This window comes from Cajanus cajan, chromosome 4, assembly GCF_000230855.2.
Source record: "Cajanus cajan strain Asha chromosome 4, NIPB_CcT2T_4, whole genome shotgun sequence".
Classification (NCBI taxonomy): domain Eukaryota; kingdom Viridiplantae; phylum Streptophyta; class Magnoliopsida; order Fabales; family Fabaceae; genus Cajanus; species Cajanus cajan.
This window is the reverse complement of record NC_138520.1, coordinates 22,102,501-22,174,589: the sequence shown is the minus strand read 5'-3', so window position 1 is coordinate 22,174,589 and position 72,089 is coordinate 22,102,501. Positions and strand designations below refer to the sequence as shown.

Below are 72,089 nucleotides of genomic sequence, written 5' to 3'. Positions count from 1 at the left end.
CTGAAGACCAAGGGGCACTTAGAGGAAGAGACCAAGAGATTCCTATTTGAGTTCAATTGCTGTTTATCCAGGTACGGGGGAAAAGGAGATTATTTATATGTAGAGTTACATGAGGGAATTGGGTAGAGGAAGAACCCTAATTTTATAATTATTTCTGTTTAGAGAATTCTTTGTTTTATGTGATTCTGTATGAATTTAGGATTATGAATATATATTTTATTTGTAAAAATGATGCTCTGGGAGAGAGAACGAAATTATAGAAAAGTGTCTGTAAGTTAGGTTTTAGAAAAATTAGACTATTTCTATTTGAGAGATTGAAGATCCCATTAGATTCTGTATGTGTTGAGGATTAGAAATATATATTTAATTTGTAAGAATGATGATCTGAGAGGGAGAACGAAACTGTAGAAAAGTGTCTGTGGGCTAGGTTTTGGAATAATTGGGGGTTTTACTGTTTACGTTAAAATTATATTAAATTGATCATTTTATTGATTATAATATTAATTTATGAATGTTATTGGTATATTATTTGATAAGAATTGATGATCTAGATGTGAATTGCTTGAGGGGTGTGTAAACCCTTATTTTGTTGGACTTGTCTGTTGTGTATGTGATATGGAATTGTGCATGGAATTGAGATATGAAATGAGATGTTGTATGGATGTGATTATGATTGTGATTGTGGTGCCTCACATCAATGACTAGGGATGGCACGGCCCCTGGGTAGGTGGTGCTACAGGGAGGGCGTGACCTTAGCATGGTGTGGGATGAGTAAGACAGTTAACACACACCACTTATGTCGATTATGGCAGCCCTGACATAGGGTTAATTGCAAGAGATTGTGTGGATTGCGATGTGATTGTGGTTCCTCCCATCAATGACTAGGGATGGCACGGCCCCTGGGTAAGTGATGCTACAGGGAGGGCGTGACCTTGACCTAGTGTGGGATGAGTGAGGCAATTAACCCGTATCACTTGTGTCAGTTGTGGCGTGGCCTTGACATAGTGTTAATTGTATGATTGGTGTGGATTGTGATGGATTGAGATATGGATGTGAAATGAGATATGTGGAATGTGAATAAGATGTGAGTGTGAATTCTTGTACTGATAACCCGTATCACTTGTGTCAGATGTGGCGAGGTCTTGGTATAGTGTTAATTGTAAGATTGACGTAAATTATGGATGTGGAAATGATATTATTAATTGTAAGATTCATGTGGATTGTGATGGATTGATGTATTTGTGAATTGAGATGTGAAGATAATGAGAGATTGATAAATTGTGATATAAATATATATACTTGTAAATATTTTATTAAGTAATGAGTTGTGATGAGATGATATGTTGTGTGTTTGTATGTACTTTACATATAGATGTTTTATTTTCTCATCGTACAATTTTGTGGATGTTTTAGGTGAGGAAGATCCAGCTGCGAGTGGTATCTAGAATGCCAACAATTAAATTAGGGGTATGCTCTGATATTGTGACATCGGGGCAGAGGACTTTTAGGACAGAATTTTTATATGGATTTGGGATTGTAAATATCATTTTGAAAATAATTTGTAAACTTTTGTGTTTCATTTTCTAAATCTTTAATATTGTGGTTATTGAAGAACGATTTTTGAAGTTTCTCATGTGAATCCTTTTTACCGAAATTTAAACATTTAATTGTAAAGTTACAGTATATGTGTTGGGGTAATAAGGGTGTCACAGTTTTCATTAAAAAAAAATAGAAGTCATTTTTTAAACAATTTTTTTAATTCTACGTAAAAGAAAATATTATTTTAAAGTTAAAAAAAATATATCGAACAAATCGTGTTACAAAACACAACTTTACCTTTTAAAAAAATAAAAATAAAAATCGTGTTTTGCAATACGACTTCAGTTTTTTCTTTTTTAAATGTGTTTAGAAACATGACTTTCATGTCATGACTTATAGCGTGTTTGAGTTAGCGTTCCAACGTGAAAAATCACGTTTCATCAGAAGGAAAAAATTTCAACTTCTTTGTAAATGCATATATGGACGTGAAGAGAGTATAAACTTACGTTTATAAATTCAAACCAAACACACACTTAGTTATTTTCACTTTTTTTTTAAACACCAAAGTAAATTAAAAAAAAAAACCATTTCGTAAATTTTCCTTATAATTCAATATCCAACAAAGTTGTTAGCAATAAGAGCAAACTTAACAATAAATATTTTTAAAATAATCTACAATCTTGAAATAAACTACACATACTTTCAAAAAAAAAAAAAAAAAAAAGTGGTGGTGAGTGGTCCAACCTCAACCTGCTTTAGGATAAGAATAACCGAATAAAATAGCGTACAATATGCTACAGTCAGAAAGTTAGAGGTCCGTAGATCTACAAATGTAATTGTTTTGTTTTTTTCTTTGGTAGAAGTCCAACCCAATGTTTTTTTTTTTCTCATTTGTTTTATAACAAAAAGTTTATATTGGGATAAAGCCGATAAATCATGATTGTAGACCGGTAACCTCTTTAAATTTTTTTAATAAAATTAGGTTTGCATAGAAAGATGTAAAATATAAGAAAGTAACATTCAATCATAAGTCTTAATTAATAAGAATTAAGAAATTTAGTGATCATTTTGATACGTGAAATATTTTTATTTTTTTGGAAATCTTAGTTTGTTATGTTTGGTAATTATTTAAAAAAAAATTAAGAATGTAACTTTTTGAAAATCATTTTTATTTTACTTTTTTACAAAAAAAATCTCATAAGTGGTATAAAATCAATTTTCCTAAGTTCAAGAAAAAGTTTTATGTATATAAGAAAATCATAATATTTAAAAATAAAAATAAAAACAATAACAAAAACTTTCTCTCTCATTTATTTTTTTTTCTTTCTTTGTCTCTCTCATTCTCGCTCCTCCTCTCTTACTCTCTCTCTTCCCCTCCTTCTCCCTCTCTCTTTTTCTTTATCTCTCTCCTTCTATTTATATTTCCCTTTCTCCCTCTCACTCTCCCTTCTTCCTGTTTGTAACGATCCGCCTAGCCGTCGCACAACAAACAACACCACACAAAATAGAGTATGCATATAAATAGAAAAATATATATATATATATACATAGGTCTAGCCTGGGGCTCAACAAGTCAATATACAAAATTCAGTAAAATAACTACACTAAGTAGCCTATCAGCAACAAAACATCAGCTTCTGCTACCACCTGCAGTCCAGCTACTACTCTGATGCCTATCCCTGCTCTACTCCCACACACATTATGATCATTGCAGTCCAACCCACATGGAAACAGACAAGGGTAAGCTAGTGAAAAGAATCAACATATAATTCAATTATAAACAACTTCAACTTAACAACACATCATCAATTTCAGCAAAGTTAACATACAACACGTAACAGCATACATCTACATCTCAGCTTCACAACACACTGCACACATACAGCTCATATCATTCAGCAAAATCAACATCAAACAGCTTATGCGTCGTCACGCATTTCAACTAGGAGATCCCCTCTAGTCTTACTGATCAACAACTCAGCCTTACAGCCTACACAGTTCATACTCAACAACACAGCTCAACTGTTTTAAACATCATATTCAACACTCAGCACAGCTTAGCTTAACAGCGTCAACAGCTTAGACAGCATACAACACAACTCGACATAACAACATTCATCAGCATAAGCATCATAACGCATAAACACCATACAACATAAACATCATACAGTACAGCTCAACTTTATATGACCCAGCGTAAATATCATACAACTTTAACAACATTAATCAACATAGTCATAAAAAAATATAAATCTGCGCCCGGTGCAGTAAAGTTTGTGCCCGGCCTGGACCAGTAAGAGAGCTCCAAAGCTCTTACGTGCCCGGCGCAATTCCAATTGCGCCTGGCGTAATAGAAGGCATAGACTTTCAGGAGTCTCACAAGCCCAGCGCACCATACCCGCGCTCGGTGCAAGTAAGGCAGAGACCTCCCCAAGGTCTCACGCCCGGTGCAATACTGTCGCAACCCGAAAATTTTCGATTTTGCGACCTATGGTTTAGACATCCTTTTTAAAAGTCTTATTAATTAAGGAATGCCCGGACACCAGACTAATCCTTAATCAACGGTTTTGAAAATAAGTTCGTGGAGTCGCCACCAATGTTTTACTCAAAACATTGGAAAAAGAAAAGATTTTTAAAAGTCCAATAATGGCCTTGATAACCAGAATTGGGTTCGGGGTCGGTTACATGTAGGGAAGGTATTAAGCACCCCTACAACGCCCTAAATCGGTACCCTATGATGAAGATAACGTAATAATAATTAATAGTTTAAATATTTAATCCCCTTTATTAATGATTATTTACATGAAAATTAAATTACACGGTAAACCCCTAAAATATTTACATAATTGCGTTTATTATAGTAATATGTAAAACAAAAGGAAGAGAAAGATAAAACAAGAGATTAATGAGTAATACCTCGTAACAAGCTTTATTGGATCTTCAACTATGGAGGTTTTAGGTGCTTTGTGGCAACCTTTCACACTATAATAAGCCTCACAAAACTCAAAAAGTACAATAGGAGAGAGAGAGAGAAAAAAGGGAGAAATTTCGAGCTCTATGGAGCTTTGGACGAAATTTTTGAGGTCCCTTGAACTGCTGGCCGAGATTTCTATTTATAGGCATTAGACGTCGGCCGGAACGGCCCGTTCTGGATTCGGAACGGCACGTTCCGGATCCGAACGTTGTGTTCTATTTTTGCACCCTGGAACGGCCCGTTCTGAAACTAGAACGGCCCATTCCGGGGAACCAGAACGACCCGTTCTGATTTCAGAACGGCCGTTCTGGGGTACAGATTATAAGCCCCTTAATTGGTTCGGAACGGCCCGTTCTGGTCTAGAACGGCCCGTTCCAACCTAAATTTTTAGGCTTTTTGTAAGCCTCGGAACGGCCCGTTCCAATTTGAGAACGGCCCGTTCCGGACTTGGGAACGACCCGTTCCGATTTTAGAACGGCCCGTTCCGGGCCACTAAAAAAAGTTGATTTGGGCCTTTGGACCCTCTGATGTCCTATCTTATTATTTGTATGCCCCCCGGACGAAATTGGGTGTCTACAGCTGCCCCTCTTTACTTGTCCTTTGGAATAGCTGTGTTGCTTTTCCAAAGGCAAGTAAAGACGTAGACATTTCGTCCGGGTCTTCTTCCTATCTCTGTGTTGATGCTTCTACGCTTCTGCTTGTCTCATGGTAGTGTGTCTCTTTATTTGTGACTTGTTAACGAGGGAGTATATTCTGAGCTCAGCCTCTCCAAGCTGGACTGATATTTAGGGCTTCAGCCGGCCCACAGGTAGGAGCTCGACGGCAGTCCCGATTTTGACTTCAAGGAACTCGGCGGTACCCTCGTTGTCGTTCACTGATTTGAGAGGCTCGACGACGGCTCTCGATCAAGCTTGGCTGATTTTAAGGCTTCAACCAACCTATGGTGGGAGCTCGGCGGCATCCCAGTTTCAATTTCGAGGAACTCGGCGGTACCCTCGTTGTTGTGATAGTATTTTCGTAGCCTCTTCAGGCCGTAGTATTTTCGTAGCCTTTTCAGGCCGTAGTATTTTCGTAGCCTCTTCAGGCCGTAGTATTTTCGTAGCCTCTCCAGGCCGTAGTATTTTCGTAGCCTCTCCAGGCCGTCTGTTGATGTTGTGAGTATTGTTGTGCCGGCCTCTCCAGGCCACCTGCTGATGTTGTGAGTATTGTTGTGCCGGCCTCTCCAGGCCGCCTGCTGATGTTGTGAGTATTGTTGTGCCGGCCTCTCCAGGCCGCCTGCTGATGTTGTGAGTATTGTTGTGCCGGTCTCTCCAAGCCGCCTGCTGATGTTGTGAGTATTGTTGTGCCGGCCTCTCCAGGCCGCCTGCTGATATTGTGAGTATTATTATGCCAGCCTCTCCAGGCCGCCTGCTGATGGTGAGTATTATTGTGTCAGCCTCTCCAGGCTGCCTGCTGATGGTGAGTATTATTGTGCCGGCCTCTCCAGGTCGCCTGCTGATGCTGTGAGTATTGTTGTGACGGCCTCTTCAGGCTGCCTGCTGATATTGTGAGTATTATTGTGCCGGCCTCTCCAGGCCGCCTGCTGATATTGTGAGTATTATTGTGCCGGCCTCTCCAGGCCGCCTGCTGATGTTGTGATTACCCCATTTTCTATGGGAGGACGTCTGATGAAGACGAGGATTACTGGTAGGTGGTGTCCCTGTGATGGTGGGCAACGGAGTTGATGGGTGACAGGGATTCTAGTGTTGCCCCTGCCATGTGAGTATTGTGATGCCTCTCTAGGCGTAATGCTGAGTCCTTTTGATTCATTGATGATTGATTGTTGTGGAATGAAAGACCGCCCCTAAGTGGATGGGCAGGAGATATTTGTTGTGCCCCTGTGTTGGTGGGCAGAGAAGTGGATGGCTGGCAGGGATTCCAGTGTTGCCCCTACCACGTGAGTATTGTCATGCCTCTCCAAGCGCTGCTTGTGGTAGATTTTTTTAAATTTTATTTTTTTGTTTAGCTTCGAATTTTTCATATTTGAAGCTTGCCTTTTCCTGCGATTTTCTTAAATGCTTCGGCTTTTTCAACATGTACGAAGCTTGCCTTTTTCTGCTATTTTTTTTTTAATGCTTCGGCTTTTTCAACATGTACGAAGCTTGCCTTTTTCTCATGTTGTTGCTGTTACTCTTTATTGTCATCATTGGTAGAGGGATCTATTTCATGATGATGTTATTTGCTGAATCTTTATTGATGAGTATTATTTTGGAAGCCACTCCTGACTTTGGTTAGGAAGTCATTCTTGGTCTTGGCATTCTCTTGGATCATCCTTCATTCAATTAAGGAGTAGGGCGCGATAGCCTCTTCATGCTTATGAGTCTGCTTATTTGGTTGATTCTATTCCACTATTGATATGTCTTTGCTTAGTGGGCACATAGAATCACTTCATGTTATCGTTTGCCACTTCTTGGCTCATGCTCGGCTATTTTGCTTTGACGAGTGTTTTGTCCTGATGGCTCCTTCTGACCCATAACAAGTAGAATGCATGGATGCATGGATGCAATGAAAATGCAAGACAGGAATGATTCTTTTATTTTTTTGTGTAACGCCCTTCCATATGCCCCTAACTCATATGCATGCGATGCAGTTTATGCTCATGTGTTTGTTCCTAAAGATGCAATTTATTTTTTGTCGGGAAATTAACCTGTACGCATTAAGGTTAATGTTGACGATTTCTTTCTATCCATGCCAATCTTGATTACTGTCGGGATATGTTCTTTTGAGCCCAAGCTTCAGTGGCTCCTTGACTATCCAGTCGATGTGTGGTCAAGCGTCTCTAACCTCTATTTGAGGACATCTCGGCCTTCCCTCTGTGAGTATTCACTGTGCATTTTCCGTGTATCTTTTTGGTACCATTTTTATGCCATAAGGGTTAAGAGAAAAAGAAGGGATGTTTCTATTTATTTATCTTTTTCAAAAAGGGTTGTTAGAAAGAATTTTTTCAAAAAAAGGGTTTTTAGAAGAAGGGCTGGCCAAGGTAGGCTTTGGTGTTTAGGGTTATTAAACAAAACGTATTTGCTGCAAGGAAGCTATTATTGTGTTTTAGCCTTTTTGGAAAGTGGAGTGATGACTTGGGTTTGTGCTTTGTTTAGATGATCCCCTGAGCTGCCTTTCGGTTTTCAAACTCAAGTCACTGCTTTGACGTCCTAACTTTTGCCTAGGTTACTTGAGATGCGTTCCCTAGCGGACATTTTTTTTGGATCTTTTCTTTTGCCTAAGTTACCCATTTTTACTTGTGGGTTGCCTAGCAGATCTTGCCCTAACTTTTGCGCAGCCCCCTTAGGGGGTTTCCTACCGGGCCTTCATTTTTTTTTTGCAGTAATGATGAGGTATGGGGTGTCTTTATTTTATCAAACCCTAGTCATGTTTGAATTCCTGATTGTTCCTTTGTTATTCTTTCCATGTTATTATTGAGTAACATCTTTGTTGCAAATACATTTTGTTTGTTAAGGGTTGATGGATGAGGACTAGAGTGAATATTTTAAAGGGAGAAAAGAAATGAAAGAATGTCATGGCATTTAAAACAGTACTTCCAATTTACACGTGCCCCTTTAGCAAAGCTCGAAGGCCCGGGCATGCCCCGAGTTCGTGATTCATACACAGAGAGATTAACTGAGGTTGCCCCCTAGAGAGGCATGGTTGACGATTGGTTGAACTACATTATGAACGCATTCCCACTTGCTTGAATGTGGGTGTTTCGACTTCGGAGTGAAACCTTTATGAATTCTTGCTTTCTGAAGGGAATACCCAAAAATCGCCTTTCGATTTTCAACTCAAGCAGACATTGCTTTTTTTATTTTTATGTATCCCTAACTTTTGCATAGGACGTATCCTATCGGGATTTTGATTCTCTTTTCTTTATCCTAATTTTTGCCTAGGACGCCCTTTACAGGTTTTCGTCCTAGCGGGTTTTTTTCATGCAATGCCTTTATTCTTCAATTGGGTTTCGTTGTAATTCCCCAGAAGCAAGGATTCATTCATTCTTGATCATTCCTTCTATCCCAATAGTTGTCATTTCCGCATGGGGAACTCCCGGTGTTTGAATCGTCAATTTGGGCATGTTATGCCCCCCAATCTTCTTGCACAATTACTATTTTTTTTAAGTGTTTCCAATTTGTTGTATCGAGTTTGCACTTGATTACCAGTGATCGTACAGGTTAGGTTTCCCTTTTTATTCTTATTTATTATTTACAAGGAAGGCGTGTTATCTATATGAAACCTAGAATAGGATACAAAGTCACTTGAGAAATTCAATGAATATCATTCTCATTGATTTTTGTTTAGAGAACATCTTTGCATACTATTATATGTGCCTTCCATTTCTAATGAATGCATATGCTAAACTAAAAAATGCATGTGATATTTGTTTTTGCCTAAATTTTATCATTTTTTTTGTTACTAAAGCGGAATGATGCATGATTTTTGCTATATATTTTTTTAAAATAAACTACCCTATATGATGCTTTAGAGTTAGGGTATACAAAAGAGCGTTAGCTTTAGTTTTTTTTTATTGATATCTGTTTGTTTGTAATTCTTATCTATTTGAAATAAATAAACACAAACAAATGCAACACGCATATGCTCAAACAAATGTACACCCGCGAACAGTCACGTTTAAATCCTTGGTCTGTGGTCCTTGCAAGAAAAGTGCATTGTATAGGACGGTTCTAATCTCACTGGTCTTAAGGCCCCCAAGGTGCCCCCATTATAGGGACCCAATATCTCTGTCGCCGTCACCTGGCAAACTCTAAGGTTTGTCACAGTATTTCGGGCTAGAGTAACCGGTTATCACCTTGAGTGTGATTTTCGACAAGGCTCGCAGGCTCCAAGGCTAAACTTGGGCCGGTCGTACGTCAACCACTCCCTATGTTTATTACCCTCATGCCCCCGGGTGTAGGGGGAACTGTTGTGTACAAAGGTTTGTGTACAGTTTTATTCAAACAGGTGCAAAATTTAAATAAACAAACAAACAAATATTAAAGCCAAACAAATAAAACAAATAAAGTAAAGGGGAAAAATATTTAAATTATTATTTTTATTTTATTAACTTCATCAATTAAATGGGCCTGACCTTCTTTAAACGTCCCCAGTGGAGTCGCCATCTATCGCAACCCGAAAATTTTCGATCTCGCGACTAATGGTTTAGACATCCTTTTTAAAAGTCTCATTAATTAAGGAATGCTCAGACACCAGACTAATCCTTAATCAACGGTTTTGAAAATAAGTTCGTGGAGTCGCCACCAATGTTTTACTCAAAACATTGGAAAAAGAAAAGATTTTTAAAAGTCCAATAATGGCCTTGATAACCAGAATTGGGTTCGGGGGTCGGTTACGTGTAGGGAAGGTATTAAGCACCCCTACAACGCCCTAAATCGGTATCCTATGATGAAGATAACGTAATAATAATTAATAGTTTAAATATTTAATCCCTTTATTAATGATTATTTACATAAAAATTAAATTACACGGTAAACCCCTAAAATATTTACATAATTGCGTTTATTATAGTAATATGTAAAACAAAAGGAAGAGAAAGATAAAACAAGAGATTAATGAGTAATACCTCGTAACAAGCTTTATTGGATCTTCAACTATGGAGGTTTTAGGAGCTTTGTGGCAACCTTTCACACTATAATAAGCCTCACAAAACTCAAAAAGTACAATAGGAGAGAGAGAGAAAAAAGGGAGAAATTTCGAGCTCTATGGAGCTTTAGACGAAATTTTTGAGGTCCCTTGAACTGCTGGCCGAGATTTCTATTTATAGGCATTAGACGTGGGCCGAAACGGCCCGTTCTGGATTCGGAACGGAACGTTCCGGATCCGAACGTTGTGTTCTATTTTTGCACCCTGGAACGGCCCGTTCTGAAACCAGAACGGCCCGTTCCGAGGAACCAGAACGACCCGTTCTGATTTCAGAACGGCCGTTCTGGGGTACAGATTATAAGCCCCTTAATTGGTTCGGAACGGCCCGTTCTGGTCTAGAACGGCCCGTTCCAACCTAAATTTTTAGGCTTTTTGTAAGCCTCGGAACGGCCCGTTCCAATTCGAGAACGGCCCGTTCCGGACTTGGGAACGGCCCGTTCCAATTTTGGAACGGCCCGTTCCGGGCCACTAAAAAAAGTTGATTTGAGCCTTTGGATCCTCTGATGTCCTATCTTATTATTTGTATGCCCCCCGGACGAAATGGGTGTCTACAAATACCAATTGTGCCCAGTGCCACCCCTGGCAGAGACTCTCATGGTGTCTCGACGCCCGGCGAGATTGAATCACCCCTAGCACCATGCTAGTACCCCAAAATTGTGAGTCCCTGCTCTGATATCACGCCTAGCGCGGTTCTCCCACGCCCGGCGTGAGCCATCCCGGGACTTCCATTCCCAAGCTCACCCGACGCAAAAAACCTTGCGTCCGGCGTGCTTGACCAATGGAATACTCTGATGGTTACACGCCCGGCGCCAAGAACTACGCCCGGCGCAATTACGAACAGAAACCTTCAAACTTCAAAAATTTTACCCAAAACTTGCAAAATCAACTAGCTCAAAACACATGCAATCCATTCAATGAACCACATTTTCAGCATACAACCCAAAAATCATCACTTTATCAACATGCAACCATCAACACATAGAAATCCTAGATTTTTTCCAAGTTTCCCGAAACCCCGAAAATGCAACTTCTTCAACTCCACCATCATTCTCCAAGAATCAAACAACATGTGAGTTTTAAACTCACTTCCAAACAATCTGCAAGAAATCTAGCTTCCCTTACCTCGGAGGAGAAGAAATCCGAACTTCCGGGAAGAGAAGGAGGAGAAGAAGATAAACGGTGAAGAGAGGAATCCACCCGGCGCACTTAGCTAGCTTCTAGTCAGCACCTACAACAACCAAGGAAATGAGAACCTAAACTTGAGCAAAGAGAGTGGGAAGGAGAAAGTGAGAATTGAAAGGAAATGTTGAGAGGGAGAGGGGAGAAGGAGGGAGCGGGTCTCACAACCTCCTTAACAACAGGAATTTTCATCCCGAAAATACACTTACTTGGGAATAGGGAAGTATACTGCTCTCTGCACTGCTGCTCAACCTCCAAAGTAGCCTCACCAGTAGTTTCATCCCACAACACTTTCACCAAGCCGATAGACTTTCCTCTCAACTCCCTCAACTTGTAATCAACCACACCTACAAGCGACTTCTCAAAAGTCAGATTCTCTTTCACCTGAACATCATCCAACTCAACTACATGACTGGGGTCATGAACATACTTCCTCAGTTGGGATACATGAAACACATCGTGTAGGTTTGAGAGAAACGGTGGCAAGGCCAACTGATAAGCGTCCGGACCCACATGATAGATGATCTGATAGGGACCGACAAACCTAGGTGTTAACTTCTTAGCCTTCAGCACCCTTCCCACACCAGAGGTTGGGGTCACCTTCAGAAACACATGTTCCCCTTTAGAAAACTCCAAAGTCTTTTGCCTTTTATCAGCATACGACTTTTACCTACTCTGAGCAGTCTTCATTCTCTCCTGAATCAGCTTCACTTTCTCAGTAGTCTGTAGGATCAGCTCTGGCCCCACAACCACTAACTCACCATCTTGATACCAACACAGAGGAGTCCTACACCTCCTACCATACAGGGCTTCAAACGGCGCCATCCCAATACTAGCATGAAAACTATTATTGTACGTGAACTTCACCAGTGGTAGGACTTCCTCTCAACTCTCCAAGTGGTCTAACACACAAGCCCTCAGCATATCCTCCAAGGACTGAATTGTCCTCTCTGACTGACCATCCGTCTGTGGATGATAAGCAGAACTCAACCTCAACTTCGTGCCTAAGGCTTGATGTAGACTCTGCCAAAATCTGGAAATGAACCTCGGATCTCTGTCTGAAATAATACTGGAAGGCACCCCATGCAACCATACTATTTCCCACACATACAACTACGTCAGCTTCTCGAAGGACCACTTGATATTGACAGGCAAGAAATGTGCATACTTGGTCAACCTATCAACAATCACCCAAATAGCATTATTATTCCTAGTCGACCTAGGTAATCCCACAATAAAATCCATAGTGATACTATCACACTTCCACTCTGGAATCTCCATCAGCTACAGCAAACCACCCGGTTTCTGATGCTCCACCTTTGCATTCTGACAAGTCAGACAGACCGCCACATATACAACTATATCCCTCTTCATACCAAACCACCAGAAAGTCTTCTTGAGATCTTGGTACATCTTAGTCATACCAGGATGTATGCTAAGTCTACTCTTGTGACCTTCGTCCAAAACTGCTTTCTTCAGCTCAGAATCATGAGGTAGGCAAATTTTGCCCTTAAACCTCAAGATTCCATCTCTACCCAACTCAAAATCAACTGCCTTCCTAGTACCCAGCAGCCCAAGAACCTTCACTATCTCGGAATCCTGCAACTGCTTCAACCCAACTTGCCTCAAGAACTCACTAGTTATGGCAATCATTCCACAACTAATGTGATCATGAGCTAACTCCACACAGAGATTCAAATCTCTAAATTCCTCCACCAGCTCCAACTCCTTCACCATCAAACTCGACATGTGGATGGATTCCCTACTAAGAGCATCTGCCACTACATTGGCCTTCCCAAGGTGATACATCAGCTGAAAATCATAATCCTTCAGAAATTCCATCCATCGTCTCTGCCTCATGTTTAGCTCCTTCTAATCAAACAAGTACTTCAAACTCTTATGATCACTGAAGACACTAAACTAAGCACCATAAAGGTAATGCCTCCATATCTTCAAGGCAAAAACAATCGCAGCCAACTCCAAGTCATAAGTAGGATAATTCCTCTCATGGTTCTTCAGTTGCCTTGAAGCATATTTCACCACTCTCCTGTTCTGCATCAACACACACCCCAAACCCTGGTGAGAAGCATCACAATACACATCAAAAGGTTCACCAGAATCAGGCAACACCAACACAGGAGAAGTGGTCAACCTCTTCTTCAGCTCATCAAAACTCTGCTCACAAGCATCTGTCCAAATGAAAGGCTGATCCTTTCTAGTCAACTGGTTTAGAGGCGCTACTATCTTGGAGAATCCCTCAATGAGCCTCCTATAGTAACCGTTAGACCTACAAAACTCTGAATATCCGTGACAGTTCTTGGACGCTCCCACTGCAACACTGACTCCACCTTAGCCAGATCAACTGCAATCCCCTCAGCTGAAATAACATGGCTCAAGAACTTCACCTCTTCCAACCAGAACTCACACTTCAACAACTTGGCGTACAACTAATTCTCCTTCAGAATCTCCAACACCAACCTCAAGTGCTCTCCATGTTCCTCCAGGGTTCTTGAATAAATAAGGATGTCATCAATGAACACCACCACAAATTTATCCAAGAAAGGCCGGAAGATTCTGTTCATGTAATCAATGAACACTACCGGGGCGTTGGTCACACCAAAAAGAATCACAACATACTCATAGTGACCATACCTAGTCCTAAAAGCAGTCTTAGGTATGTCACCCTCCTTCACCCTAATCTGGTGATATCCTGACCTCAAGTTAATCTTTGAAAATATTGATGCTCCCTTCAATTGATACATTAAGTCCGGGGAAGTGGATATTTTTCTTAATGGTCAATTTTTTCAGCTGCCGGTAATCAACACATAGTCGACTACCTCCATCCTTCTTTTTCACCAACAACACTGTTAAGTCTCAATTTTACCTCTTTTTGGATGAGACTTATTGAACAAATTCCACTCATCCTTTGAACCATTGCAATATAATTGTTCTCTTTTTGGTTCATTTTGTGTGCAGATATAACTAACCCAAATTCATCTAACAATACCTTAATCCACCTCATTTTTTGTGCAGGTATTGAGGAAGAGTGGAAAGTTGAAGACTCTTAGGATTGGAAACCTAAGAAGCTAAGGAGCAGAGAAGAGGCTCTGCGCCGGGCTCAATATAACCTGCGCTGGGCGTGACAAAAACAGAGTATTTCATCTCTGCCAGGAATTAAGCCGGGCGCAAAAGGAATTAAGCCGGGCGCAAAAGGAATTAAGCCGGGGCGCAAAAGGAATTGCGCCGGGCTTGTGTTGAGACAGAGAGTGCTTGACTTCTCTGGAAGAACTTGCGCCGGGCGCGAAGAATTGTGCGCCGGGCGCGGAACCCTAATCTGATCTCCCAGGCTCGTATTTGAAGCCATTTTCGGGGTTCTTTCCCCCCATTCACACATTGGGCGCGTTTTGGGAGCTGTGGAAGGGATTCCCGGAGCTTGGAGCCGTTCGTGTGTGGGTCTTTCCTTCGGTTCTTCATTTCTCCCTTCATCTCTATTTTGTATTTACCCTCTTTGTTGAGTGGTTTCACCCATTTTGTGGGGTTAGATGTAACCAACGTACTCTATTGTAATCTTTACGGTTTTAATGATATATATACATGTTGTTTTATTCTTTGTTGTGTTTGTTTCTATTCGTAATGCTTGCTTTGGATTGATCACCCTTTGCATGATTTAAGGTTCCATGGGTATTGGAAAATAACCTTTGAAACTAGTTCTGAAACATATGCCTAGTGGTGATTGTATCTAGGGATAGAGCTTGACCCATTAGTAGTCTTAAACCCTAGCCCGTAATGCGGGTGTAGATATTGGGTACTCAAGGGATTGATATTCAATATCCGCACCTAGGCTCTTTCTCTAAGGGATTAGGTTTGAGTAAACTCTTGGGTTGACTAAGCAATGAATTTAACAAGAGATTAAGGATACATTAGTGTTACGTTTGGTGAAATCTGACCCCCACAACCTCACAATACCACAATACCATTCCTTACCTTTTCCACTCACAAAACAATATTTATTTATAGCTTTCATTCCAATAGTCACAACTTTGAATTCACTGCACAAACTATGAAATTGGAATTATTCTTTAGTCACGAATAGTCAATAAATGCTTATGTTACCTTCTAATCCCTGTGGATACAATATTTTTACTACTTGAACGGCCGGTATACTTGCCGTGTTTGAGACCGTTGATAGAATTAAACGAATTTACAAATATTAACAAAAGCACTTCAACGGAAATCTCAACAAACACTGGAGCACCCCATGGAGATACACTCGACCTCACCAACAGCTTCTCTAGCAACTCTCCCAACTGACTTTTTAACTCAACCAACTCTGCTAGGGCCATCCTATAGGGAGAAACCAACACTGGCCCCGCACCAGGAACCAAGTCAATACTAAACTCCATCTCCCTAGTAAGAGGTAACCCAAACACCTCATCCGGAAATACCTCAGCAAAATCCCTCACAACTTCAATCTCAACAATAACCCTCTCGGTCTCCACACTCATAGCAGCAAGAAAAATGCAGCACTCTGCTCCATCTCTCATCAACGTTTCAGCTTGGCTAGCTGAAATCAACAACTCATCCTCCACCTGAGGAAAGATCAACTTCCTATTGGCACAATCTATAAGGATGCGATTGGAAGACAATCAATCCATCCCTAAGATTATGTCAATATCAACTAAAGGCAAACAAATCAAGTTTATCTTATACCTCTTCTCACTCACCACTAAGGGACAACTAACACACAGCTCAGAAGCAACAATAGAAACAGAAGCGGGTGTCGACACTAGCAATCTCAACCCCAAATCACATACCGGCACACCCAACAATTCAGCACATGCATAAGAAATAAAAGAATGAGAGGCTCCCAAATCAAATAAAATCATCACATCCTTACTAGCAGCTTTTCCCTTCCCCTTCACTAGATCAGATGAAGTGGAAGCTTCAGCCCCGGTCAATGTGAACACCCTCTCAACTGTAGTAGGTCTATCACCTCTTGGAGCACCCCTATTCTGTCTATTTCTAGCAGGACAGCTAGTCGACTCATGACCCTGGTTACACCTGAAACACCAGCTCTCAGTATAAGGGCAATCTCGAACAAAGTGGGGTCCACCACATCTATAGCATCTGAGAGTGGCACCTCCACCTTGACTCCCACCTCTAGCTGCGTCAGTAGGTTACCTTGTGACAAGACCCCCTTGCTGTGGTTGGGGCCTATCATAAGGTTTCCTTTGACCTCCACCCTTCTTGGACCCAGCTGGTCCCTCAGCATTCTTCATCACACGGTTGCCACCTTCCAACCGTTCAACAACTTTCGCCTTCTCAACTAAGGCCGGAAACTCAATGATGGCCATAGGCACCACCACCCTCTTTAACTCCTGCTTCAAACCCTCAACAAATTTCCTACACTTCCAGGCTTCAGAAATGGCTTGTGAATAGAAACGAGCCAAGTTCTTGAATTTCATCGCATAATCAGACACCGTCATCCCACCCTGGTGCAACCTCATGAATTCTGTCTCCTTGGCATGTCTCACACTCTCTGGGAAGTACTTCTCTAGAAATATCCTCTTAAAGCACTCCCAGTCAACCGCCACTCCTCGACCAACTAACATTTGATGAGTACCCCTCCACCAGTGTTCAGCCTCTCCCACTAGCATATAAACGGCATAAGCCAACCTCCTCTCCTGGAAACAGCCCAGTACTGTGAAAATCTTCTCCAGCTCACAAATCTAGTGGTCAGCTACCTTTAGGTCTGCATCTCTCTTAAACTGTGGAGGATGGCACTTGCGGAACTCAGCTAGATCCCGGCTCTCCTGTGACCCAACTGGTCTTCTTGCACCAGCTGCAGCTCTATCAGCATCCATCCTAGCAAAGTAGGCATTCTTCTGTTGCATAGCCATAGCCATTATCTCCACGACACAGGCTATCTGCTCATTCGTTCTAGTCATCGTCTACAAAAAGTAACAACACTTTCACAATGCAACAACTAAACCAATCAACAAGAATCAGCATAGAATTCAACACAACACAAAGCTCAGCACAACAAAAGCCTAAAGGAACCACCCCCACAGAGTGTCCACTAGACTCGAATTGCTCTGATACCAAAAAGTGTAACGACCCGCCTAGCCGTCACACAACAAACAACACCACGCAGAATAGAGTATGCATATAAATAGAAAAATATATATACACATAAGTCTAACCTGGGACTTAACAAGTTAATATACAAAATTCAGCAAAATAGCTACACTAAGTAGCCTATCAACAACAAAACATCAGCTTCTGCTATCACCTATAGTCCAGCTACTACTCTGATGCCTATCCCTGCTCTGCTCCCATACATAGTATGATCATTACAATCCAACCCACATGAAAACAGACAAGGTAAGCTAGTGAAAAGAATCAACATATAATTCAATTATAAACAACTTCAACTTAACAACACATCATCAATTTCAGCAAAGTTAACATACAACACGTAACAACATACATCTACATCTCAGCTTCACAATACACTGCACATATACAACTCATATCATTCAGCAAAATCAACATCAAACAGCTTATGCGTCGTCACGCATTTCAACTAGGAGATCCCCTTTAGTCTTAGTGATCAACAGCTCAGCCTTACAGCCTACACAGCTCAGCTTTACGGCCTACACAACTCATACTCAACAACACAACTCAACTATTTTAAATATCATATTCAACACTCAGCACAGCTCAGCTTAACAGCATCAACAGCTTAGACAGCATACAACACAACTCGACATAACAACATTCATCAGCATAAGCATCATACAACATAAACATCATACAGTACAGCTCAACAGCATAAACATCATACAGCTTTAACAACATTAATCAGCATAGTCATAAAAAAAAATACATCTGCGCCCGACGCAATAGAAGGCAGAGACTCTCAGGAGTCTCACAAGCTCGGCACACCATACCCGCGCTCGGCACAAGTAAGGCAGAGACCTCCCCAAGGTCTCACGCCTGGTGCAATACCAATTGCGCCCGGCGCCACCCCTGGCAGAGACTCCCATGGAGTTTCGATGCCCGGCGAGATTGAATCACCCCTAGCACCATGCCAGTACCCCAAAATTGTGAGTCCTTGCTCTGATATCACGCCCAGAGCAGTTCTCCCACGCCTAGCGTGAGCCATCCAGGGACTTCCATTCCCAAGCTCGCCTGGCACAAACAACCTTGCGCCCAGCATGCTTGACCAATGGAACACTCTGATAGTTACACGCCCGGCGCCAAGAACTATGCCCGGTGCAATTACGAACAACAACCCTCAAACTTCAAAAATTTCACCCAAAACCTACAAAATCAACCAGCTCAAACACATGCAATCCATTCAATGAACCACATTTTCAGCATACAACCCAAAAATCATCACTTTATCAACATGCAACCATCAACACATAGAAATCCTAGATTTTTCCCAAGTTTCCCGAAACCCCGAAAATGCAACTTCTTCAACTCCGACCATCATTCTCCAAGAATCAAACAACATGTGAGTTCTAAACTCACTTCCAAACAATCCGCAAGAAATCTAGCTTCCCTTACCTCGGAAGAGAAGAAATCCGAACTTCCGGGAAGAGAAGGAGGAGAAGAAGATAAACAGTGAAGAGAGGAATCCACCTGGCGCACTTAGCTAGCTTCTAGTCAGCACCTACAGCAACCAAGGAAATGAAAACCTAAACTTGAGTAAAGAGAGTGGGAAGGAGAAAGTGAGAATTGAAAGGAAATGTAGCAGGTCTCACACTCTTTCCCTCTTTCCCTCTCTCCCTCTCTCTCATATATTTATTTCTCTCAAATTCTTGTATTTGATTATTTATTGATTTTGTTAATTTTAATAATATTATTAAAATCTATTTTATTTTTACAATTTAATGGTATTAGTTAATATTTTTTCTTGGAATAAAATGGAATAATATATTTCTCTTTTTTATTTATTATGTAATATTTTTTTATTAAATTCTATATTTAAATAATTTTAACTAAAATTTTTCAACTTTTAAAATAGTTTAATATCATTTGTTATAAGATTTGAATAAAAAATATATCTAATAAAATTATTTTAATAAAAAATATTTTTTAAAAAATATTTATATACCTAAGAATATATTATTATAATTAAACATGAAAATTTTTAATTCTTAAAAATTTTATTTAAATATTCTCAAAAATATTTATAAGGAATCAAACGGAGTTTAGTTATTCTTAGAAATCATTATTTTTGAAATTTATAATGATTCTTAAATTTAAAAATCTCATTAAAAAAAACGCTCCTTAATCAAATATTTCACCACATTGCAAACCAATGTAATGCTAATGAATTACCAAAATTAGTACAAGCTTAGCTAGATAAAGGGATCCCATTCTCACGTAGCTGCATGTGTTCAAAACAAAAAACAAAAAAAAAAGTATTATGAGATATGAGACATGATATAAGACAAGAAACATGACATGATTTTTAATTTAAGTTCAGAAACGTTAAATTGGAAACCAAAAACTATTCCTCCATCCCAATGTAAGAAAGAGACGAAAAGCGCATATCAAAATATCGCATTTGTATATTATAGGATTTCCCTATTCCTCAATAAATTTAATAATAAATGTACTTAATATTAAAGAATGTGATATTAGTATTTTTCAAACTAAATAAAAAATAGTGCATAATTAATTTCTACTATAAATTTTTCAGCTAAAAATAGAAATTTTAAATATAATAAACAATAATAAAAATATTAAAAAAATTATGTATAAATTATTATATAAATATTATCATTCAACAAAATATGATCCCATATTCACAATACGGCTAAAAATTCCACTCGATTCCGTCCAACACATAAAATAGCTCTTTTTTTTTTAAAATATGTTTTTAAAGATGAGCCTTAAGAATATAAAAAATGTCTTTTGAGTTATGGGTCTTGAAAAATATATAAATATTAGTATAAAATATATTTTTTAAAACAGAACCAAAAACTAAAACTTGGTTCGCAATTCGCATCATACTTATCATCCAGTCGTTAATATTGTTCCGACATGAATGGAATAGTATCCCTACAATTACCATTATAAGTTATGGGCCGTGAAGGGAAACCGAACTAAAATAAAGAGAAAGTTTAAATATTTGTTCAGTGTTTATAAATATAATTAACCTTAGTTTTAATCTACTCTTTTATTGATATTGTTGTTTACAAATATTAAAATATTTAAAAAGTATTCTTATCATTATTTAGTAATGATATAACATTTATTAAGGCATGTCATGTCTATGTCTTTGTTTTATAATTATGTAATCATATGACATGTTTACACTTAGTATAATATAGTTACTATATAATAAAAGATATAAGGAATTTAATTATATTATGATTATTATACAATAATATTTAGACATAAATACAACAAATATATGTATAAGTGTAGAAAATATAAAAATAGTTCCCGTCAATTTCAATTTGACTTGAAAATATATAGTCTCTTATAGGATTAGAATAAAATCATATATATATATATATATATATATATATATATATATATATATATATATATATATATATATATATATATATCGAGTACAAAATATTAATAGATAAATACCTAGTGCTAATCAAACGTATCCACGCTTAAGCAAGGTCAGGAGTTCGAATCATGCCTTGTGTATGCAGCCGCGTTAAATCTTGGGGCCAGTTATCCCACCCTTTGAGGTGCCTCCAACGTAGCGAGGAGATTAGTCACTACTGTCGGCGGTGGATACTCCAGGGACGAACAAAAAAAAAAAAACGTCTTTATACATAATTGTTGTGTTAGAACAACAACAAAACAAGACTACTTCCAAATAGCCAACTTCCAAGCATGCCCTCCACCTAATTCAGACCTGCTGTCATACTAAATATAATCATTGGAATTCAACAACATGAAAAAGTAAGTGTAAACTTGTGAAGAAAAAACATATATAAGAATTAAGCAACTTACACAACTTTAGCAATAAGATAGCTTTTCAACTTAAAAGCATAACAACAACAATTTCAACATAGACAACTGGAGAACAATTTTAACAATATCACACATATCAATTTATGGAGATCTTCTACAACTAGGGTGAGTAGTCTAAGTGGCTTAATCGTAACGAATCACAATGTTTGACTTATCTTCTTTAGGTCAAGTATAGGCAACTCAGGCATGCTAACTTGTTTAACAACTTATTTTAGTTTCTCAGGTTTCACTAGTTACACTAAAAAAGTTCAGTACTATTGTTAAGAATATAACAACTTAGGTGTGAATCTACCATGACCTTAGCATGCATAACTAAGCCTATATGAAATTAGTTCGTCGACCACCCTCCAAATATTGTACACCTTTTTTAATACTTAGTTAGGGATTTTGACCCCTCACCTTATACCTCACTCAATGGCCACTTATGACAAGAATGACTTTCCCTCCACCATATTGTTTCAATTGAAAAACCTATAAGAGACAACTTAAAATAACCTCCTAATCAGGAGGCAACTTATTCATTGAATGGTTTTCAACTTTGGTCTCTCTAAGCACCACAATTGATATCTGCACAATGGGATATGAAAACTTTTGAAAACAATTTTTCTCTTCGCTAACTTTTATGCAACTCAACTTTAAAACATGCTTCACATGTATAATACAACCTAACAACTTACAACTTTAAACAACTTATATCATCATCTTACATTATTATAGATCAATATATAATGGATTAAAATTAATAATCATTATACAACATGTAAACAACCAACTCAATCAACATGTTTCCAACATTAAGCAACATAGTCACAATTTTTCACTCAGCACAATCACGCTTTGCGCCATTCACCTTGTGATTGGCGCCATTGAAGCAAAGAGCCTCACGCTTGGCACCAATCTTCTTGCACCTAACAAAAATGATACAACGAGTCTATGTGTAATCCATATCCAATGCTACTAATATTGTGCCCAACATCATTTAGTTAAAGAGTTTATGTCTTACTTACATCCGATACTACTCAACTTGCACCCAACATCATCAAGGTAGAGAGTCTCTGACTTGCTCACACTTGACACCACTAATCATGCACTTAGTGTTAACAAGTCAAAGAGTTTCTAAGGCAATCATGCCAACATTTCTTATTCCCACGTCCAACATAACCAAGTTAGAGAGCTTCTAATTGACTCATGCCCAACACTACTTGTTCTACATTTGGCATCATTAAGGCAAATAACCCCTAACTTGCATCACACTCGATGCCATGAAGTTGTACCTAGCGTGAAGACAATTTCTGCACCTAGTAGGATCGCGATTTGGCTCAAACCTACAATAATATCCTTCCAATCCAACATGTAACTCACAAAACAACACATAACAGTGTAAGCAATTCAAATGTCAAGAAATTTACAACATGCAACTGACAAGAGTTCAAAATCATCAATTTCTTCATCCTTCACCAAGAACACCAAGAACAAAAACACCCAAAATTTCTACTATTCAATTCCAACTAAAGTGTTTTTCTAAAGCATGAACCAACAATGTAAAATTAACATAGACAACATAAAAGATAAAACAATAAGTTTCCCTTACCTCAATTACTTTAGAATCAATGAAAGGAATGAAGAAAAGAGAAATCTTGAAACTCTCCAAATGACAAATTCTCTCCAAGATTCTCAACTTCCAAGATTTGAATCTACAATCTAATACCACCACTCAACTATAAGGAAGGGTTTGGACACTTCTATAGAGTCGAAAGAAAAAAAGGAATCTCTTTGACTCTAGAGCCTATCTCTCTAACTTTTTCTAAATTTTCTTAAAATATAAATTTAAAAAGTTCAAGTTTTAATAAAATCGTAAATACCTTTTTCTAAATTTGGTTACTTGACCTCTTCTAAAAACAACCCCAAAACAAATTAACTCCTATGGATTCCTTGACTCTTAAAGTTATAAAACAATAATAATTACAACTTAGCAACATTTAAACAACACACAACATATAATTAAACAATAAAACATGCAATGTTATAAATTACATGTCACGAAATGTTTTTTTATCCATCAAAATTCTGAAAACATTCTAAAGATAACATTAAAAATTAAACTTAAGTAACATGTTTAAATGAATGTTACATTAATCAGTTTCTAAAATTAAAATAAATGTTATTCATTCCTTTTCATTTTATTTGATGTTTAAAGTTTTACAGACTTAATTCAGAAATACAATTAATATATCTAATTTCATAAAATAAATCATATAACTTCCCCATATACATTTAAACCTTTTAGCCTCCCACCAATAATTAAAGAATAATAATTAAGAGTATAATAGAAAAAAATATTTAATGTTATATTGATATTATAAAATAATATCAAATTAAAATAGATAAGAATTGTTAAAACGTCAAATAAAATGAACCGAATGGTGTACATTACTAATAAATAAACGATATGGATTATTGCCAAAATTTAATAAAATTTATAAAAATAAAAATTAACAAAAATCTAATGATTGAAACTAAAAATCCTTACTTGCACAAGTAATTTCAACATTTGTCACTTTAACCAAGAATCAAAATTTAATTTTAGTATAGACCGAGAATTGAGTTACAACTGAAAGTACAATTTTATTGTTACTTGCCTAAACATTAGTAATAAATTATATTTTTTTTCTTAAAAAGTATTTATACGAAACAAAAACATACTCTATTTTATATATACAAAGGAGGAGAATAATATATTAAGGTTGGAGATAACAGACATACACCCTTTATCTTTGTCAACAAAACATATTCCAGGCTGTTCCTGTTCCCTTCCTTATTAGTGACTCTTCCCAAAGTCTCCTCAACCATGCCACTGGTCCCATCATTCTCTCATTCATTGCAAGTAGTTAGCCAGAGTGACTGAAGCCACTTCTCACCATGCATTAATTGTCTCTTGCAGTTACTGTGCCTTGTTAATGTTCCATCGTACTATGCTATTTTCAATTACCTCCTATCTCATTTACCACTCCTCATTCAATGCCTTTCTTTCATTGAAGCAGTATTTCACACTGTTATGTAATGCCCCTCCTCATTTTTTTGTTACACTTCCCAAAGTGTTGTCCCTCACTCTATCCTATGCTATTGCTTCCTAGGGGTGTGTGTCATTCTTAGTTTTCCTTCTTTTATGTTCTGTGCTTCCTGAGCTTCACTTAAGGGTCCATGTTCCTTTTTCTTCATTAAGGACTTCTTTAATGCCTTGCTTGAGAAATGAGAGAGTTTTTCTTACTTTTGGTGAATGAAATAACAACGGCTACTTGGATATCTAAGGTCTATGGAGTAGAAGATGCATTTAATTTTTGAACCTATAGTTCAATAAAATTTGCCTTCTTGTTCCTTAAATCTTATTGCTCTTGAAAGTATTTGCAGTTTGAAGGATCTGTTTTTGAGTGTTTTGACATGTTTCTCTTCAGGTGTGCTTTCTCTCTCTGAATTTGGTAGCCAAGTTTGAGGTTCACCTTCTCCAAATATTGTGCCTAATGCTCAAAGTTTGTTCAATGAGATATTTTTACCTCTATCTTGTGGTTCTTACATGGTTTTTGTCCATCCCTAGTACCCATGAACTACAACTTGCTCAGACTCAAGTTCTGTTACAGTTAAGGAAGTATCTGGAGTACCCTACATCTCTGCTAATGTTGGAAAATTACTATGGAGACCTTTGTAGCCTTCCTGCATCTGCAAATGTGGCCATTAAATGTGAGGGTAATTCAGTAATTGAGCTTAAAATTATGGGAGATAGAGTTGTGAAGGTTGACAAGTTCAATGGATATGCAGTCCCCAATAAGACACTGTCAGTGAGCTTCTCTATTGATTCTTTTGTCACCACATTGACCAGGTTAACCAACTTAAGGGTCCTTAGATTGGTGTCCTTGGGGATTTGGGGGCCACTTCCTGATAAAATTCATAGGCTGTCTTTGCTTCAAGTTTTGGATTTGAGCTCAAATTTCTTATATGGTTCAGTGCCACCAAGAGTGTCTACTATGGTCAAGCTTCACACACTGACGCTAGATGGCAATTATCTGAATAGCACAATGCCTGATTGGCTTGGTTCTTTGTCTAACTTAAATGTCTTGAGTTTGAAGAGCAACCACTTAAAGGGTTCATTCCCCTCCTCACTATGCAAGATTAGTAGCCTTGCTGATATTTCCTTGTCCCACAATAACTTGTCTGGTGCATTGCCTGATCTCACTGCTCTCTCTAGCCTACATGTACTTGATTTAAGAGAAAATCATTTAGATTCTGAACTGCCACTGATGCCTAAAGCAGTGGTCACAATTCTGCTAAGCAAAAATTCTTTTTCAGGTGAGATACCAAATCAGTTTGGTGAATTAGATCAGCTTCAACATCTAGATCTTTCATCAAATCATCTCAGTAGGATGCCCCCAAATGCCTTGTTCTCTTTGCCAAACATTAGCTATTTGAATTTAGCCAGCAATGAGTTAAGTGGACCCCTTCCACACGATTTAAAATGTGGTAGCAAACTTGGGTTTGTGGATATATCTAGTAACAAGTTAAAAGGTGAACTTTCTTCTTGCTTGATTCGTACTTCGGGTAGAATAGTTGTTAAGTATGGTGGAAACTGTTTATCAGTTGATTCTCAACCTCAGCGGCGAGGGACTTATTGTAAAGAATCAAGCTCAGGAAGGAAGAACTTCTTGAACTGGAAAATAGCTGCAGCAGTTGCCATGATTATTGTAATTATTCTTGTACTTTCAGCCTTAGGAGTTTTGTTTTATAGAAAATATCATTCAAGGGAAATGTATAATAGGCATGAGATGTTGCTAAAGGCTGTTCAAGATAACTCAACGACAGGAGTTTCTTCTGAACTCCTTGCTAGTGCTAGTAAGTACATAGGCTAGGCAATAATGTTCTTCTGTCTTGATTCAACTGTTGGCTTTAGATTGCTGAACTGAAATCCCTAGATTTAATTGGATATCTAAAATAACAATTTCTTATATTCTGTTTTTTCAGGGTTCATTTCTCAAGTAGCGAAGCTAGGGACCCAAGCTACTCCTACCTGTAGACAGTTTTCAATTGAAGAGTTGAAGGAAGTCACTAGAAACTTTGATTTGTCAACTTATATTGGTGAAGGATCCTTAGGAAAGGTATCATTCAATCACAAAATAGTGAAAGATATAGGATAGTTTCCAGTATTTCAAATATTTTTTCCAATTCATCGTAGCTGGTTTTCCGTTTCTTTTATTTCTTTGTTTGATTGATTTTATGTTGCTGGATGTGGATATCATATCTAGTAAATCTACTAATAAGAAGGGGGCTTCCCTTAGAGACTATTCAGAACACCTTGATACTACTTTAGTTTTCTGATAGATTGCAATTTCTGAAGTCCCTCCAAAGAGTATACTATTTATTTTACGTCTTTAAACTAGTGTGAAAGGGTAAAGTGATATTCTATCTATATTAGTATCAAGTATTCACAAGGCACAAAGAAGTCCTTGATTTGAGTAATATTAGACTCAACTCTCTTAAGTAAAATCTGGTATTTGAGTCTCATGAATGAGAAAGCGTAATTAGGAGAGAAGATCCCATTAAGGTGGTCAGTCAAATTTTTTGACGAAGATTAATAATTATGAATTTACTAGATACTTCATATTAATAACATGATTATCATAAATAAAAAAAATTAAAAAAAAAAGTATCCAGAAGGCAATTTTGTCATACTCATTTTGTTTGTCCCCTATAAGTGGCTTCGTATAAGTCTTCTGCTTCATTTCAGATGTACAAAGGTAAACTAGAGAATGGATCCTATGTGGCGATACGATGTCTAGCTCTGTCAAAGAAATGCTCAATGCAAAATCTTAAAGCTCGGCTGGATTTACTATCAAAACTTCACCATCCAAATTTGGTTAGCCTTTTGGGTCATTGTATTGATGGTGATGGACAAGATGATTCTAGTGGCCTCAAACTTCATCTTGTATATGAGTATGTGCCATATGGGAATTATCATACCTATATGTCAGGTTAGTATGAGATTGTATTATTGTTCTGTATATTGATAAAAGCACCAATTTCACCAAATTCCATTCTTATTTCTTTGATATCATACTTGTTTCTATTTCCATGATTTCCTCTTTCCAACATTTCCTATATCCAAAAGAGCAAATTAATCTTTCTTTATTTTTTATATCATAATTGTTTTTGTTTCCATGATTTCCTCTTTATTTTTGTTACCAATTTGTGACATAAAATGCTTCAACCAATTAATCTTTCTTATTCAAACATGCCGAATTTCCATCAGAGAAGGCACTAAAGTGGTCTGAAAGATTAGCAATTTTAATTGGAGTTGCCAAAGCTGTGCACTTTTTACATACTGGAGTTATACCGGGTTGTTTTAGAAACCAACTAAAGGCACACAATGTTTTACTTGATGAACATCACATTCCCAAACTAAGTGACTATGGCATGTCCATGATCTCTGAGGAGATCGAATACCTTGAGGTATGTTTATAATTAGTTGCTATTCAATCCAGCTACTTAAACTTGTTCTCCTATGCTTGATCCTAGAGTGATTCTGTTGCTTTGTATGTGTTGTTCAGGTAAAGGGAGAGAATCCAAAATCATGGTATGTATGCTGGTTGTAACTTCTTTTACTTTTAGTGTAACATCATGCAACTGAATTCTTTAATCTTTACTTTCTTGGTGGGAGTATTACATAATTCGTACTCTCTCTTCATCACTACCTCTGATAATTAGTTTTGTTCGGTCATCACATTTTATCTTCCCCATTCACTCTTCCTTTTTGAGTTTGTAAAAATGAAAGGCCTAATATGCTATTCCTGGAATTATTTTTGAATAGATGAAAACTGACAATTTGTTCTTCTTCTTTTTTTTTCTCTAACAGCCAAAGAGAAAAGTTAGAAGATGATGTCTATAATTTTGGATTAATATCGTTTGAATCACTTGTTGGACCCATAGCAAGTGAGAAAGGAGTGGAATTTTTTCTCCATGATAAGGTAAAAGCTTTTGAAAACTTCTGCTTTATTTTTTCTTTGGAGGAATATGAACTCAAATGTCACATAGCTAACTATCAAATCAATATAAATTCTTAAAATGTGTCTAGTAAAGCATTTTAGTTGTTTATGAAATTCTTTTATTAGTTTATAAGTTAGATTCTAAAATAAATTTGTTAAATTTGTTTGATACGAGAGTTCATTTTAAAATATTATAATTTATTTTAATAAAGTAGTTTTATTTTATTTTTTTGGTTCGTCCCTGGAGTATTCACCGCCGATAGCGGTAACTAATCTCCTCGTTACGAAGGAGGTACCTCAAAGGGTGGGATAGCTGGCCCCAAGATTTAACGCGGTTGCATACACAAGGCAGGATTCGAACCCCTGACCTTGCTTAAGCGTGGATCAACCCCTGCCGCTGAACCACACGCTTGGGGTTAGATAATAAAGTAGTTTATAAGCTCTCAGATTCTTTTTTATTTTTATTTTCTTTTCTATCTTCATTAATCTACTTGAAATCATTTCTTACACTTTTAATTTAAAAACTAGTTTGTCTACCTTCATATTTTTTCACTTTCATTATCAAATAAATAAATACGTCTTTATATTATTTTACATTAATTAGCTACCTTATCAGTTTTTTACAAAACACTTTTAATTCAATCAATTAATTTATAAGTTATCAACTTTTTTTTCCCTCTTATAAGTTTAAAGTTAACTTATAAATTAGTTTGAACAAATATACCCCGTAATCGCTTGTAGTTGGTTGGACCATTTTTACTACATCAACAAACACTAGCTAAAGTGATGGAAAACGTTGATTAACTATTTGTCAAACATGTTTAATCAATAACATACTTGCATATAACCAATGTATTTTACTAGAGTTAGGTAGTAAATTCATGATTTATAGTCATATGTAGTAATGGGGTCCCTGATTCTCCATCCTCAATATTTATTGTTCCCATGAAATATTTATATTGTTATATTCATTATTGAATTTAATCAATGAGACCTGGTGCTGTAAACTACAGGTATCATTTGACAGTCAAGATGGTAGAAACAAAATAGTGGATCCAGTAGTGTTGAACACTTGCTGTCCAGAGTCATTATCAATTGCAATATCAATCACAACCAAATGCCTTTCCCCAGAATCCTCATCTCCTCCCTCTTTTGAGGATGTCTTATGGAACTTACAGTATGCAGCTCAAGTCCAGGCCATAGCAGATGCAGACCAAAAATCAGATTCTACAACATCCTAGGTACAAGTTTGTAGGAAACACAAAACTAAAGCTTCAAGTTCTTCATTCCTTTTCCAACAATGCAGCAGATAAAGAAAGCAGGGATTGTCACTAGGGTCTATGAACTAAAATCACAACCTCTAACTAATGTGAATCTTCATGGTAAAATGTAAATGTATATTTGTTAACACAGTTTTCTTCATTTTTGTTTTTCTTCTAGAATTTTTTGTAGGGTAGACTGGCTAGGATTCATACACCTTGGAAAGGAAGTGACTATTATGGTAACACTTTAGGTCAATGAAGTAAATCATGAACTTGACTAACTTCTTCTATGTAGAACTCTACTTGAAAGGCATCGAGTGAGGTTGTGAATTTTGCTTTCAATTTTGAATCTTCTAGATTACTCGGTGAATGCCTAAACCTCACGAAGAACATATTACTTTTGCATTTAAAGTTTTACAATTTGGCAAATTTTGTTACTCTATATTTTTTTTTTCATGAATATTGCCATAACATGGAAAGTTGGGGCGGTTTAGAAGAAAAATTGTAAAAAAAAAAAACAAAATATATCTTAATTTAAAAGAAAACTTAGTTACAAAATTATTGTAATTGTGATCATTTTTGTATGAGAGCGAAATTTGTGATATATCTTAAATTTGGAGGCAAATATTCCGAAAAAAAATTGAAATAAAATATGCAAAATTCTAAACTACTAATGATTTTATGATAAAGAATTGAAGTAGTATATACAAATTTTAAGTTTAAAATCTGTCACTTATTCACTGTCATTGTAATTTTTATAAGTAAAAAAGAAAATATGTTTAGATTCCAAACTACAACTAAAAAGATACAAGTTACCAAAGAAACAACTTAAAAGGAACTTAATTTAGAATCGAAACTTGAGCTCCTAATTAGCACTCAACTCATTTATTGCAATTAAAATAGGTAAAAAATAAATAAATAAATAAAATGAAGTAAATATTTTATATATAAAAAAAATGAAGTGAACATCAGAATAAGTTGGGCTTTTTTTTTATTACTTGAATAAAATGCAGCATTTCAGCTCTTCTCCCTTTAGGTTTGTGTTGATCACATTAGTCCTTAGGTTAGACCTTTGTCCTTTCTCTTTACTGTTTTCCCTTGTGAGTATGTGTTGGCCCAATCATGGCTTACCTTTTTTAGTTTTCACAAATGATTTTTACATTCCCCTTGTTAATAAATATCCTCCTTTCTTTCTTTCTATTTTATAAAAAAAAAATCTTTAAATGATTTTTAATTTATTATTTTTAAATAAATTTTATTTTCGAAAAACTTCTTTTCTACGTACTTTATTTTCGTTCATTATCATGTCTAGCTCTTTGTAGTCATTCTTGGTTAATTCATCTTTCCTTTTTCTTTTTCTTTTTCTTTTGTTCATGTATCCATCAATCAAAAGATTTATATCTCATCTTTATTATTATTTAAATAAAAACACTCTCATCTTTATTATTTTTTAATTCATTTTCATTATTTTTAAATTTTTTCATCTATTTTATTCTTTTTTCTATAAAAAAAAATACAATAATTTTATTACCTTCATTAAATACAAGTATAAATACAATAAGTTTTTATATTAAATATAAAAAAAATTTATATTTATGATCATCATTAAATACAATAAACAAATTAATGTGTTAAATTGTTTTTATCATCAATATTTTTGTGATTTAAGCATACAATCACAATTTCATTGGATTAAGGGTGACAGTTACCTATATAATTCATTATTATATCATTGTATATGAATAAGACTTCATTATCTTTTACATAGAATAATAATGATTTCTAAATATGTGTTTACAAACTAGTGAAAGTTTATAAGTTAACTTAAAACATAAAAGTTATAAGTTAGGACTTGAAAAAAGTTATAAGTTAAGTTAATTAATTGAATTAAATATGTTTAATAAGTTAGTTGATAAATGTAAAATATTATAAAATAATTTTTATAATGAGTATGAAAGAATGAAAGGATAAACAAAATAGTTTCTAAATTAAAAAAAAAAAGATTATTTGACGAAAAATCCTTCTTGATAAAAAAGGAGAAAAAAATTAAGAATTTATAAATTATAAATTACTTCAATCGACTTATAAAAATAAATTATAAACTTAAAGTAAACTTGTATAAACTCCAATATCAAATAAATTTATTTTGTTCAAACTAATTTATAAGTTAGTCAAAAGAGTTTATAAACTCTGAAAAAGACCGACTCAAATATGAGACCAATAAAATTTCTTACTTTAGATCTTTTTAACTTAAAGTCTCTTTTATATTCTTAAAAGTTCAATCTAAAATATTTATTTTTTAAATAAATAAATATATTTATTTCAAAACCTACCTCTAAAATATTTTTTTATCAAAATATATTACTATTAATTTAAAAAAAAAAATATCACTTTAATATTTATATTAGGTCCAACAATGTGTTGGAAACACCTTATAAGACACACTGAAAGGCAAGGGTGCAACAGAGTTTCTGGCTTCTCAAGCATGCTTCTCCTTGGTTGCTGTTAGGATTCGAAGAGGCAAAAGATTAATATGAGAGAGAGATAGTTTTATACAATTATAATGACTCTAAAGTTGAGTTGATTTTTAAAAGCAAAAATCCAAACTCTTGTCTAATACTATATATAAAACAATGTTTTCCCTGGGACACGTCTCAAATTCTGGGGAAAAAAACTATTCTTTTCTCTCTCCTACTCTATTCTCACAGCTTTTGTTTTTATTTTTAATTCTTATTTCTTATTTTCTAGTTTTGAATTTTTTTTAATTTATAATTATAATTATAATTTTAGTTTATTTTAGTTTTAGTTTTAGTTTTAATTTTAATTTTAATAATATTTTGAATATTAGAATATAAATTAGAAAATAAAATAAAAAATAAAAATAAAATAATAAATTTTGGTTTTATTAATTTTAAATATGTTTGAAGATTATAATATTTTTTCCAATTATAAATGTTATTACATATTTTTGTTAATATTATAAATACTTTACAATATTATTTTATTTTTATTCTGCATAAATTAAATTTTAAAAACATTTCAAAACTAATTTGAATTTATTTTATAAAATATATAAAAAATATTAAAGAGGTTCTTTTCAAATTTTGAAAATTTTGTATTTTTATTTTATGGGATTTTATGCAAAGTGTGAGTATGGTTTTGATTTTATGTTTTAGAATATTTTTATTTAATACAATATTTAATCAACTATATTTGAAATTAGAACTAAAGTATTATTATCTATATTTAAATTTAGAAGAAAAAAATATGGTCTTAAAACTAGGATATTTTTATTTACATTTGAAATTAGAAAAAAAAATATTATTGTATGTCATCATTATCTTTAACATATGCATTTTTACTATAATTGAAAATAATTTATTTAAAATTTATTTTAATTTTATAACATATTAATTTGTTTATCTATATTTAATTTAAAAATTAAAAAAAAATATACTTAAATTTAAGATAAGTTAATTTAAAAAAAATTAAAATGAAATTCTCTTGCTGTAAAAAAGAAAAAAAAAATCTTGCATTTTTTTTAAATATTTTATAAATGGAGTAGGTTAAATTTTTGAACTCACATTGTTAAGTGGGACAGGGTAAGATTGTTAAGTGGGACAGGGTAAGACTATAATGACTTAGCAAGTGGCAAGTCACTACACTTATGGTGGTTCAGCTATTTCGCAAAATAATATAATTTACCACATATCTTGAGTGATCATGTAACAGTTATATAAGCAACATGTAAGACATATTTGTCTAGAGTAGAAGGATGAATTATTGAAAATAAAAATCCTCATGGGTTATGTACATACCCTGTACAAATATTGGTACACTATATAAATACATCATCATATACAAAATAAAGCCTACGTTGTCGGTTAAGCACCTGTACACAACTTGACTACATTAGAATAGCCATTAATAAAATAGAGCCACCACCAACCTGACTCACCACTGATTACACAAGTCATCCTCCTAATCTTGTCTTGCTCTCATGAAGAATCACGATCATTGCAATTCCAACTACAAGGAAAAACACAGGATAAGCTTGTAAAAAAATTTAACATATAATCACAGTATTGATAACAACTCAATAGGTCAACTTCCAATATCTTTCAACTCAAAAATAATATCACTAAAAACAACTTTAAACAACTTAGACAAAGTGATCAACTTAACACATTCAACATAACCGCATATATAAATATATTATTAATGTATCGTCACGCATATCGATGTATAAAGATCTCCTATAGTTGAGATGAGCATTATACGTAGTTTAACCCTACCGAATCACAATGACTAGTATAATCTAGAAACAATGGTTGACATTAAGGCAAAAACAATGGATAGTATAAGCTAGATTGATTTCTTAGATTTTGTCACTTAAACTAGGAAGTTTGATACTACTATCAAGGTAGAACAGTTTGGGTATAGGTTTACCATGACATAAGTCTACAATACTAAGCCCCTTTTAGAATTAGCATATTGACTATCTTTCAAGTACTATGCCCTTTCAATACTAGGTTAGAGACTAAGTCCTCAATCTGGTACTTCACTCAATTGGTCACCTTATACACATATACCTCGACTTTGCCCACACACAGATACCACATAAAATTTAGGGGGACAGTTGAAAATAATTTACCCATTCAGAAGTCAACTTACTTACTGAAGGGTTTCAACCAAATTCTCAGAGCACCGCAACATATATCCACACGATGGCATATTCAAATTTTGAAAACAACTTTACTCCCCTCTAGTTTTATGTATTGTAGCTAGCTAAGACATGTATCTAACCCACATGTATAAAGCTTAACAACTTAAACAACTTTAGCAATATGTAACTTATACAATTTTATCAACTTTCAACTTACAACTTTATAACATATTCGTCAGCACTCAACATATCATAATTCAACTATACAAACAACTTAGAGTAACATATATCTTATAACTTAATCAACTTCTTCAATTCTCATCTATAAAAAACTTTAAATATCATTATACAACATCATTCATATAAATAATTCATCATTTTTCAACATTTAATAACTTAGGACATCATATATTACCATATGTTATAAGAGAATTAACATATATCATTTTCAACATGTAATCATCAACTAGCATACAATGACAACTTCCACATAATACAACACGCTTGGAGTTTCACTAATTCAATCAAACTCATATGAAATTTAAAAAGGTTATGTACAACTTTTATGAATACTTTAAGTTCTAATTTCATTATCTACTATAGTAAAAATCATAAAAATTGCAACAGTTTGCTTAAATGTTGATAACTTAACCTTTTCTCACTAAAAAGGTCATAACTTGGATTCTAGACCTTCTTTTTAAGTGATTCCAAAACTATTAGAAAGTTAACATTTAGGTCTACAACTTTTATAAAGACAACAAAGTCTAATTCGGAAAGAATTGAATCGTTTAGTGGATTTCATCCAAAGACACCTTTGATTGTCATCCCCAATTTTGTTCAGTCATTTCAAAATCGCTCAATGGATCCGTGACAGATACTATCTCTGTTGCTCGTGATTTTGGGGTTTTCAAGTCTCTCTAATCCATCCCAAGCTCACCTACAAGATCTAAAATCAAATCTAAACCATCAACACAATTCTAAACAACATATACAACATGGAAACTAATTCAAATGCAACATGTATGCCCTCAACAACAAAAGATCAACAACTTTGGGTTTTGGGTTCATCTTTCCTGAAAATCCTGACTTCACAACTTCAATAATCATCTAAAAAAATAAGACACTAATGGAAAAATCAACAACGCATTTAACATGCAACAACAAGGATAAAAGCAAGCTTTTCTTACCTCTACTCCTAGTTCACTAATAAAGGAAGAGAGAGATGAGTTATGGGTCATCGTAGGACTCTAACCAATCCAAACTTTCAATTGTGAACCTTGAGTCTTCATTAATTCTATTCAGATCAGTTATGGAAAGGGTGAAAAAAGGTAGCAATTGTAACAACCTGTCATGGCCGTCACATTGCAAAACAATACAACACACTACTAGAATATATACTAAAATTGTATAATAAAAATATTTATAACACAAGTTGCTAAGCAAGCAACCAAAAACACCTAAATATATACAACAAAATATGCTACTATAAGGTAGCTTACAAAAGGAACATCCACTTCAGGCACCTCCTGTGGCCTCTAACGACTATCTCCCAGGCCCTAACCTATCCCTACCCTGCTCTCATACATCGTATAATCATCATAATCCAAACCACATGGAAACATATAAGGGTAAGCTAGTGAAAATAATCAACACATATATATAGGAAAGAAACTTACAACACTAGCAACTTAACATCACTATCATCATCAACTAATTCAACATACAACACATAAACAACAACAACTTCACAACACCTCAACACCTACAACTCATATCATCACAATATCAACTCATTAACACATGCGTCGTCATGCATTTCAACTCAGAGATCTCCTACAACATAGGGTGAGTAGTTTAAGTGGCTAGGTCCTACCGAACCGACAACACAGAACATTTTTAGGCTTGTTAGGTAAACAACAAATTTAGATAAAAATTCACAGCACGATAATGGTTTCTTAGACTTTGCCACTTAAACAAGGAAGTATAGTACTATATTAGGACAGGACAACTGGGTTTAGGCCTACCACGACATTAGCTAGCTTAAATAAGCCACCTGTGGGATTAGCCTACTAACTATCCTCCAAATAATACAACCCTCTTATACTTAGTTAGGAACTAAGTTTCTGACTTCATACTTTACTTGGATTGGTTGCTTGTAATCAGTATAGCTCAACCTGGCCCCTATACCGTGGTCTTTTTATACACATGTGCCTTGAACTTGTCCACACATGGGACCAACTAAGTCCTAGAGAAGAACAACACATCACTCACTCCAAGGGACAACTTTCCAAGGAGGGTTTTTCAACAAATTAGACTCTCAAAGCACCACAACTATATCAATCTGCACAATGGGATGAGTAACTTTGAAAACATCTCTCGTAGTCCTAGTGATCAAAAATTCATCTTTACAACACAACAACAGTTATTTTCTCATCATCTCATTCAACTTACAACTCAAACATCATAGTCATCTCAACAACTTAGATACGATCTCTACACATCTACACAACTAGGGTTCAACATGCAACTCTCAACTCAACTATGTTTTCTCATCATTCTACAACAATCATCATTATTCAACATTTTATCATTTATATCAGCACACAAAATTTTCATCACATAATACAACTCATACTACATATTTACAACTTATCTATCATGCCAACTTACACATATAAATAACATAAATCAACCTAATCATCCAAAACAACTTTCAACTTAACCAAATCACTTATTATGAAATGGAAACCTTCACATAAGGTAGCATAAATGAATTTATACTACTCCTATCATTCTCATCCTTAGCTCATATGAAAGATAAGAATACTTCCTACAACTCTCATGAAGACATCAAGTCCTAATTCTATAATCTACCTTGTTAAAAAATGTAAAAACCACAACAACTAGCCTAAATCCTGATAGCTTGACCTTTTCTCACTAAAAGGGTCATTACTGGAATTCTAGACCTCCTTTTTGGGTGATTCTAGTGTCATTAGAAATCTAACATCCAAGGCTACAACTTTCATGAATACCCCAAGACCAAATTTGGTCATCTACCCTTGGCACTGTAGCGCTCAATTCAACGTTCTAGTTACAACTTTCTGCCAACTTTGTTTTCTCCTAGAGCTGCAACGCCCAACCTAGAGCTGCAACGCGAGGTCTTTGCCAAATCAGTTTCTCTTGAAGTTGTAGCGTCCAACTTGGAGCTGTAGTGCGAGGTCTCTGCCTCCTTGTTTTCTCTCACAGTTGCAATGTTGGTTCAGCGCTCCAGCACAAAGTGCAAAGTTTTCTGCCCTTCCATAACTTCCCACATCGTTTTTCACCCACAAAAACCTACAATCCAAGGAGACCCAGCCCATGCAACTACACAAATACATCACTACTAACCACATGCAACACAAAAAGTCCAAGAAACACAACATGCATGCATCAAGATTTCAAAGAGATCATCAAGAACAACAAGGTTTCAGCTTTCACATGCAACCAACTACATATCTACCCCCAATGCTCAAATTTTTAGAAATCCAACAAATTGTAAGCTTCAATTCAATCAACAACCCAAGATTCTAGCTTCCCTTACCTCGAGAAGGAAGAACGTTGAATCCAGGTTGTTCGAGGAAGAAGGAGAATATGAGAAGTGAAAATAAAAATCCAACTCTAGAGCTTTGAAGCTTCCTTGCCCACTTAATGCTCAACACTTTTGAGAATAAAAAAAATGAAAGAGTTTAGGGGGAGGAGGGAGTAGAATGAAGAAAGAGAGAGAGAGAAGTCTTGATTCTTATAACAGTAAGGAAGATAGAAGATTTTCTCTAGAGAGCTTTTCACTACTTTTCTTTAAGGTTTTCTTGAAAATGTGACTTAATTATAAGATTCAAATTTTTAAGAAACTTTATGTACCATTTCTTGAACTAATCAAACTTAACATATAACTTAATATTAAAACAAGCAATTTAAAAAACAGTGTTATAGAGACGAGAGGAGACGAGATAGGGTGTGATAGATTGGTAGGTTAGGAAACTAGCCATATTGTAACTTTCACTTCTAATAAATTTTATTAATTCGTAAGAAATATTCAAAATATTATTTATAAAATTATAAATGTTATAAAAGTAATAATTTTTTATTTGCGATATATTTGTTAAATAATTAAATATAATTATCATTTCACATTTTAAAATTACAAAATATATAAATTTAAGATAAGTTATTTTTTAATTTTAAAATAAATTTTCATGTTGTAAAAACAATCTTATATTTTTATAAATATTTTATAAACAACATGAGTTTGGTTTTTCAACTCACTTTACTTAGTGGGACATGATGGGACAAGACGGACATGAATTGACAATGCAATGCACAAAACATTTTGTCACTCATGCTTTCAATTACATTTTATTAATCTATAGAAAATATTCAAAATATTGTTTATAAAATTATAAATATTATAAATATAATAAATTTTTATTAACAATATAGTTGTAAAATGATTAAATACATTCATCATTTCACATTTTAAAATTATAAAATATTTAAATTTAAGATAAATTAAATTTTTAAAATTTTAAAATAAAATTTTCATGTCGTGAAAAAACTTAATTACATTTTTATGAATATTTAAAATAAAATAAGATATATATATATATATATATATAATATTATATGCAACCTGAATACTTCTATTCTTTCTATATTTTTGAGAAAAAAACTAACAATTAATTATATTATCTCAATATAAAACAATATTTTATATAAAGAACTGTGGTTTTTATAATATACGTAAAAACAAAAATAACCCATACAAATACACGAGTATTGTTCCAATTTTAAGTAAAACACACCCCTTTTTAATTTTCTAAAAGCGATTTCAAAATTTTTTAAAAGAATAAAAAAATTATTTGGATCAAAATTTAAATTCATTCATTTTACATGAACTAAAACATATTTAAGCATATTTTTTAACATACGTGATTTTAATAATTGATAAATTATAAAATTATAATTTTTATATAAAATGGAGTAATGTAAATTAATTCAAAATAAAAAAAAAATTATAAAGGAGGAAGTCGAATCCATCCTTATTACAACTCTTGCACACTTCTTTGGACATCAATAGTTGTCAAATCTTACCAGAATTTAAGGCCAATATATGTATAATATATTTTTTAAGATAAACAAAATATCCAACGTGGAAGAAAAGGTAAACATCTTACGTTGATTACTTACTTCTGTCTGGAAGTGGACATCTCAACTGATGCCATTATCCTCTTAATTTGGTGAAAACTAACTGATTAAGCGAACTTACCAGAAAAGAAAACTATAATATCATGAACATATAATATATAAACACTAGGGTTTCATATTCTGTTGGTACCATCTATATATATATATATATATTATGTGTGTGCATGATATAATTGTGAAGCAACTAACTACACCTTGCATTGGCCCTTGTGCTATTATGGCTATGGAAGTTGCACCAAAACTTGTAGGCCTAAGAGTCTTTAGGGTTTGGTGGTGAAGAACTTGTGATTTTAATCTATGGTTCATTCAAGCTTCACTTGGTGTGCAAACTCGTTATCTTGAAAACCAATTCACTTAATTTCAAGCTTCAACTAGTCCAATTGAATTTTTTGTTAATGTCTCAACAAACTTAACCTAAAAACCATGTGATTTTTTTAAAGTTGCTTTTCTTAAAGAGGTGACTTGAAGGTTGCAACCCGAAACCTTAAAATGGAAATCACTCTTGTACAAAAGAAAAGATATGTTGAAAGCATTAATTAGAGGTTAATTACTTTTGCAGTAAACTTCTCTTTTAAAAATTATCAAACGGTATTACTATATATATATATATATATATATATATATATATATATATATATATATATATATATATATATACGTGGAATAGTGTTATTTATTAAAACAATAAATTCCATAAAATTTTGGTACAATTTTAGATATAAAAACAATACCTAGTGTTACAAAACATGATTCTTCATTTTACATTTTATAACGTGTAAAATAAACACTGCATTTTGTAATTAAATTAAAAGTTCAAAGATGTCCACCAAAATGTTTTTCTTTCTTTTTTTGTAGCAAAAAAAAAATAAAAATTGGTTGAATTGAGTGTGAGCCCACGAAGTTGAAGGTATGTCTGGAGACTTAAATAAACATTTATTGAGATATTAACAAAACGCCTACTAAAAAAGTTGTCACGTTGTCAGTAACATTCGAATATTATTAAACTTCACTGAATTTTAGATTAAAATGAAAATGCTAAATTAGATCAAATTTACTTAATTTAGTTATTTTTGTATATATATATAGACCATAATGTTTGAGTGAGGTATGTTTATTGTAGAAAGCAAAACACTCTATTTGAGTATATATTTAAACAACTACATATTCATAATTTATTTTTAAGATTATTGATTAAGTTACAACAATTTAATGTAAAAAAAAAGGTTACAACAACTAATTCCAGATAATTCATGTGATATATGGTAATTTAGAAATGATATTTGTACAATAAATTGTACAATTCAGAGATAGAAAAAGGTAACAGAGAAAATTAAGTTTAAAATATAATAAATGATGAAGTGAAAAAAAATAAACACAAAAATTAATATTATATAAATTACCATACATATATAATTACTTATAGTAATTTAACTAATTATAGTTGTAATAAGTTCAATATTAATCATAATTTTAACTATGATATCATAATAACTTTTATTTGAGTTTAATTTTCATGTTGTAAATAATGTTATACTGCTAACCGTATTAGAAATACTCTATATATGTGAGTTTTCAATTAATTGAATAATAAATTACGTTTGGATATTTGTCAAATATTTCAATTAAATTATTTTTATTTTAACTCAAACTTTAAAGGAATTAATTTGATGACAAAAGAAAGTTTTGAAGGTGAGTTGGTTAATAAAATTAAAAGAAAATAAAATGTAATTTACTCATAAATAGAAGTTAGATTTAAATATGTTTTTAATACCTCAAATTTAAGATAAATTTGATTTTGGTCTTCAAATTTAAAAATATTATTTTTAATCTCTGTAATTTTTAAAAATCTTGTTTTAATATTAATATTCAAATCTTGTTAAGAAATTTATCAAACATTATTGCATAAAATCTCCTTATTGGTGTCTTAGTGAAAACATTACATTAAATCCAATTAATATTGTATAATCCTTTTAATTTGTCACTTTTAAATATGTTATCGGTAATCTGAAAAACTAAAACAAATTTTTTTAAAATTTTAGCGACTAAAAATAATAGTTTTAAATTTGAGGGACCAAAAATAAATTTATCTTAAATTTAAGGGACTAAAAACATATTTAAATCATAAAAATTAATACGTAAAATTTAACCTCTTTACTTATGAGTCAGATTATTTTAAAAAGAAATTATTATTGTTTAAGAATAAAATATTCACATTATTAATAGCACATATACTTATCTACTCTTTAGTTCTTTACATAAAAGTTAAATTTAAGAATTTAATTTTAAAATTAAACACTTTAATCTTATAATTACGATAAATTATTTTTTGCCTCCAAAAATTTTATTATGACTTTTGGTCATCGTACATTGAAAAAATAAAAATAAAAAAAACATCAAAACTATTTAGTTACGACTTGACATATATTTTGAATTGATCAGTAAATCAGTTAATTTAAAATTTTAAAAAATATTCCAAAAATTTAATTTTGAAAAAAAAATATTTTTAAGGAAAAACAGGAATTACTTCTGAAAAAAAACATTAAAATATTTTTTAAAACAAAAACTATTTAAAAATAACTCAACTTTATTGTACATTATTATACATTCAAACTTTTTTTTTTTAAAGTTTGACTCTAAGTTATTTTTCTCACAAATTATGTCTTCAAACTTTTAGATTTTAGCACTTTACATCCTTTTGTTAATTATTTGTTAAAATATTCATGAAATATTGATGTGACATGTCTGATATAAATAAACTTAATGATTTATATAACATGTATGTTTAACAGAGATTTAATTATACTTTATGTTTTTTAAACTTATTTTTTTAGTATATTTTGTTCCCAAGTAATTTTTTTAACAATTTATATTCCTAAATTTTTAGATTTTGACAATTTGTATTCTTCAATCAATTGATCGTCAAAATATTAACAACTATCCTCATTTGTTTGCCATTTGCATCCTCTAATATATGTAAAATGATAGTTTGACTTAATATACTAGTAACATTTTTTTTATATACTTGCAATTTTTTATATACTTTGTTTATACTCCCATATGTACTCATTGTCATGAGTGTTGTTGTCATCCTTATTAACTTTTCATTTTAGACCGTTCTTATAATAAGGTATTGTTGAAAGGTCAAATAACTTTATTGTAATTTTTTACTTATTTAGTTAGTTATGATTTTATATTACATGCTTCATATTGTTGTTTAATTAGTGAAACTAAAGTTTAGTTGAAAATATTGATCCCAGTATCCATCTTATAAAAATAGAATCTATCTAATTGTGGGACTATATTTGAAATAAATGGATTGTCTAAATGACACAAATTATATGGTTCTATTTTACGATTGAATAGTGACAATTCAATGTTTGGACTTTTAAACAACTAGCATAATAGCTAATTACCATTTTTTTTAATACATAGGTCTTGGATATCTCACATGAATCCAAGAGTTAAAGTAGAATACTTAACATATACCCAAATACCTAATCATCAATTCTCACAATTATGAAAATGGATATTGATTGTGTTAACTTAACATGCATGTATTTCCACACTTAAAAAATATGTTAAATTGTATGTGTACTTCATAATTTAGTAGTGATTAGACTTATTGATTGGACCTTGTAGTGAAGTCAATGTGCATATATATATATATATATATATATATATATATATATATACATATATATATATACATATATATATATATACAAATTCGCAATGTATATAAAAAATGTCACAATCATATTTGTAACATTGTATGTTTTAGTAAATTATTATTGATTTTATTAAATATATGTTGTTATGTGGATGATTGTTTTATGTTGAGAAACTTATGGATTAAATAATTATTTATGAGTTTTTAGTTGTTTAAAGGATTTCTCTGAGTAGAGATTCAATTTAACCTCGAGAGGAGAGTGTATAAAACTTCTTTTAAGACTTAAGTTTCATAAATTCATTTATTGAAAACTTTAGAGAGATCAATACTCCATTACTATTTTGATGAACAATTGACGAGAAGACATAAATCGCCAAAAACTTAAAATTTTAGAGCATAATTTAAAAAAAGATGGAGATAAAATTTGCAAAAAAATATAACATTGAAAGGTACAAAGTGTAATTAAGTCAAATAAATTTAGACAAATACATAAAAAAAATTAAAAAAAACTATTAACATATTTTAAAAATAAATAAATAAACAGACTAGTGCATGTTTAAATTATATCACATTATTACTAATTAATAATAAGAACTAGTTATAAAAAAAATCATTAAAACTAATTAGCTAAACAATTTTCCGAGGAAGAAAAGTGAACTAAATCATATTTATAATACTAAAAACAATTTTACGAAATGAATATAATATTAGAGAAAACACGTTCTTCCATGTTAACGTTAAAGTAATGTTGGAATCATAATTTTAAAAACCGAACCGGTCATCGAACCGGTTAAAGTACTGGGTCAGTGGGTCAAAGGTTGAACTAGTGGGTCACTAGTTGAACCGCATGACTCGATTTTTATTTATTTTTATTAAAAAATATTCATATTAAATATATTTTATACTTATAAATTTTAATAAATTTATATCTTATTTTAAATTTCAAATTTTCTATCTTATTTAAAATTATTTTTATTTTTATTTTGTAAAAAAATACATAAAAAAATTACATGTTAAACGGTATATTAATACAAATTAAAAATATAAATAATATGTACATATACAATATGCTTGCAATTAATATCATAAAATAATATATGTAATATTTACATAGATATTACATTATTAAATATATAATTTAAAATTAATAATATACTATAAAAGTTATTTAAGTTGTATATATTGCAAACAAATATATTAGAACAAGTAGTCATTTTTATATTTAATAAGACTCCTTGATTTTTCATTAAGAGATTCAATTTTCATTATTATTTTTGTGATTTATGGTCCCTTAAAAAAATTTAAAAAAAAAAAAGAAAACAAAAGTGGTTGAACCGGTTTGACCTACCGGTTCACCGGTTGAACCGGAAAATTAACCGGTTCAATCCGATTTGAAACGGGTCGACTGCATAACCGATCCAACTTCAAATTCGGACAGGCTGAACCACCGGTTCCCGGTCCAACTGGTCCGACCGGCCGGGTCGGTCCGGGTTTTAAAACACTGGTTGGAATTAAAAGGGCATGGTAGGAAGAATCCAACTTTAGGCCATAGGTGACATGGGCACCACCACATGATGAATATATATGATGTAATTATTTCTTTGGGACTATAACTATATTATAAAGTATACGAACTGCTACTACTCTTTTACTAACATTTAACATTAAAATTATTGTTAGCAACTATTTGTGTCGGTGAGCACTTCAGAGCCAGCCCAGCTTGATAATGACGCATGTCATGTCGCGTTAACGTTGCACTTCTTCACGCGCCCTTTTTCCTTTTTAGTAGCTAATTTTAAGGAATTATTATTATTATAGAGATGGAAGGATGAAAGAAATAGAGAAAATTGATAAACACGTGAAAAAAAAATATATATATAAAAAAGGAAAGAAAAAAATTGGGTGAAGGTGTGTTATATGAATGAAAATGTTATATTTTTAAGTACACTAAAGTTATTCATTTCATTCCTAAATTTTGGATGTTTTTATCTCAAATTTTGTTTTGTTTTAGAATTTTAAATGCAAGTATATATTTTATTTTTAATTATATATTTATATTATTTATTGTAGTAATGAGTGGGAAGAAATGTCTTTAATGACCTTTGTAATGGTGTTGATGGTTCTATTGAGAATCCTATATAACCTTTCACAATGACATTTAGAATGATGGTGTAGTCCTTATTTAAATAAATTTGCAAGATAAGAAATATATACAAAATTTATAAAATAAAGAATAAATGTATATCATTATGAATGAGCCCCTTTATATATATAGAAGATATTTAATGAGAAAAGTTGTCAAGTTTAATCATGTCACGTAAAGTATTAATTTATAAAAATGTATTATTAAAGTGTAACGATCCGATAGATCCTTATATTTATTACATAAGTTGACAACAAGTAGAAGTCAAAAGATACATAAATTATCTAGACAAATTAGCATACAAAAGCAACTGACTATACATGTATAAAGTAGTATGGGCATACAAAATACCGTGTACATAAACTATATACATCATAATCTCAAAACATCTACATATAAACCTCCTAAGTTGTTAGTCAAGTCTACACAAAAGATAGCCTTACCCTATGGGTGTTCATGGATCGGATTTTTGAAAAATCCAAATCGAACCGAACCGATCCGTTTCATAAAAATGGATCGATTAACCGATCTGTTTTTTATAAAGTGGATTAGTTTGGTTGTTTTAAAATATGGATCAATTTTTTTGAAATGGGATCAATTCAGTGTGGTGCAGTTATCCATGTTTTACACATATATAGATCAATTTTTTAAAAAAATTAAATCGAACTAATTCACTTTGTAAAAATAGATCGGATAACTGAACCAATTTTATAAAGTAGATCGATTCAAATTTTTTTAAAAAAATAATGGATCAAATTTTTCAATACAAGTCGAATCAATTATGGATCGGTTAAGATCAATTTGAAATTTTTACACACCACTACCCTACCAAGAGGGATCACATGAAACAAGCCACCTTTAGCATGACATACAAAACATCACTTCAAGCCAAGTACCTACTCTTTTCTTGTTCGCATACCAAGTATGGTCATAGTAGTTCAAACTACAATGGAAACAAGGGTAAACTTATGAAAGAAAAATATACAACAAGTACAATAAGAGCAACAAAAACATATACCAACATAGTACAACTCACAAATTAACAAATTCTTCAACATTTATCAACTTTAATATACTCAACATCTCAGAATACATATATTAACAACTAATGCATCATCATACATATCAACTAAGGAGATCTACTAAAATTGAGGTGAGTAGTTTAAGTGGTTTGACCCTACCAAATCACAGTGTTAGACCTATCTCAATTAGATAAGGTATAGTGCAACATTAGGCCTCAAAGAAAGTCAAGTATAAACAACTTAGTTTGATTATTCAGGTTTTGTTACTTAAACCAGGAAGTATGGTATTATGTTAAGATAGAATAGTTTTGGTATGAGCCTACCACAATATCAGCTTGCAACATTAAGTCACCTATGGGATTAACCCATTGACTACTCTTAAAATACCGCAACCTTCCAATGTTAAGTTAGAGACCAAGTCCCTAACTTCATACTTTATTCGATTAGTCTTTTAACAACAATTTACCTATAACATCTATGTATCTAGGGATGGCAAACATACCCGTACCCGCGGGTAATACCCGAACCCGTCCTGACTTTGACGGGAAATACCCGGTTTGACCGGGTACGGATACAGGTACGGGTAAAACCCGATATATTAAATCAGGTACGGGTACGGGTATGTACTTACTCGCCCCATACCCGTACTCGTACCCGTCCCCGTTCTCATTTTTAATTTAACACTCAGTTTTAATTTAATTATATTAAAAAATGTTAATATTTTTTTATGTGTGATTATTTATTATAATATAATATAAAGAAATAACCTAATTATAATTATAATATAATATAAAAAATAATTTAAAAATATCATTTTTTATAAAAAAATAAAAAATAAAAAAAATTGACGGGTACGGGTACGGGTACGGGTATACCCGATACCCGACAGGGACGGGGATAGGATGAAAATCTATACCCGACGGGTATGGGGACGGGGACGGGGATGGGTTTAACTCACGGGACGGGGACGGGTATCATGAAACCCGTACCCGACCCGCCCCATTGCCATCCCTATATGTATCTCATTTAAGACATGTATCTCAACTTCATGTTTACGGCTTCACAACTTTAGCAACTATATGACATACAACTTACAACTTAACATCATTGATTCATCTATCAACTTACAACACAAATATTCATCATCATATATCATCATACATACATCATGATCATCAATATTTGATTATAATTCATCATAGAACAACAATTCAACAACAAGCACTTCACGGCCAACGCTACTTAAATGGCACCTTGTGTCATTAAGACAGAGAGCTCCCTATCTCGCCCACTCCCAATGTCTCACCCCTCATGCTCGACATGATTGAGGCAGAGAGTGCTCCACTCTCTTACGTTTGGTGTGGTAAAACCCACATTTGACCCCACTCAGGTAGAGGCTCTTTACCTGACTCACGTCCGACACCACACCATCAATGTTCGGCTTGAATCCAAGTAGTAATGAGTCTCTCTCCTCATGTCTAATGCCTTTTAGATCACACCCAACACTAGTCCAACCCAAGGTTATTCCCTCTTCTTACTCTCGATGTCACTAATCTTGTGTCTGACATGGAGACAGGGGGAACCCTCTGGTTGGGCTACACCTGATGCAACATAGTTTTGCACTTAAACAAAACTCGATTTCATTCCAAAACCCCTACAAACCAAAAGATCACCGACATACAACCAATGAGATAACATATAGGCATCAAAAATAACTCTAAAGTAGCTTAAAACATCACATGCAATCGCAAATTTTCAACATTCCTCATTGTCCCCTCATGAGCAACTTCAAGGGTAACCCAACCCTCAACTTAGCCACTAAGAAAATCAGCAATACAATACAAAATTAAAGATTTCCATATGCAACAATCAACATACATTCCATACAGAAATAATATAAGCTTCCCGTACCTCTTGTAGAATCCTAAATTAGCAAGAATGCAAGATATAGGGAAAATAAGGATGCTCCACACAACTCAATACGATTCTAAACCTAACCAACAACTCAACTGTTCCGGTTAGCTACAAAAAAAGAAGAAGGAGAAGAAAGTCTCAACCAAGGAGAAAAGGAGGAGAAAAAGAGAAAGAAATCCCTCTCACACCAACTCTCACCCTCTTACTAAACATGAGTGTTATATAGAGTATACATTGATATATTTGAGTTTGTTAAGTAGATGCCAAAATAGACATAATCATTGTAATTTGTACCATTTAAGAAGTTATTTGTTGAGCTTGACATTAAGAAAAGTAACACCAGCTTAATTACTTTTTTTTTATGATTCCAATTTAATTACTTTTTTTTTACTGTCTCAATTTAATTACTTAAAAGCTAAAATAATTCTCAATTAAAGCGTCAAAGTAATTAAGAGAAAAAAAATCAATTTGTTACTTTTACAAAACAATTATAATTAAATATTAATACTACTTTTTATTGATATTTACATTAAAAATAAATATTAGTCCATCAAAAAGCTTAATACATGAAAGACACAATCATAAATTGGAGTAATTAAAATTGATTTAGATATTTATAAAACAACAAATGAGAGCATTTAAATTTTAATTTATACAAATTAAGTGTTTACAAATTTTTCTAAAGAAAAATTAAACAACTACATTTAGGAATAGACAACTAACTAGTTGTACTTACTTTTTATATTTAACTTTTAAAAATCTAAAATTGTATTTATTTTATTTAAAATGTAAAATAAGAAAAGAAAATAGTGATGTAAATAATTAGATTTTTAATTAGAGGCACTAGTTCTTTGAACGCGCGTGACAAAACTTTTTCCCCTTCCGAATATAACTGTTTAATGTTTATATGATTTTTAATATTTTTAATATTTTTATTGAGGTCTACATTTTCTGTCCACGCATCCCATCATGACTCAGTCACCGAGCATCATGATTTTATTATTTTCGGTGGCTTCCACTAAACGACGTCGTTTCCGTTTAACATGACTTATTCTTGTCCAACAATAAGAGGTAACCCCGTACACACACTTTTTTCTAGTGTCAATTCTCATAAAACATCGTAAATAATAATAATAACCAATTAATTACAATATTTTATTGTTTAATAATAAATAAAATACTAACATTTTCCACATCATTATCATTTATCAGCTACCTTTTCTTTGGTATACAAAATTAGCCACTTTTCCTTTTTATCACTAAATATAATTCTGCATTTCATATTCCCAGTATCGAGAAAGTCGCACACATAACAAGAACCGCACAAACAATTAAATCAAATAAAAAGAAAAGGTGTAAAGGTCCTAAATTAGTAAATTTTCTATATTTTTATTTCATTTTAATTGTTTATTAAACTTTTATTACAATAAAACGTTAATTGTTTATTCAGATTAATTAGAAGGAAATAAATGTTTATTTACAGAGAAGAAATACAAAGTTTAGTTTAGTTGTATAATTTATAAAATCCAAGTTTGGAACTTTTAAAGATGATAATGTAATGACTTAATGAGTAAAATAGTTTTGTTTCTCGTGAAAAATATGCTTTTTTCTGTTCATAGCTTCATATAGTAATGTTCTTTTCAGTGATAATAAAATAGAATATTTTTACTATATCTTCTTTTAAGACATTCTCCATTTTCTCCATTTTGATTCACTTGCAGAGACTCTTCCATAGATATGGTGGTGACCCTCTTGCAGTTCCATCTAGCTGTTGCATCTTTATGATTTTACCTGCCACTGCTTTCCCGGTATTCACTCTTCTTACATTTCAAGCATTCTCTCTTGTTCATACTTTCCATGACTTTTCCCTCTGTATTTAACCTCACACTATGTTCTGCATTATCATTTTTCTACTTGGTTTTTGCTTCAAGTTCTGAACTTTATCACTGGGGTTTCTCCAGCACATGCTTGATCTGACCCTTTCTGTGTTGTCTAATGCTTTGTGTTTTTTTGTTGTTTTTGTTTTTGTTGTTGTTGTCTTTTTAGTTTGGTGTCTCACAGTTGGATTCAATTTATCTGCACCTAACTTGCTTTAAGTGAAGTTAAATTTTAGTGTCTTAAATATCTTTACATTGAGTGTTGGAAGTTCAAGATAAACCACCAAATCTAGGGTGGCTGCTTCACTGGCAGAGTTACTCTTCTTCTGTTTCCCCAACTTTAAATTTTCCCTTGAGTCAACTGTACTTGATAATAATTTATGAGTTAAAAAATCACTCTTTGCTGGCTGACTTGGATTGTTGGTAAAATGCAAATCTCAATCTGATTTGTTGCAGTTCAGAGGGCTTGTGATTGTTCAACTACATATTCAACGGCATTTAAGTTAGAACTTAGAAGTGGTGTCTTGAAAGGACCCTATCTTCATTGCAGCAATGAAAGGAAAGAACAGGAGAAGTGGTGGTGCTATTCAGATGGAATACCTCATTCACATTCAGGAGATTAAGCCTTGGCCCCCATCACAGTCTCTAAGAACCCTTCGTTCTGTATTGATACAATGGGAGAACGGTGAACGCTATTCGGGGTCTACCGGTCTTGTTTCGCCGTCCCTTGGTCCTAATTCTAGCGCTGGTGAGGGGAAACTTGAGTTTAATGAGTCATTTAGGCTTCCTGTGACTCTGTCAAGGGATGTATCTATACGAAATAGTACTGCTGATGTGTTCCAGAAGAATTGCTTGGAGTTCCACTTGTATGAGACTCGAAGAGATAAGACTGTTAAAGGGCAGTTGCTGGGGACTGCCATCATAGACTTGGCAGATTGCGGCATACTTAGGGAGACCTTGAGCATTCGCACGCCGTTGAACTGCCAGAGGAACTACAGAAACACAGATCCGCCGCTTTTGTTCATTCAGATTGAGCCTGTTGAAAAGAGTCGCGCTAGGTCCTCATTGAAGGACAGCTTGTTGAAGGAGGTGCCTAAGGAAACTAATGACAGGGAATCTGTGTCAGCATTGATGAATGGAGAGTATGCTGAGGAAGCTGAGATTGCCTCTTTTACTGATGATGATGTTTCCTCTCATTCGTCTGCGGCTGCAGTCACTACTTCCTCTGAGTCTAGTGCGTGCATGCCTCCGGAACATGAAGAGGTATTTTCTCACATCCATTATCTGATTTGTAGACGTTTGCATTTCTGTTTCTTTAACCATGTTCGTATGTGTGACAAATTGTATTGTCCTCTGGCCCTATTTGCAATAGATTACTTCATCACAAATGTTTCTAGGCTTTGCACTTGTTGACCAAGGTTTAGAACTTGCCATCAAACGCTTGACTGGACCTTTACATATTAAATTGTTTTTATGAATCAATACAAGGAAAATAACGATTCCTAATTTGTTACACGTCCCATTACCCGAGTATACAATTGGAAGAAGCATGTGAGCAAGGAGAGTGGGAACAGAGAGGAACAAGGGTAGGGATGATTTTTAATTTGTTATATCAGATTGTGAGTCTATTATGAGTGAGTTGGTTAAATGGATGGAATGGAAAATATCAGGAGCATGAATAGATTGATTCAGGTGGTAGGGAGGTCACAGCCCCTGGTGCAGTGACCATTCCACTGATCACCCCCTTCCACTGTGGGTCATATAATACTGTAAGTAAGGGGATCTCTAGTGTGATTTCAATAAAATCTCAGTTTGACAGTTTCCTATCCATATCATGTTACATGTTTCCCTACATATTTCTATTTTGCTATAAGGGGCATGATAATGATTGCATTCTGCTTGCTTGGTATATCAAAATATAATACTACCTCCACTCCTTCATATTAGAAACAGATTGATGCATTTTTTTTTGTCCTAATTATAAGAAATATAGACCCATTTTCAAATTTATTACTGGCTAATTTCCTTTTATACCGTTATTATTGTGAGGTCTATTAATGAAACATTCATTCATTCCCCCGTGCAAGTGAATGCATTCATTGACTGTTTAATAATATAAGCCACACTCATTCAAGGAAAAATGATTCCTTGAATTGCAAGACCTAGTAGTGTCATTAAATATAATCACCACTACTTAAACCATTTAATTCTGAATGTTTTTGGAATAAAATTTAAATTATGACTGTAAATTAAAATTAATTAACTTAATTATATTCATTGGTCTTGATGAATTAATTATTATTATTTTTTTATATATATATAAAAGGAGTGAGGTAGTTATATATTCAGAAGATTATCATCGAAGCCATGTAGTAATTGCTATTTTGCTATAAGGAGCATGGTATTGGTAAATGGTAATGCTTGCATTTTGCTTGTTAGCTATGTCTAAGAACAATAGTAAGAAAGTTCTCATGAAGCCATTTAATAATTGCTACTGGATTGCAGAATGGACCATCTCAAAACAGTGGTAGGAATGACAAGGAGCATCACTTGGCATCAGAGACAAGAGTTGAAAAGTTGAATATCATGCAACAAGATGCATATGAGAGACTGGAGAGGAGTTCTTCCTATGTGTCATCTATGGATGTGTCCTCTGAGGTTGGGAGTCCAGTAAATGGTCATACGTCTATGACAAGCACTCCCAATCATAAATCAATGACAAACCCAAAGCAGGTTGCTTCTTCAAATGCTAATTCTTCCCCAACCTTGGAGGAAAATTCTAAGAGCAAGTCCAAAAGCTATGATCATGAACATTTGGACCAAGAGGACTTTGAAAATGTTGCCAATTGTAGAAATATGGTTACGGGTGTTCAAATAAACAGTAAAGAAAGTGATTTTGACATGTATTCTAGCAATGCTACATCTCTAGATAGTAATGGCCTTGTGGACAAGAATCCAAGCTTTGGTTCAGAAACAAAAGACAAATTAAGTGAGAGATGCGAGGAAGCTGACAAATGTTGTCTGAAGGAGGGGGCAGGTGATAAGCATGGAAATGAAACGTTTCATTATGATAAGCCATACCATTTTGAAGATGAATCAATGGCACAAGATGCAAAAGATCCTGTTCCATTGAGTAGCAATTCATATTCTTTAGGTGGGTCAGATAATGGTATGAAAGGTAATATTCTGAAAAATGAAAGATTAAAGCATGTGAAGTCTGTAAGGTCATCAGCAGACTCAGCCAGGATTATTGGGTCACTTGGTAGCAATCATCTTGGTGAAGTAAAGGAAAATGGTGTTCATGGAGATGCCCAAAACAGTGGAGGGAACATCAGAAGCATTGATAGAAAAGATGCCAAGATTTATCCAAGGGAAGCCAGAAATGCCATTTTAGACAGCAAGGTTGAGCACTTGGAAAACAAGATAAAGATGCTTGAAGGAGAGTTAAGAGAAGCTGCTGCTATTGAGGCTGCTTTATACTCAGTAGTGGCCGAGCATGGAAGCTCCATGAGTAAGGTTCATGCTCCAGCAAGGCGCCTTTCCAGGCTGTATCTCCATGCTTGTAAAGAAAATCTACAAGCAAGAAGGGCTGGGGCAGCTAAAAGTGCTGTTTCAGGATTAACCCTTGTTGCTAAGGCGTGTGGAAATGATGTCCCAAGGTAAAGCTTGAATTATTTTGGCTACTGCCTCTTTTTGGATATAATGGTTACTTCATTTTATTCCTAGTATATTTCCCATTGTTCTATCACTAGTCAACATAATATTTTACAGAAGTCCATGAACATTAACCATCACAAGTTGCTTCATCATGTGAAGTTTGGAATTTATTTCTAATTAAGAAAAGTTTATTTGTCTTTGATTAATTAACTCAGAAAACAGGAGGCTTGTGTGGCATGAAGAGAACTTTACAGGGGTGGAACTTGCCATGCACTTCTCTGTTTAAAATGAGAACAAACTTACTCTAGTCTCGATATAAAAACCAAAAGAAAAAAATATGATAATACAAATGGAAGATAAAGTGGATATCCTGCATGAAATCTCAGCTAAATGGATCAAATTAGATATTAGAGGTAGCTGATTATTCATTACTGCATAAATTGGAACCTGCAGTTTCATCATAAACTGTGCTAACTTGCTGGGTGATTAACCTCTTCTTGCATTTGGATACAGGTTGACATTTTGGTTGTCTAATTCTATTGTGCTGAGAACAATTATAAGCAAAACTACCAAAGAGATGACAGCATCTAATCCTGCTGGGACTAGTACAAGAAGGAAGAATGGAGAAGGGAATGGCAAGATGACACAACCATTAATATGGAGGGGGTTCTCTCCTAGGAAAAGCGAAAATACAGCTTTTGAATATGGAGGCATAAGTAACTGGGATGACCCAAATGTGTTCACATCAGCATTGGAAAAGGTGGAAACTTGGATCTTTTCACGCATTGTGGAATCCATTTGGTGGCAGGTAATACTTCCATTCTGTATTCCCGTTCCACAATCCTGAAGTTTCCAAGCAAGCTCATTATTAATATTAATTCCATTAGCATGTAACATGGATCATTCTTTCGATGTCCAGTCTTTGACTCCACATATGCAGCTTTCTGATGCAAAGGTCACTCGTAAGGATTCAGTGAAAAACTATAAAAATATGCCTAGCTCATTTGATCAAGAGCAGGGAAATTTATCGCTAGATATTTGGAAGAATGCATTTAGAGAAGCCTGTGAAAGGCTTTGTCCAATCCGAGCCGGAGGGCATGAGTGTGGCTGTTTGTCTCTGCTGCCTAGATTGGTTAGTCTATCCAGTTCCTTCATTCTTTCTCCTATTTTTTTGGGCTAAAAGGTATTCAAGTTTTTCATTGTAATAGTACCTTTTGTACTGTCCCTTTTCAATTGTCATTTATCTGTCAGTTTAGTCAGCATGGGTAGCAGAAAAGCTTTGAAATAGATGGTTGTGTAACAAAGAATAATAAGGAGTGTTCGAATTTTTCTTTTGGGCTTAGTGCCTCCAACTGAATCCTCATGGGAGAAATAGGGCAAAACCAGTATGATTTCTGCAAATTGCTTCAGCTGAAGCCAAACATTTGAAATTCCCCTCCTCCTCCAGGATGGGAAACCCCTTTCCCGGCAAAACTGATATCTATGAATATATTATTCAATATATATCTACGTTTTATCAGATTAGGCCATGAAGTTGACATCAAACTGCTTTTTTTACTTTTATTTATTCTAGATAATGGAGCAGTGTGTGGCAAGATTAGATGTTGCTATGTTCAATGCCGTTCTTCGGGAATCTGCCGATGATATTCCAACAGATCCTGTATCTGATCCCATCAGCGATCCCAAGGTTCTCCCCATTCCACCTGGCAAATCAAGCTTTGGAGCTGGTGCCCAGCTAAAAACTGCGGTAATTCTCTGATCTCATTAAGTTTCTATGATGACTGTAATATATCTCAGGAAGATTTTATGTGAACTATAATATCTGGCTGGTCTATTCATGAATGTAATTCCAAAATTTACTCCTTTTAATACTGCTCATATCTGTTTGTGTCTTGAACGTACCTCTAAAAGTAGGCCAGCAGTATAAGTTAACCTGTTGGCCACTAATATAGTGAGCAATTAGAGGTTTTTTCTTTTTTTGACAAAAAAGAATAGAGGATGGTTTGATTGCATATGCTCAGTATATTGTCAATGGAGATAAATTGTCCTAACTGATATGTTCTTTTCATTTGTGTTCTGGAATTCTCAGATTGGTAACTGGTCTAGATGGCTGACTGACCTATTTGGTATGGATGATGATGATTCACTTGAGGATAGAGATGATGATGACCTTCACAGTAATGATGGAAGTCAAAATACATCCTTCAAGTCCTTCCATCTTCTTAATGCATTGAGTGACCTCCTGATGCTTCCTAAGGATATGCTGTTAAATGCATCCATCAGGAAAGAGGTTAGCCAATGAACTTTTGTTTTTCATCATTCAATTAACTTGCCACGTTTCTTCTCCTTAGTCATTCTTTCATCCTTGCTTGTGAAGGTGTGCCCAATGTTTAGTGCATCGCTAATTAAGAAGATTCTAGACAATTTTGTCCCTGATGAGTTTTGCCCTGATCCAATTCCCAACGATGTTTTTGAAGCTCTGGACTCTCAGGTTAGATAAACAAATTTGCATTTAATTGCCTTTTTGTTCTCATTATTTGCTATAGGATTTCTAGTTTGACACTAAGGATTTCTTTGGATAAATTTTTTCAAAAACACTTATCGGAGAAATAAATAAAAGCGAAAAATAAAATAAGTTTCTCCACAAGTTAAAATTAACTTGTGCATAAGCACAAGGTAATTTGTAATTTATTTTTTTGGAGAATTTATATGAGAGAGCTTCTATAAAATAACTTATGCATAAACTCATTTTAGTTCATGAAGTTAATTTCATTTTTTTTCTACTTTTTTTTTTATTCTAAAAGTGTTTCTAGAAAAATTTATCCAAATAGATCCATAATATCTTTGGATATATGCCTGATGAAAAAACTGGGTAAATGAAATTTCTCTTGACATGTATAGTTGTTTATTGGAAAAAACGTGTTTTTAGTCCCCATTTTTGGTCACCACATCTGATCGAAAGTATAAGAACTAAAAACACATTTTTCCCTTATTATGATATACAATGTTCTATGATTAAGAAACTCCACCAAATTTGACTAAATTTGTTTTTAATTTGATGCAGGATGATCTTGAAGATGGAAATGAGTGTATCAACAACTTCCCATGCAATGCAGCTCCCATTGTATATTCGCCTCCACCAGCAGCTACTATTACAAACATTACTGGGGAGATTGGAAGTGGATCTCAGCTGAGAAGAAGCAGATCTTCGGTTGTCAGAAAGTCATATACCAGTGATGATGAGCTCGATGAATTAAATTATCCATTATCTTTAATATTGACTAGTGGCTCCTCACCAGCATCAACAAAGCACAATTGGAAGTGGAAAGAAAGTCGCGATGAATCTGCCATCAGATATGAGCTCCTTAGGGATGTTTGGATGAACAGTGAATGACGTTTTGCACAAATTAGATGTCACCTTTTTCCTGTAACATTTCTCGGGGGTCACTGTAAAAAGGAAGATAAATATACTCTAGGTTTAACAGAGCAAAAACACCAAGTATTGAAAATGAGATGGTGAAAATAGCATGCAATGCATATAAATAATGTTCTAGTCTTCGCGTGTATCGTACAATAAGGTCATGTGAGTTAGATTAAATTCTGAATGGTTTATTTATGTGATTGGTTTCAGATTCTGCTTGGTTTGATTCTGACTTTGAAAGATAAGAAATTCAAGCACATTCACTTCTAAAAGAAGCGGAAATTTTTGAAGACTTGATGAATGCAATTTTGAGTGAACCACGTTGGCTGTAGTCAAATATGATACGGTTTTACCAAAATAATATATGATGTTTGAGACAATCCTAGCAGAAGAAACCCTGCAACTTCTAAACTTTTAGTTTTACAACATCACGTGCTTCGAGTAACGTGTTCTGTGACCAGGAAAAATACTAGAAAAGAGACTATATTGGGGACAATAAACCAAAAAAGACAACAGGAACTAGCTAGTAGAATTAGGACCATACATTCGTATTGATTTTTCATACTTGGACGGTTGCACTACAGAACAAACTAGCATTCTCAAAATTTTGCGAGACAATCAACAACTTAGACACCAACACAATTTCTATGGAATTGTAGCTCTCATATACACATATACTAGAATGCCGACAATAGATTGATGCCGTTGAAGATTGGTGGCCCTTCAAGCAGTCAACTTCTGTGAAGAACTAAGAGCATCATTAATATGCTGAAGATGTAGTGCAGCCAGAAGTCCCTGCCAGGTTTCTCCATGTCCACCTTCTACTTCAAAATTAAGAAGTTTCTTCTGCTTCCTGTAGTAATCTTCCAACTGCTTGCTCTAGAAAAGAAAGATACCCCCAAACAATTAGTTTAAGTATTAAAGCAGTGACTACTATACATAGGCAAAATAATAGTATCTCAAACCAGCATATTCTAAGCACAACTATAAGTGAGTCTGAGAAATATTTTTCTTTTCTTGAAAAAGAAGTGTTCTCATAAAATTGACAAAAAACAATCATTTCGTTGAAATAAAAGGGAGAGAGCTAGTAAATAGCCACCTCGTCTGCACGATTTTGGACATGATCATCCTGGAATTGTTTTAGTGGGGTCCTGGAGCTGGTCATAAGAATATATTCTTTCCAAGAGTTAAATTTTCGAGTTCCTAGATTGTTTTTCATTAATTCCTCTTTCGAACATTTGAAATTCACCACCAGGTCAACACGAGCAATGTGATCAAGAATCTCCTGTGAAATATCACGAAATTTTCAAGGCATGAATAAGATTGAAATTTTTTTAGCAGTTTATGATTATGATTTATGAAAGATGAAACAACTTACAGCTTGGATCCTTGATCGAGGGAATCCATCAAGAATGAACCCAGTTTCGCCTCTCGAGTATCCATCCTCCAGTCTCTTCGTTAGCAGCCCAAAAATAATTTCCTCTGGGACCAGTTTTCCATGATCCAAGGCATGTGCTATCTGCATTTGGAAGAACCCCATGCCACAATAATATTAATTAAGAGAATAATTTCACTACCCATCGCCCAAATGGTATCTCTGAACCAGAGGGAAAATATCAGGAAAAAAAAAAAGGTTGCGCAATGATGTATTTTCTTTTCTTTAATAAAAGAGAGCAAAAAAAAAAAAAAACTTTTAAAAGTAAAAGTTCAATTTTTTCCTTCAATTTAAATTTCAAAATGTTCTCTCTTCTCTTCCGCAGCTTCCTGCCTCTAAACCATTATGCTAAAAGGTGTAACATTCAAATAATCATTTGTTTTACACACACTCTCAAAGAAAATTCAACAGAATAAATAAATAAATAAATAATACATGCAGCAACACAGTATAAAATTCAATCACAAAACATAATAATGTCATTAAAAATGATAGCAGACATTATATATTCAATAAACAATAATTTTTTTAATAAACTGAAATCGAATAAGCTTAACTAAATTCATAATAATATGAACCTCGTGCTTCACCGCCTCCAGTCTTCAGCGCCTAAATATTTTAGACAACCGAATTGGTTGTAAGAAAGATATATTCAAGAAACTAATTCGACGATCAAAATGTTAAAAGATGCAAGGATTCAATTCCAATTTTATCTAACCGTTAACCCCCTTAAAAACATAATTGGTAACAATTATTTCACAAAGTCACAAACAAAAAAAAAATGTTGGAAAAATCAAAACCATTTAAAACGAATCTCCAGTTTAGTCACACTCTTACAAGAAACCCGCTTAAAATCCAAGCTTAATAATTAATACGCATGCCTTACACCTCTCACGTAATTTCCCTACGGTAATGACCTAATTAATTGTTCCTCAATTACACGAGAGTGCGACTCTCCCAGTTTCTTCAAATTCAAAACAAATACTCTTCTAATTATTACGAGGGAACAAAACCGAATTAGCGGTAAAAGGCGAAAGGAGAAGGTAATTATTAACCTGTTGGTAGAGCGAAGAGCGAGGGTTGAGGTCCTGGCTGAGGAGCGTGGCCATGGAAATGTGAGGAACTTCTAGAAGCTTCGAGAGTCGCTGAGCGAAGAGGTGCCTCTTGGCGCCGGGCTCTCCTATCATCACCCACTGCACTCCGCGCTCCGGCGTGCAACCCTGCGCGTCCAGCGCGCCACGTGGCGCGCACTCCACCTCCTCGCAGTAGTAGTCGTCGTCGTCGTCGTACTGGACCGCGGCCGCCGATCCGAAGGCGCGGCAGCGGCGGAGTCCGAGGGCCCTCAGCGGCGGCGCGGCGGCCCTGAGACGTGCGATCGCGGCCATGGCGATGGCGATGGCGGCGGCGGAGGCGTTATTTCCGTTGGAGAGGTTTGGAGAGAGTGAGAATGGGTGGCTGCGCGAGAAAGAGGGAACCCTTGGGGCTGAGGTTTTAAGAGGGGGCGTTGGGAAATGACACTGTGGCGTCGTGTAATTACGGGAATGCCACTCGCGGCGCGTGGCGGGAGCGAGAGCGATTTCCCACTTGAGTGGAGACCATTGGTTTAGGGCGAGAGAGGCGGGATCCGGTGCGGGCGGGATCTTCTTAATGGAGCGTGTTGTTTAAGTAGTTATAAAGTCTGTTTAGGATATGGAGAATCAATCTAATACCTTTTATTTAATTTTTGTTTGTGTTAAAATTTTAAAATAATATTTGACTAATAAAAAATATATTTTTATCTCTCTCTATATATATATATATATTAATTATTAATGGTTAATTTTGGGACTCATGTTTAAATACATGTACTAGAAACTAAAGTGTTTAGGTATGTGATTAACCACACCTAGAGGTCCCAAGCCTCTTTACTAAGGATAACAAGGCAGAGTAAGGGCAGGTAGAAGCTTCACATCACCCACTCAATTTAGTGCAAGTATCCATTTAAATGTAAAATTTTAATTAAAAAGTAAGAAATTAAATAACTCTAAAATTAAATAATTTTAGAAAATATATATATTTACATTAAAAAATAATTTTGTAATGTATATTTAAACTAAAATAAATAATTATGAATGTATATTTAGTGTAAAAAAAAAATTTAATTAAAATACTTATATATAATTAACAATATTTTTAAAATACAAATATTCACAGGTACAAGTACCTTACTAATCGTGTCTGATATATTATTAAGCAAGTACTCATTTAATTGTTTATTTAAAATTCATACTAGATTTTATTTGAAGATTTCTGCGAGTACGTGTATTTCTTGTCATCCTTATTTTTCAACATTAGTTCTTAAGATTGAGAGACTAATACTGTCATGGTAGGTGGCCAACCAACCTCCTCATCCCAAGCCTCTTCGTGCCTTAGCACTTGGGTGAAGGGTTGCATATTATCATGGTAAAAAAACCTTTATTGGGATGATAATGGAGCAATCACACAAACCAAAGAACCTAGATCTCATCAACGATCTAAACATATATTTATACTTAGATGTTTCCATCTTTTTCGATAGATTATCATTAAAGTAGATGTTAAGATATGCAGAGTGTCCCTCATGTATAATGGGAGTTATGTTTGGGTCTCTTGATAGAGTGAGACGTGAAATATGTGTGACCACATGAGAATAGACCAATATGTGATATTGGGCTTATTTGTGTTTAAAAGTTTACTTAACTATCGAGAAATAAATTGTTGAACTTAACGAGAAGTACACTATTATGTATCATGTTCAATCGCTTATGGATGAATGAATAAATTACTTTATGGTAAATTTGGTTATACAAGGTTAAAATTGAATAATTGATTTTCTCATTGGTTGGGTGACAGTGATGCATTGCTAGATATTGATCGTTATTTATAATATTTAACATTATATTATTTATAATGTTTAATATTATTACTAATTAAATGAGAACATATAAGGTCACATGCATAAAGTAAATATTTTGAACAAGTGATTAAATTAAGAGTAATGATACATGTACAACAAAATTGTATAAATTGTACAACATCATCTTTTGTTTCTATCTCTCTGTATCACTTCATTAATTATAGAGAGATGGATACAAAATGTCATGTTGTAAAATTTTGTTGTACATGTATCATTACTCTTAAACTAAATGTGATTTAATTATTAGACAAAATATTTAATTACATTGACAAGGATTTGGGCTTGTAGAATACCCACTAAGGAAGTAAGATGAGTGTGCAATAGTCTATAAAAGGATATGTTGATCTAATTCCTATCACACTACTGAAAGTTGTTAGGTTATGTACCGTCACACAAAACCTAACACTTGCAATCTCTCACCAGTATATTTCGTGTGGATTAAGTAGAGGCACCATCCTTTTGGTGCTTGGGATCAAAGTTTATTGCTCTTTCCATCCCTACGAACTTTAAAGCATGGTCCAAAAAGTAAATCCTAAACCTTTAGTGGTTCTTGTGTCATGTTTGGTCTAGTGGGAATGGGTTTTTTTCACTCAAGGGTTTTATCAATATTTGTTGTTTTTTAAAATCAAACCCCTTGAAACTCCAACAGTTTCAATTATGTGACCATTTGAGACCTAATTCAAACAAAAGGATGTTTGTGGAAATTTAATTTGGAGAGCCCCTAGTTCACATTAAGGATGACAACAAGATGACGGGTACGTGTTTCACTATCCTCATCTCTATCTTCGTCTCCGTCCTCATCCCCGTCTAGGTACGTGATAGTGACATATTTAAAATATTATGTAATATTAGTTGATTTAATGTGATATTTACGCTAACAATGACTTTAGGAGAAGAATTTTGTATGATATATTTATTAATGATATTTAAATAGAGTGATTAAAATAATATATATTTTTTTATATTTTGAGGACTAAAAATATATTTTATATTTAAGGATAAACAATATATATACAAAGATTAAAATAATATTTTTTAAAATTATAGAGATTAGAAAGATAAAATTTAAATTTAAGGGACAAAAATAATTTTTTTTATATTTTAAAGTTTAAAAAAATAAATTTTAAATTCTAAAACTAAAACTATATATACCTCACTAAAAACATAATTAAACTCAATGTAAATAATCAGTTATCTAGTGTAAAAAAGACTTTTATTTCTATTAACATAATCAATTATTAAATTAAACAATCAATTGAAATCAAATTTAACAGACTAATTTTTAATTTTTATTTTCTTTGTTCTTTATTTATTTTTATTTTTATTAAAAATCAAATAACTAAATTTTTATTTTATATTTATTATTACCTTTTTTTAGGATTGAACATCTTTTTCGTCTTCCCAAATGTGTAAATGTTCGTTTTTCGTCTCCTAATTTTAAAATATTTATTTTTAATTTTTTAGTTTTTAAAATGTATCAAAATTTATCCCTATTCATTAACTCCGTTAATCCAATTTATCGATTATCATAATTAGCAAAATACATGTTATCACACATGTTTACTTGAGATTTATGTATCCTTAAGTGGTCTAAGGCCCATATATGATATTTTAAATCCTAAAAACATATTATTTCATTGCTTTTCATGCTAGGATTTTTATTCTCAAACATCTCTCTTTATCCGATGCTTCCTTGCTAGTTTCATTCTTATAACTCTAGTATTCAATATTTATTTGCTTGAAGTGATCAAGGAGAATGAATTTACATATTCAAAACATACTCGTTAAATTGGATTAATAATGTTAATTAGGAGAGATAAATTTAACACATTTTAAAAAATGGAAGACCAAAAATAGACAATATTAATCCAAGGATAAATTTTGACATGTTTTAAAAAATAAAAAATAAAAAATAAACATATTAAAATTGAAGGACAAAAAAAAAAGAATATTTATATATTTAGAAAAAAAATTGTTTAATCCATTTTTTTCCCGCTATATTTTACTTATTTCTTTTGCCTCTCTGGAATGGACTATACATCTGACTAAATTAGCATAACTCCCAAAATTATGGTAGATCCTAGATTTTTATTTATCCCTTATAGTACATGCGACGCTGAAATCTTGGAAGTTGATGGGTTTTGAAATGGACACGTGGATGGACAGTAGGAAAGGAAAGTTAGCCTTTAGTTGTCTTTACCGTTGCTTCTTTTTCTTTGTTGGTTTTCTCAATTCTCACTCACTCTTTTAATTATTATTATTATTATTTTTTATTTGTGAAAAAAAGAAAGAAAAGGAAAGAGAGAGAAAAGTCAAATGGCAATTGGCGTAGCATCACGGTGGCCTTTACAACTAACAAAAGGCAAAAGCCAAAATCTCAAGCGTGTTATTTAGTAGTAGGGATTGATCCACGCTTAAGTAAGATTAGGAGCTTAAATCTTGCCTTATGTATGTAGTTGCGTTAAATCTTGGGACCAGCTGTTATTTGGATGACAAATAAATAATAGTAACAAAAAAAATATTTCAAATCTAAACCCAAAGTTAATGAACAGTCCTGAATTTTGGATGATAACCGTGAATTATAAAGAGGGAACCCTAGGTTAAATTGAAAGGTAAGTATGTAACTCTAATAAGCTTAGAAAAATTTTAAAGATAAAATATATTTATAAGATACATAACACGAGATAAATATTTATGTATATATAATTATAATTATAAATAATATTTTAATATTTTTTTATGAATACTAGTATTTTAGTATGTATCTTTTACTAACTAAATGTTTATTATACATCACTAAATTTTATAATAAATTATATATACATATAACTATTATATTTGAATATATAAATTATATTTTTAATTTAAAATAAATATAATAAATAAAAATTGAATTAGATAACAAGTTAAAAATATTGTTGAAGAAAAGTTTTTAAAAACATTCACATAAGATTATTTTTCACGTTTAATATGTAAAAGTGAGTATATAAATTAGATTTTATATTCATTTTATATAATTTATATAATCAAACAATTTTTTTAATTATATATTAATAATTTATTTTAAAATTATTAAAAAATTTAATTTATAAATAAATATGATAGAAAAAACATGTAAAAGAAAAAGGTTAAAGAATCTCTAAAATTTCTCTTGTTAGAAAAAAGTTCCTAAAAACACATAATGCAATATAGTCGTTTGTATTTAATAAATAAGAGTTTATTTATTTTAAAATTATTAAAATTTAATTTATAAATATAATAAATAAAATTACAAATAAATAAGAGATTAGAAAATTTTCTCAAAACTCTCTCATTAAAGAGAAATTCTTAAAAACACTCTCACATAAAAAAGACATTCATATTTAATATATAAGGGTTGATTCACAATAAATATAAGTATTTTTAAATTAATAAATTGTATTACGATTAAAAATTCATAGTAAAGAAATATTTTAAATATCTTATTGTATGTTATATATATATATATTTATTTATATTTATATTATCTCTAATTAATTAAGTTTTATGAGATTATCACCTTTATTCAATTATGTTTTATGAGATAATGAGCTCAGATTGCCCAAGTGGTCCCATTAGTTCCCTGCATTAAATCCATAACACAATTGATAGGAGGAATTTTCATATCATATCTCCAAGAATCTTAAACATATTAAAGGACAATATCTCAAAGGTAGTATCCCCAAAGGTTCATTAAACACCATGTGCAATCATTGGAGTGTATCAACAAAGATCACGCAAGATTATCTACTAAAAATACGCAACACTATAAACCACTTATATATGGGACATCATTGTAGGTATCTCCTAAAAATAAGGATATCATCTTAGTTATTAGAGCACTTGCAAATTCTGATAAGAATATTTGATGCCTATTGTGGGTCGAAGTAAGACTATCCTCCGACAAAACATGGTTTTTGCACGAAACTAGACAATCAATAACAACAAAACATGAATCTCCATAACAAACAACAATGCATTCTTTATCCTCGAACAATAACCTCTCAGCTCGACGACCACCACAACCCCACTTGTGGAACCTATGATGACTGCCACTACCATAGACCCACCTATTCCATTGTCAAATGTTGTATTACTATAATGTATGGAGGCCATGCAAAAATGTAACGAAGAAACTCTAACTACCCTTTTCTAACAACAAGAGGCTGATTTTGTGTGCTACAAGGTTGATTATGCATGTTACAAGTAGGAATTCCATGCCCTATGTCGAGAGAATAACAACACTTGCTCAGGAACTAACAGCTCGACAATGGAGGAGTACAATGTGACACCCTTACTACCCCAACACATATATAATATAATTTAATTAAGAAGAATAAACTTTCAAAGGGTTTGTAAAAGGGTTTACATAAAACTTCAAAACTGTTCTTTCTTCAATATAAGAAAATGACTGAAAAATAAAACTTGAAAGGTAAAATTTAAGAGTTTACAATTTTAAAATCATTTATTACAATACCAAATCCATATAAATATTTTGTCCTAGAAATCCTCTGCCCCGATGTCACTCTATCAGAGCATTCCCATAATTTAACTGTTGGCATTCTAGATGCCACTCGTAGCCGGATCTTCTTCACCTAAAATATCCACAGTTTATACGGTGAGAAAAGAAAATATCTATATGCAAAGTACATACAAACACATCACAATATAATCTCATCATAATTCATTATTTAATAAATATATATATATATATATATATATATATATATATATATATATATATATCAATCATTCATCATCTTCACATCTCAATTCACATTTAACATATCTCATTTCACATACATATCTCAATCCATCATAATCCACACCAATTATACAATTTACAACATCATTTCTATATCCATAATTCATGTCAATCTTACAATTAACAATATCATTTCCACATCCATAATTCACACCAATCTTACAATTAACACTATGCCAAGACCTCGCCACATCTGACACAAGTGATACAGGTGTTGTGCAAGTACATTGCTTGATTACATGTGCATGATAAGTACCGAACTTTGGTACAAATGTTGTGGATGCTAAGCATGTATTGTACTTGAATGCATGAGTTAGATATGGACCAAACTTTTGATGATGCAAATGACAAATATGCATTGGGCTTGAATGAATGTGGTAACAAAGTATTAGACATTAATGGGAATAATGTGGGTGTTGGGCAAGTATTGGATTTGAATGGATGTACCACACTATGATGTAATGAATGTCAAACATGTATCAAATTCAAAAGTAGATGATATAGATGCCAGACAAATGCGAGACTTTATATGCAAGTGATGAATTTGAATGCATGTATTAGGAAAGTACCAAACTTTGATGCAAACAAAGTGGATGCCAAGTGAGCATTGGACATGAACGAACACTTCAAACATATTAATACAAATGATGTAATGCTTGATTCGGTGTTAGGATGTTTATGAGGTGTCATTGACAAATTTCATTTTGTTTCTTTTTTCTTTTCAAAGAAAATCATAAAATGATTATTTTCTTTAGAAAAAGCAAATCTATGCAAAGTCCTTTCACCCTTTTTTTTTATCCTATTCAAATTCATGAAATCCTGTTATTTCCTTTTTTGTCAATCGTCGAAAAATGATCTCACAATTTATCTTTTCAAACTTATCCCACCTAGAATCAAGTGAGACTCATTTGGCCTAACTTATCAAACGAACGATTATTACCATCTTGTCATTCCCTTTGAAACATCATTTAACCAACATGTATAACAATGACAAATGATTTTTTTTGGAAGACTATTCAAAAAGAATATTTGAACGTGACTTTATTTTGATGTAGAGAAAATAGAGCAAACTACACCAAGATATGACAAGATTTGAGAACCTGGTGGGAATAAGAGATTGAGCAATTGCCCCAATTTGATGTCAAATTGATGGAGTGAAACATGGAAGAATTTAGACTAACTTAGACTTTGAACAAGTGAGGCAAATGATCACTTTAGACTCGAGTGGATAGAATCAAACAGTGACACGTATGAGAAGGATAACCCGTATTTAGAATGGTGGAATATGGATGATACAGGCATTGACTTGATTAAATTTGAGACACATGGATTATATGGTTGGAATGAAAATGTGATGATAGTTGAGAACTTATCCCGGTATAAAAAGGAGTACTTTGAGTTGCCCCAGTTTATGAAGAAATAGGGAATAAAGTTGGATTAGACAATTATTCCAATCAAAGATTAAGGTGATGAAATGACAATGAGATCTTTTGCCTCAGTGTGAAGTGGTTGTTCCAATTTAGTTTTGAAAGGCAGGGTTAGAGTAGGAGACACTGATGAATGTGATTGTTTTGTTTTCTAACTCAAGGAAATAACATTGATGTATGAATTGATGGAAGAGTAAGACATAAAACAAATGTCTCATTTAATTGGGTAAGGGGGAATCAAAGGAAGGCATGACTTGTGATTTGTTCCCAATCTATCCTTTTGAATGATTCTCATTATTGAGCATAGTAATCAATGAACATTGATGAATAGAAGATTTTTCCCTGGATGTTTGTTTTTCTCCATGATGTAATGGATGTGCAAGTCTTACGAGCATTTGTATATTTTTTTTTTGGAGCAATCGTGTTAACAATGATAGATGAGTTCAATTGTTTTGTCTTAAGACTCAACTTTAAAAAAAACAACCAATTTTTGATCTGTATGGACTTTACTGGGTTGTAATATTGGTCGGTGAGATGGATACAAAGGCCCAAATGTGTGTTTGAAGGTTATTTGAAACAAGGATTTTTTCTATAGTGTTGGCTTCAATGTTTTATTCGATTTCTTTTCCTCGCCCCTCTTTTTTTCACCCCGACTTTTGTCTAGGTTTTTCTTTTGGACTTTGCAGCCTACCAGGTTGCTCTAACTTTTGCCTAGGCCACCTTTTTGAGGTTTTCAGCCTAGCGAGCTCTTGTTTCTTTTATTTGTTTTCATTTTTTTTAGACCTTAACTTTTGCCTAGACTGCTCTTTTCGAGTTTTTAGCCTAGTAGGTCGCTCTAAATTTTGCCTAAGCTTCCTTTTCAGGTTTTTAGCCTAGTGAGCTTTTTATTTTTGTTATTATTTTGCATAGAATTTGTTGACTGCATCAGAATTTATTGGGTTCAATAGATCTTCCGTTCACTTCCCTCTATAATCTTTTTGAGGTGGTAAGATCTTCTTCAATACCACATCTCTTTCTAGAAACTCTTGCGGGCAAACCTTTTTGGCAAAAGCTCTTTTGATCCTTTTTTGATATCATTGACCATGATACAAGACATTCAATCTCTTCTCTTCAATTAGGTTCAACTGATCATAGCGAGCCTGAACCCATTATGCTTCCTCAAGTTTGCTTTCGGCCAATACTCTCAGAGAAGGTATCTCGACCTCAATAGAAAGGACTGCTTCCATACCATAAACCAGAGAATACGGAGTTGCTCCAGTAGAGGTGCGAACAAAAATGTGATATCCATGCAGAGCAAAAAAGAGCATTTCATGCTAAATCCTGTGGGCAACCACCATCTTCTGAATAATCTTCTTTATATTCTTATTTGCCGCTTCTACTGCCCCATTCATCTTAGGACAATATGGTGAAGGATTGTGATGTTGAATTTTGATGAACTTAACCACCACATTACTTGTCACACTAGCATAAGAAGCTATCTTAACCAATAACATCAAGGATAAAACAATTCCTTCTTTATGCCTTTGGTTCATTTCTCTTCTTTTCCTTTTCCATTGTTTAGATGGTATCATGAACAAATTGAATGAAATAGGAACATTATGTTGCCCCTATTTTCAGGGTGAGCCTTGTTTGAGGTAATTTTTGAGGAAAATTTTCACTTTTAGGCTCAAATTTGGGTGACAAGTGATGGTCATACATCATTTCAAATCTTGACTACTTATTTTTTAAAGGTTAATCTTAAGACAAAACTTAATGAACTCCATGTTACTCTTTTTCTTTTTTATTTTTTCTTTTTTTGTTTGTCCTAAATTTTGCTTAGACCGCCCTTTTGGGTTTTCAGTCTAACGGACTTTACATTTTTCACTCTTTTTTTTTGCTCATAAGACTTGTCTCCATTAAATGTGGTAGTTGGTGGGCCAGATACTCATAAAAATGATAAATTTGTCTCGATAAGAAATCTTCAAATTTTTGCCAAACTTGCTAATTGAGAATCATCTAATAGACTTGACTTTTTATGAGGACAAATTCTTTATTTTTGAAAGAATAATGAGGAAACTATGAGATGTAATGGGACAAAGACAATTTATGACAATGAAGATAACAACACAACTTGTTATGCAAGTTAATGAAATAAATACTTCAAAAGGTTAACAATGGTTTTAAAATCATGTCAATTGACAAGTTAAATTGTCAAAGAGCTCATCTTCTCGGTTGAGAATTAAATGTAAGTGAGACCAATAATTTCATGTTATTCTCCATTTTTCTTTGTTTCCTGTTTTTCTTTTTTTTCTTTTGAGACATTGCATAAATTTGTTGCTTGGCATCTTCTTTAAAAGAAAATAATCAAATTAGAAGAGTATATATTTTTTTTGTAAATAATTAGACTTTTATTTTACTATAAAATGCATGTATAAAAGAATAATGTTGGAGTGAAGAATTTGAAATGAAAAAAATATTTTTTGTTTTTCTTTTTGTTTTTTTGTTTTTTTGGTTTTTAGAGAAACAAATGTATTTGATTCGCGATGATGAAGTGTGAATTAATGCAATTATGGAGAATGATAAGAAAAGACGATGGATATGTTGATGAATATACCTAACATGATTACTTAATCTAAATAACGCTTATGCGTGAATGTCATGAGAGATTATGTAAATATTGAATGTTATGGGATGCATTTTAGACTAAATGTTCAAATGGAATAATGATCTTACTTTGAATTATGCAAGAGAGAACTTTATTTATTTTCTTTAAGAAACAAGTGTCAATGATGATGACAATTGCAATTTTTTGAAGTTATATGAATGATTTTATAGGATATTATTTTTTATCCAAAGATGTAAAATGCATATTATGAATGAATTATGAAATGTAGATGAATGCATGCATGAATAGTTTTTTTTATTGAGTGTTATATTGAAAGGCGTGAGATATGATAAAAGTTAAAAAAAAAATGTATGATGTGTATTATGAAATGGAATAAAATTTTCTTTTTTTTTTTGCGTCATTCGAATGTAAAGGTAGAATATTGCTCCTGTGATACTTAATAAGGGTATCCTTAAGTTGAAAATTCTATGGACTACTAACACGTGTTCCTCTCAAAAGGGTGGGACTATAGTTCTAAAACAGGTTCCTAGAGCCAATAACCCTTCTTAGGATATTAGTCACAATAATAGGTAAACAATTAGAGGTGATAATACCCTTGAAAGGATCAAACTCTAAGTGAGGCCTTCATAATAACCAAACAAGATGTTCATCAAGAAGGTTACTACTACTCAACCTCTTACTATCCTAAGTTGCACTCAAGTCCGGGCATAGGACCCCACTCATAAACGTGTTAAAATTATGCAAGTGAAGTGTGTGAAGGGAGCAACCTTATACTATCCAATCTACAAAACATAGCACATATGATAAAAAAAATAAAATCCTTATATCCTAAAGTTCAAATTACACAACACCTATTTATATAATTCATGCATATAAGACAAACAACAAATAAGGAACATAAAAAAATAAAAGTGAGATAAACATTTTAAAAAATTATTAATTAGTTTAACTAATTATTATAGGCTTGACTCTAAAAAATATCCCCAGTGGAGTCGCCATCTGTAGCAACCTCGGTCGCGACGGGACGGCGAAAAATAAATTGAAAAAGAGGAGTCGCCACCAATGTTATTTTTTACGGAAAAACATTGGAAAAACCATAAAGTAGAAAATAGTCTACGAAAACCAAACTTTTGAGTTCGGGAGTCGATTACGTATGAGGAAGGTATTAGCACCTCACAACGTTCGTCCTAAGACGATTACCTTTAATTAATCAAACTAATTATTTATAATTTATAAAATATTTATCTCACTAAAATTATCAAATATATTTTATTTAACTAATTTAAATTATGCATTGAAAAAAAGGTTAAAATTATTATTGTTATATAAAAAGGAGGATAATATATTTTTTTATTTTTTGGCTCGACAAGATTTAGTTCTTGCTCCTACGTATCTTCATGTGTAATGAAGAATCAGAGTCACGTAGTTCTATGATAGAAAATATTTGTGTGTTCATATTTTTAATTAAATTTTATTTTTGTTAAATATAGGATTCTTGAACTGTCTCAGCTCATTCACCTAAAAATATAAAATTGACTAAGGTGTACACCAAAGTCAATTCAATAAAATTTTAATTATAATTATTGCTAGAGATGTTATGATGTTAAAA

At 33.3% G+C, this 72,089-nt stretch overlaps 4 protein-coding genes and 1 long non-coding RNA gene across 7 annotated transcripts; 2 read left to right on the top strand and 3 right to left on the bottom strand.

Moving 5' to 3' along the window:
* Window positions 1-13,297: 13,297 nt before the first annotated feature.
* On the bottom strand, window positions 13,298-18,545 carry LOC109801980 (uncharacterized). Its single transcript, XM_083073462.1, has 8 exons — window positions 18,408-18,545; window positions 18,111-18,226; window positions 17,122-17,227; window positions 16,559-17,061; window positions 16,088-16,438; window positions 15,601-15,985; window positions 13,657-13,803; window positions 13,298-13,453 (listed from the first exon to the last, which is right to left on the bottom strand). Exons 1-8 carry the CDS (start codon window positions 18,543-18,545, stop codon window positions 13,298-13,300), a joined length of 1,902 nt encoding a protein of 633 aa, XP_082929588.1.
* A 5,617-nt stretch (window positions 18,546-24,162) lies between these two features.
* On the top strand, window positions 24,163-30,033 carry LOC109801833 (putative inactive leucine-rich repeat receptor-like protein kinase At3g03770). 2 transcript variants are annotated; one of them, XM_020362968.3, is made up of 8 exons: window positions 24,163-24,703; window positions 24,847-25,735; window positions 26,405-26,538; window positions 27,168-27,411; window positions 27,690-27,889; window positions 27,988-28,013; window positions 28,293-28,404; window positions 29,436-30,033. In XM_020362968.3, the coding sequence occupies exons 1-8, from the start codon at window positions 24,644-24,646 to the stop codon at window positions 29,661-29,663; spliced, it is 1,893 nt and encodes a 630-aa protein (XP_020218557.1). In that variant the 5' UTR covers window positions 24,163-24,643; the 3' UTR covers window positions 29,664-30,033. The 2 variants fall into 2 exon arrangements, with proteins under 2 accessions (XP_020218557.1, XP_020218556.1); XM_020362967.3 differs by having other exon boundaries at window positions 24,847-26,275.
* Window positions 30,034-33,071: 3,038 nt separating this feature from the next.
* Window positions 33,072-38,172, bottom strand: LOC114916077 (uncharacterized). The gene is made up of 3 exons (XR_003804387.2): window positions 37,931-38,172; window positions 35,163-35,296; window positions 33,072-33,713 (listed from the first exon to the last, which is right to left on the bottom strand). It is a non-coding gene; the product is annotated as an uncharacterized LOC114916077 (long non-coding RNA).
* Window positions 38,173-49,988: 11,816 nt separating this feature from the next.
* LOC109801789 (EEIG1/EHBP1 protein amino-terminal domain protein) lies at window positions 49,989-57,504 on the top strand. Of its 2 annotated transcripts, none has more exons than XM_083072398.1 (9): window positions 49,989-50,148; window positions 50,679-51,480; window positions 52,723-53,876; window positions 54,388-54,682; window positions 54,794-55,006; window positions 55,448-55,621; window positions 55,964-56,164; window positions 56,252-56,365; window positions 56,939-57,504. In XM_083072398.1, the coding sequence occupies exons 2-9, from the start codon at window positions 50,770-50,772 to the stop codon at window positions 57,266-57,268; spliced, it is 3,192 nt and encodes a 1,063-aa protein (XP_082928524.1). In that variant the 5' UTR covers window positions 49,989-50,148; window positions 50,679-50,769; the 3' UTR covers window positions 57,269-57,504. The 2 variants fall into 2 exon arrangements, with proteins under 2 accessions (XP_082928524.1, XP_082928523.1); XM_083072397.1 differs by having other exon boundaries at window positions 50,674-51,480.
* Window positions 57,505-57,819: 315 nt separating this feature from the next.
* On the bottom strand, window positions 57,820-60,218 carry LOC109801788 (P-loop containing nucleoside triphosphate hydrolases superfamily protein). Its single transcript, XM_020362913.3, has 4 exons — window positions 59,786-60,218; window positions 58,674-58,814; window positions 58,395-58,580; window positions 57,820-58,174 (listed from the first exon to the last, which is right to left on the bottom strand). The coding sequence occupies exons 1-4, from the start codon at window positions 60,113-60,115 to the stop codon at window positions 58,019-58,021; spliced, it is 813 nt and encodes a 270-aa protein (XP_020218502.1). The 5' UTR covers window positions 60,116-60,218; the 3' UTR covers window positions 57,820-58,018.
* Between the last annotated feature and the right edge of the window lie 11,871 nt (window positions 60,219-72,089).

Bases quoted from the DNA above. Each gene is read 5' to 3' on its own strand.
- LOC109801789 (XM_083072398.1), top strand. From the start codon at position 50,770: ATGAAAGGAAAGAACAGGAGAAGTGGTGGTGCTATTCAGATGGAATAC. The intron at 53,877-54,387 runs GTAAAGCTTGAA...ATTTGGATACAG, and splicing joins TGTGGAAATGATGTCCCAAG to GTTGACATTTTGGTTGTCTA. The intron at 55,007-55,447 runs GTTAGTCTATCC...TATTTATTCTAG, and splicing joins TGTCTCTGCTGCCTAGATTG to ATAATGGAGCAGTGTGTGGC.
- LOC109801788 (XM_020362913.3), bottom strand. From the start codon at position 60,115: ATGGCCGCGATCGCACGTCTCAGGGCCGCCGCGCCGCCGCTGAGGGCC. The intron at 58,815-59,785 runs GTTAATAATTAC...TTCCAAATGCAG, and splicing joins GCTCTTCGCTCTACCAACAG to ATAGCACATGCCTTGGATCA. The intron at 58,175-58,394 runs GTGGCTATTTAC...TTTCTTTTCTAG, and splicing joins TCCAAAATCGTGCAGACGAG to AGCAAGCAGTTGGAAGATTA.
- LOC109801980 (XM_083073462.1), bottom strand. From the start codon at position 18,545: ATGGCTCACGCTAGGCGTGGGAGAACTGCTCTGGGCGTGATATCAGAG. The intron at 17,228-18,110 runs GTTAAGCTGAGC...GGATGCTGATAG, and splicing joins CTGTCTAAGCTGTTGATGCT to AGCTGCAGCTGGTGCAAGAA. The intron at 15,986-16,087 runs GTATAAGATAAA...TTGTGCCAATAG, and splicing joins TTAGTGGTGAGTGAGAAGAG to GAAGTTGATCTTTCCTCAGG.
- LOC109801833 (XM_020362967.3), top strand. From the start codon at position 24,644: ATGAGAGAGTTTTTCTTACTTTTGGTGAATGAAATAACAACGGCTACT. The intron at 27,412-27,689 runs GTTAGTATGAGA...AATTTCCATCAG, and splicing joins TTATCATACCTATATGTCAG to AGAAGGCACTAAAGTGGTCT. The intron at 28,405-29,435 runs GTAAAAGCTTTT...TGTAAACTACAG, and splicing joins AATTTTTTCTCCATGATAAG to GTATCATTTGACAGTCAAGA.